The sequence below is a fragment of the Amyelois transitella genome, chromosome 20 (assembly GCF_032362555.1).
Source record: "Amyelois transitella isolate CPQ chromosome 20, ilAmyTran1.1, whole genome shotgun sequence".
In the NCBI taxonomy this organism is placed as follows: Eukaryota; Metazoa; Arthropoda; class Insecta; order Lepidoptera; family Pyralidae; genus Amyelois; species Amyelois transitella.
In genome coordinates this window covers 7,257,006-7,316,016 of record NC_083523.1, presented here as the reverse complement: position 1 = coordinate 7,316,016, position 59,011 = coordinate 7,257,006, and the positions used below count along the sequence as shown (strand labels likewise).

Sequence of the window (59,011 nt, the reverse complement as noted above, 5' to 3'; positions counted from 1 at the left end):
CTATAAATAACGCCTTTAACGAGTCGACATGAGCTGCCATTAATCATTGGATCTCTTTAATGCTACTTTTTATTACATGTAAATGAGTGAGGCACGGAGTACGGACCTTTGGATGCCTTGAATTGTACGCTATAAGGTATATTTACTCATGTTGTGAGCACTTTGAGCATCGGACTATTGAAGGTATGCGATGCGTAAATTTACTTATGGCTGAGTTCAAATCTCACTGCCATAGATTCTTTCTAAGTATTAAGAGTATAAGTAGATTGAAGCTAACTTATTCTTTTGTAGTTCAATGGTAACCTTAATCAAAAGCTAATCATAAGATAGCTAGCATAATAAAAACACCAACACGCATAGTCACGTCATATCCCTTGCGGGGTAGTCAGAGCCTACAGTCAACAGTCAACCAACCAACAGTCTTAAAACACTGAAAGGCCGTTATATTAATATTCGGATAAATATTTAATGAAATCCCGCGGTGCCAACCCTACATCACTCGTATTATAGTGAATAATCCACATTTCAGTTAATTTTCGCGGGCCGGTGCAAATTGTTAATTACGGGGCAATCAGAGTCGTTATACGACATTAATTATCATTATATATGATTATATACGATAATTTCACTCACTAATTGTGTGCATTTGTATGTACTTTGCTTTATTTGCATCTATCTGTTCTGATAGTCAAGTGGTCATATTCAGTAGGTATACTTACATGTTTTAAAGTCAAAAATCAAGATTCAGCCTCTGCCTACCCCTCCGAGAAGAAAGCTATATTTACGTGTTTGCTTACGTTTGTATCAAATGTTTGTATGATTTACGGGGTAGACAGAGTGAATAGTCATACGAATCAAATCCATAAGGGTGCCCCAAAATCGTTAAAGGCATATGTTTATTAAAAGTTAGCATACCACCGTTTTTCATCCCCATGGCACCCAAGATCACGTTTTCCTCGTGGACCAACTGATATGCACAAGTAATTGTGCTATATTGAAGCCCTCAAGGATGAATAATTTACCCTGATTTTTTTCACATTCTTCATTATTTCTTCGCTCTGAATAGTTGCAGCGTGATGTTATATAGCCTAAAGCCTTCCACGATAAATGGTCTATATAACGCAAAAATAATTTTTCAATTCGAACCGAATAGTTCCTGAGATTAGCGCGTTCAAACAAACAAACAAAGAAACTCTTCAGCTTTATATTATTAGTATAGATGTAGCCATAGACTCGTAAACCAAGTCTTGGATCGCTCAATTACGGAATTAACATATAAATTAAATATCAGATTGAAGCCCATGACCCAAAAGAAGAATCCCAAGTTATAAGCCTTAAGGATGGATAGTGGTAGATCGTCTTTATTGCTTACGGGGTAGACAGAGCCAATAGTCTAGTTCAGCTGTAGGTTCAACTCTACATTGGGAATTTTTCACTAAAGCGAATTCTACTAAAAAATCTAGTTTTATAATTGTGTTCGCATCGAAAATAAATTAAAGCAATCAAAATAAACCTTGAATCAAATGAATTGGTGTATCTCACACGGACAGACATTCGCACCTTTATTATGCTATAAATACTGCTATGCACCTTTACTGCATTTTTACAACCATTGTTATTAATTTTAATAAAAATGCCAATATAAGAGGCTTATAAAATTGGAATTCCTCTTTCAGACGACGGGCTAGCAATCTGTCACTATATGAATCTCAATTCTATCGTTAAGCTTAACAGCTGAATGTGACCTATCAGTCTTTTCAAAACTGTTGGCTCTGTTTACCCCGCAAGGGTTTTAGAAGTGACTATATATATGTATGTACCTTTTGCTTTCTATATCTCTAACATCGTTTGAAACTTATTTATATCTTCGATGTCTTTATTACCATCCAATGTTTATTACTTTTTTCATCGTTTATTTGTTTGTCTCCCTGTGAATAAATTGATTACGATTGATTACAATGTTTGTATGTTTTGATTGGTGAAATCAAAGTTTGTCGTTGGCATCGTATGTTTATCGTCAGCGGTGGAGTTATTCAGTAACGGGATTTATTATTCTTCAATCTCCGTCTGTCTGTGAAGTTAAGTGAGGTAATAGAGATAAGCCGTGTGGTTCTCGGCACTTAGGCCCGCTCCATTTCTTTCCCATTGATGTCGTAAAGGACAACTGAAGGTGATGACACATTTATCTTGTGCGGCTTTTATCATGATCCAATATGTATTAGGTTTCTCATCAATGTTGGTGGAGGTCAGGTGGAAGTCGCTTCGTGGAGAAACCTGACTCACCCAATCCACGATCATGGTTAAAAGGCGCATCCCAGGGTCCTCCGCGGATATGTGAGGATGTCACAGGGATAAACGCCAGGAGGAAGAAGAACTACTTTATTGTTTCTTTTACGAACTGCACTACAAAAATTACATACATATGTACAAACATAAATATACATACATACATACATAAAATCACGCCTCTTTCCCGGAGGGGTAGGCAGAGACTACCTCTTTCCACTTGCCACGATCTCTGCATACTTCTTTCGCTTCGTCCACATTCATAACTCTCTTCATACAAGCTCGGCGGTTTCGGGTACTTTTGACCTGACCCTTTACCAGGACGTCCTTAATTTGATCAAGATACGTTCGTCTAGGTCTTCCCACTCCGACCTTTCCCTCCACACTCTCCTTGTATATCTGCTTAGTCAACCTGCTTTCATTCATCCTCTCCACATGACCGAACCATCTTAACATACCCTTTTCTATTCCTGTAACTACATCTTCTTTCACATCACAACATTCCCTTATCACGCATAACATAACATAAATATGGTCATGTCTATATCCCTTGCGGGGTAGACGGAGCCAACAGTATTGAAAAGACTGAATGGCCATGTTCAGCTGTTTGGCTTAATGATAGAATTGAGATTCAAATAGTGACAGGTTGCTAGCCCATCGCCTAAAAAAGAATCACAAGTTAGTAAGCCTATCCTTTAGTCGCCTTTTACGACATCCATTGGAAAGAGAGATGGATTGGTCCTATTATATTTTGTATTGGTGCCGGGAACCACACGGCACAAAAATTACCTCAGAAGAAAATTAGCGGGCTGTACGGCGGCGGGCGGGTGTTAACATATTTTTTTTTTCTAGATGTTTCTAGTAAAAAAAATTATGTTAACACCAGATTCAAATCTACCACGTCTCAAACATATAAAAACCCATATTAATTAGGTATCAGTGGGCGATGTGGGTTAATATATAAATCAAACGGACGGACAGACGGACGCACTAAATCTAAGCGGACGTGAATCACTCACTTCGTAACGCTGAGAGGTTTCACAATCGCGGTGTTATTCTGGCGACGGTGGGCGATGTAGTGTCGAGAACGCTTTGAAGTCGCTATGGTTACATTGCTGTTTATACGTTGCGGCATTATTTAACCACATCGATACAAATATATATTCTGGAACGCATATAGAAATGGTCAAAGGCATACCCCGGGCTCTTCTTCAGAGGTGAGGATGCAACTAAAGCCAGGAAGAAGATGTAAGTACCTACGCATGTAAAATCAGCAGTAAATAAATCTGAGTCTGGGTATGAATTTCTATCTTTAAAACTGTTGTAAACGTGCATTTTTTGAGCCCATTATCTGCATAAAATAGGCTCCCAAAATGCATGCGCAATATACGATCGTAGTACCATAATATGACATGATAATGTAATTTGTGTGCCGTACGTTTCCCGGCACCAATAATAAAAAAAGAATAGGACCACTTCGTCTCATCCCCATGGATGACCTAAAAGGCGACTAAGGGATAGACTTTTAAACTTGGGATTCTTCTTTTAGGCAATGGACTAGCAATTTGTCACTATTTGAATCTCATTTCTATCATTAAGCCAAAAAATATTTTATCAACTCGAACCAGTAGTTCCTGAGATTAGCGCGTTCAAACAAACAAACAAACTCTTCAGCTTTATAATATTAGTATAGATTTACATCCAGAATCGGCATGCGCCGTTTGATCATCTCAGTGTGTGGCCACAGATATCGCACTGTGGAATACAAAACATGGCTTTTTACAAGTATCATCCAATTTAACACACGTAGGCATAGTTTAATACGCTATACGCATATTTATTGGTCATCTGTCGTTATAATTATACTTTGTTTTCAAAATAGCCGACTGTTTCTTTATTTTATGTGTATGATTTTGATAGATTTGAAGACTTATTTTAGAAAGCAGGAACTGTAAACGCACCATATGAATTACTTTTGTGTGGTGTTGAGTAAGTGGGAATTCCAACCATCCATCTATATAATCACGTCTATATTCCTGGCGGGGTAGACAGTGGACTAAAAAGACTGACAGGTCACGTTCAGCTGTGTGTGTGATTCCCCGCACCGATATAAAAAAGAATAGGACCACTCCATCTCTTTCCCGTGGATGTCGTAAATGGCAAATAAGGGACAGGCTTATAAACTTGGGATTCTTCTTTTAGGCGATGGGCTACCAACCTGTCACTATTCGCTCAATTCTATAATTAAGCCCAACAGTTGAACGTGGGAATTCCATTCCATTTATTAAAGTGGTAGCAAAAAAGTAGACATAATACGAGAAGTTTAAATGAACCTGAAATTTTATAGTTTTTTTTAGTTTGTTATGATGCTATATCAGCTTATTCATATAAGCTTTATATAACTATAAAGTCATCTTCATGTTGCTGCCTAACCCTCCGGGAAAGAGGCGTGATTTTATGTATGTATGTATTGTATGTAAATGTTGCTGTCTGGGATTTGTTTCCATGGGAATTAATTTTCATAAATAAAACTTATATTTCACGTAAGGATCTAGTCGTATTTTTATACCCTTTCAATTAAATCTGTCTGTTTGTTTTTGAGTTTATATGTATGTTTCAAACATTTTCTCACTTTATTCTTAAGTGGATTTACTTACCCACCGAATATGTTATCACATCATTTAAAATCTCAGCACGGTTTCAATACTTACGTTCTCGTGAAATCACACCGCACTCAACAAATAGCGTTACATACTTACCCTTACTTTAAAATTGAGTCATAAATAAAAGGTAGGGTGCCGCACCTTATCGCCACAACAAATGAAAGAATACCACCCCTTGAGCCCACCCTATACCCCTCTCCCTCTAACCTCTCACTCCGACTACCAAGTAAAACCGTGTTTTACATTTATAAGTACAAGCCGGATCGCGGACGATACCACTCGATGGAAACTCGACTTTATTTCACAGAATTACAATTTCTTTTCGCGTATGAGCTCTTAACGTCGAGATTTTCACCGTTGTCAAGGCAACGGGGGGGTGAGCGTCGCGATTTTTGCCCGGATACCTCCTTCGATTACCTACGAAGGTTTTTCGATCGCTCTCAATGTAAAACCGGCTATATACAACGTAATAGGTGGTTCGATAAACGCTGGTTTCTATTGGGAAGAATAAATTGGGGTACAGTCAACCGCATATCAAGTTACTCCGCATGTAGCTCTGTGACGCGGTGATAGAGGCGGAATTGCAGTGAATTTGGGTGGGTTGATATGCTGTTCACTGTACGCTACGGGATTTCTTGAATGTTTCCTTGACAGTTTTGAAATGATACCGCGCGATATTGCGGGCAGTATTTGAATGTTAAGTTATCTCTTTGTTTTGCTGAAAGGAGATTGATTTTTCTGTTACAATGGAATTTGAGAGCCTTGATCGATCAAAAAATATAAGATATTCGATAACATGTTCAGTTAGTTGTAATGAAGAAGAACTTGCAAGACGGAGAACTTGTTAATGATTTGGAGTTGCCATTAGTATAACAATTTTTGTACACCTATTACATTTCAGAATTCACAATAGTAAATTATGTTGTGATAAGATAAAAAGCTACGTAGGACATTCCTCCATTTTATTTTTATTATTCTATTTTCTTTTAACTATTCTTCAACAATTAAATGTTAAAATTGAACAAGCGAAAATTTTTATTCTTGAAAGTTCAATACCGGAATAGGTACTTAAATAAAATGTCAAACAATATTTTTTACTAACTGTTTATTCCAACCACAATGTAGATTTTCCAGGCTCTTGTTCGTCAAATGAGTTATTATCACCTTCTATATTACATCTGGTGGGTTTACATCAAGCAATCTTTTTTATATGAAGCTCTTTGACTATATGAATGTAATATATCGTATTAGTGTTCGCACGCACGCACACACATTAAGCATAATAATAACGCATTAAAAATATTAATCGGTCATGTAAAATATTTTTTTCGATTTTATACACTTAGTAATAACGTTTTTGTTTCATAAAAATTATTTGTACCGAATTTGGTATTTATATTTATTTAATTTGTTCTATTTTTTTAATTTGCATGACTGCACATAATATAAACGGTAATAATTACACTAAGAATATGTACGGAACAGCCCTTTAAGCGTTCGAGACTTGTGATAAGGGAAAATGTAATTTACTGTTTAAAAATGGAAATAATATTCTTGTGTCAGTAGACTACTAAATATCGTCCCTCAAAGTTAACAACTTAGTGTTTTTGTTAAAAGGCCATTTATTTTCTTTCTTTTTCTAATTAATTAATTTGTATAAATTTAAAAAAATCAAAGTGTCGTGTGTGCGAACTCTTAATATTGTGTGTGGAACTCTCGAGAGCCTCAGGCGAGAAACTTAACGAGAAAATACTGTGAAATTCACACAGAAAAAGCTATTACATTTAGTGTAATAGAAAAGAAATAATTAATCAATTTAAAAAAATGCAATATAAAATTAATGCTTGTAAATTTAATTTAACATCAACTAAGTACTACATAAAATTAATCGTTATAATTAATGGTTGCACCTTCCCTCTAGGAAGTAACTTGAGCCCGCATTAGATCACAAATAATAGTTATGTGTGTTTCAAAATACCGTTATAGTAAAGAATTAAAATATTTGTATGTCGCCTGAAGCTCTTAAAAGTTAACTATTTCTTTGCGTGGTCAGCACTACTATTGTTTTAGTTACTTGTAAATTCGTTTAAATATATATTTACAATTTATCACTTACATGTTACAATATACATATTGCGCACAAACGTCAACATTATGTTTTTATGACATTCGTTAAGTTTTCATATTTACATTTAAACTTTTTGGACACTTAATATATTTACAAACAAAAATAATCAAGCACTGGCAAGAAAGAAAAAAAAATACAAGAAAAATAAGCTTCTCTATGTGACTGCTAGCATATATGTATGTTTTATTTAATTGCAAACAATTAATACAATACTTTTGAATATCCGCCTTTCATATTTTTAAGACTTTAAGAATAGTACTTTAATAATATTATTTTTGAAAAATTTAAAAATCAATTTGACATCACTACTTAATAGGAAAATTGGCACCGGGAGTTTAAGATAAATTTACATTAGATAGACTAAATTACCTCACAAAATACACTTAGGTATCATGTAAAATCTAGTTATAATAAATTACTTAATATTTATCACATGACTATTTAAAACAACTATTTACACATTAAATAAAATGCTACTTTTATTTCGAATTATATTCACATTAGTTATATGTTAAAAGTGATAGTAAGCAAAATTTATAGGTTGGCTATCCTCGGGGTTATCATTACCGTCGTTTAACGTTACTTCATTTTCAACTTCGGTATTATTGGATTCCCCATTATTGCCAAGATCATCGAATTTAGTACTTCTAACGTGCCAATTGGAGAGATCATAAGGAGTTTCTTCATTGGTTTCCTTACTAAATGATCTCGGCGTGACATACTCAGGATATACATTTCCAAAATTGAAACAATATCCATTTGACTCTACGTTTCTGTCAGTATTAAACTTAACATCTCTCGGATAATCCTGATATTTACTCTCGTCTTTGTAATTAACGAATTTAAATTCATCGTATTCGTTATCAAAACTGCGCGTGCTAACACTATTATCGTTATTTTCTGAATCGATATCGAGTTCTTTAACGTCTTTCACTTCACTGATTTCACTGGTACAGGCTTCGTGAGGTTCGTTGACCTCTGCGGTGCCTGTGGGGTGGGATCACTGGCGATGATGTGGTATTTGGTGATGCGGGATGTGTTGATGATGGAGGTCGAGCCTGGGTCGTTTAGCGTCATCATCATCGCTGCAAGGATCATTGTCATGGGGTTCTTGATCATCACATTCTTCGCCTAGTTCTTCCTGTTTACGTTTCGCTGTAGCCATCTCAGCTGCGTGCTTTTTCCGCCATTTTGTTCTTCTGTTTTGGAACCATACCTGCGGATGAAGAGAGATTTTGGTTAGATCAAGTTCTTTTTTTATTTTTCTACTTAATTAGGGATTTAAGTCAGTGAATTTAACCATTTACGGCCTCTGTGGCGCAGTGGTAGTACGCACTGTCTGTGACACCGGAGGTCCCGGGTTCAAATCCCGGCCAGGACATGAGGAGAAAAGAACTTTTTCTGATTGGCCTGGGTCTTGGATGTTTATCTATATAAGTATTTATTATAAAATATAGTATCGTTGAGTTAGTATCTCGTAACACAAGTCTCGAACTTACTTCGAGGCTAACTCAATCTGTGTAATTTGTCCCGTATATATTTATTTATTTATTTAAATAATCTCTAACAAATACTTTTAACTATCTGCCACGCATACTTCAAAGAAAAGTTTACATTTATGTAACACCGTATAAATTCTATAGTGAGTAGTCTATTTTTAGATCATCTGAATTAAAACAAAAGGTGTCACAAGTTTACCGTAACGATATTATTCTGAAAATACCCCACTAAATTCTCTCTCAATGTTTGTGTTCCAGAAAGCCAAATATAAAGAGCGGGCAAACAATTTTCAGCGCCATGTGAACCTAATCTGCTCAGGCGACATCATAATGCCTCATTAAATACCGCCTTTTAAGTCGCAACACAAACTTATACCTTACTCCTTCTCTCATACTAGATATAGCTGCGAAAGATAAGGACAACGATGGTAGCCATGTTCTACGGTAATTAAGGGTCGTTTTGCAAATTACACGGTACTTAACCAGCCATATAACACTCATTAATCACGAGCCGGGGGTGTTCAGTGTTTCGCTCGCTCCCGTGCTGTTTCCCTATCTTTTGTCCCTTTCGCACGGGTCTCCAGGCGGTAGACACGAGTTTAATTAGGTCATAAATACATTTTCATGATTAGAGCCTTGAGTCGTCGATTCTGCTGAATTTTCGGGCGCGATTACTTGGGAGCAGATGTCGGTGTTATTATAAGGGAATCCTCGAGGTTAAAATTAGGTCTTCACTGGCCTCGTTATGTTAATAGCGTTAAAACTTAATGGAACCAGTTTTTAGCTGTAAACAATGCCTAGTTATGTAAAACAGGGATTTATAAATTAAATTGAGCCTGCTATCTAGTTGGTATTTTGATTCAAGCGTTACTTTCCAGATGACAAAATTACTCCGTGTGGATGTAGTAGATTTAACAGAAAATTATTATTACCACGTAAGTAAGTACTTAGTACCTACATACGTTAATTCGGTATCAAAGTACTCAGTTTTATATTTTGCAGAATTACTCGTCTAATTTCATTACCCGTACTATTGGTTCCAATACTAATAAAGTCACGGATGACCTCCGTAAAATGAAATTGGTCCATCAGATCCAATCCTGAATAATGATTGTTGCACTACGAACTTCGTATTCAAGAGTGCCAAAAACCACAAGGCACTTTCAAACACCAATTTTATATATTGTAATAGCCTTAAGGACTCTACAGACACACATTATGGTCTGAACAACAGGCTTCTAACAAGACGTTGTAAACACGGCTTTATTAAAATTAGGACGTGTGAGTTTGTGATAAGCGAAGCGATGTTTTATTGAACTATGAATATGACTTTATAAATAGTTATTTCCTCTAAAGTTGCACCGTGTCTGTCATCTTTGTATGTTCCCAGTTGCACCCTCCACTAGGTATGCTTAGGGGTCCAAGGACCGCTTGTTTAGATTTGAGAGTGCATGTGAATATTCTAAGAGAGCCATGTATTGGGAACTTCATAGCTTTTTTACGTAATGGTGTTAACTAGTCGCGATAATTAACTTCAGTATATTTTTAAGTTTTGGTTCAAATCGTACTGATAATAAAGTTAATTTCGCATAAGTTTAATTTCTGTGTAAAAGTAGTATAAAAATATAGTATGTCATTGATATTGAGGCAAGAAAGGAAAATATATTGGTAATAGAAAATACAATGTTAAACTAATAAAAATCATTTAAAGGAAAGGATGAATTTGGGATTCTTCTTTCAGGGTAGCAACCTGTCACTATTAAGAATAGAATAAACTCATAAATCAGAATTCCATCATTAAACCATACAGCTTAAATTGGTCTTTCTGTATTTTCAAGACTCTTCCCCTTAAGAGATAAAGACCCGTTTGTATCTATTTATGTAAAAATAATACCTAAATTAATTCTCCTCCCGCCACCTCTATGCCCCCCGCTTCTCGCTACTCTTAACACTAAAACCGTTCCTAAACAAGGGATAAGTGTTGTTACAACAGCCTGTAACGATATTTTGATGGCTTGCAACTTGCCGTTTATTAATTAGGGCTTTTATGAGATCCAGTGTTCCTTGCTATAAATACTTCAGAAGCTGAAATTCCAGCCATTGTGGTTTTACGACCAAATGGCTTTTAAGATGTGGCGGTGCTTATTATTAATAAGGATTATAATCTGCATAGTAATGTGATGTTACCATGAGGTTAAGTGATGATTAAGTTTTTCGAATAATCAACTATGTTTATTGTATTATTTGAGGTTAATTTAATTTGAGAGCGTGAATTTAATTTCTTTATTATGTTTCTGCGAAAGATGTTATTTGAATGTTTTAGTGTTAGGTTATTTTTTTACATGATGTCAATAAAGATCATAACAGTTTTATATTATGCTTAATATATTTTTTAATTCAATATTTTTTGTCACTTTAGTCTTGCGTTATTAAAATTGAATTTCTTCTGAAAATTCATATGCACGTATAAAATAGATGTTAACATTCTTTAAATTTAAAATAAACTGTAGTTTTTGTTAGTGTTATTACTACAGTAGTTACATAGACCTAATTTGTGTAATAAAATAAAATATTATCCAAAATCTATTAATTTTAATTTATTTCCTATTAGACAAATTTTACGATTTTAGCGATCTGGAATCATTATAAATAGGCATATTCACTATAAATAGGCGCCAATAAATGTTTATACATTTATATAGGGACCGTAATAATAAATCTGCCAAGTCAATATCGCCGGCCGTAAAAAATTGGGATCGAAAACTAAACAAGACATCGTAATGTCGAGTTATCATTGCTCCATTTGTTTTTATTGTGGAAATTCTATATAGCAAAATGTTATTTTGTCTGACTGTGATGTGCACATGTCACGATATACGTGCTTGTTTATTTCAGTATCATAAACACACACACTTATATCTACACAAGCTTCTTTACATTTTCCTGTCGTGGGACTACCTACTAGAAGAAATTTCTTTAAAAATAAGTAGTGCCCTTATACAAAGTTTCTTGTTAGAATAATAATAATTCTAGTAGTAATTTTTATATTTGATGCACATAAATAAATAAAAAATTATAATTGTACGGAATAGACAGAACTAATAGTCTAGTAAGACTTTTAAATCTACTTTTTTATTCTTTTTCTGCTTAAAGAATTTATTTTGTATACCTAATTGGCGTGTTAACAATACATTTTGAGTAAGTACTACATTACAATCTTTCACAACCATATAATAACCTCAATAGTCAACTCAAACCATGGTTTGTAATCAAACCAACAGAATAGAGAAAAAAATCGAAAAACATGAGAAAAAAAAACAAACAAAAGAGAAAGAACGTAACTCCTCGGGTGAGACCAAAGATGCGTGTGACAAACACCATGACGTATGTTTATTATTATATTTACGAGTCAACTGAACAACTTGCGACCCTTTACGCTCAACTATAAGATATTATTATATTCTAGTCTTCCTTTATCGTGCAACTTACCCCCGTATTCAATTACTTAAGTGCTTGACGAGAAACCGCGAGAAATATGCCCGTCCCGCTCTAACGTATTGCTATGGAGTGACAGACAGGGGGAAATTGAGGTAATTGTGTGAGTATGTTTTAGTTTTAATAATGGCTTGATTCTTTCTTTTTCAGTAGAAAATAATATTTGTCCGCCATCTTCGAATAATTAATTTTAATGCTGTAAATGTCTCCTTAAGATGTTCTTAATAACTTTAACACATTTTTTTCTTAATATGAACGGCTTAAACAAACGTAATTAAGAAAACACACGTCAAACAGATTTTTTTTAGAAATTTCCCAATAAAGCAAATCAACGGGTTTATCTAAACTTAAATTTTATAATCATCTAATTTATGATTATGAATGTAAAAATATAGAATAGAATATAATAGATTTATTTTCAAAATTGGATACAAGGTATCACTTATTGACGTCACATCACTTAAATCTAATTACTATACCGTTTCCAAAAGCGCATGTTTAGAAGAAGGGGCGAAACAAACTAAACTGCAGCATTTTCATCGGACGTCAATATAAAAAAATATAGATCTCTTACATCTAAATCATGGACGAATGCACATTGCCTACATTTAAAAACATGAATTAATCTAGAACTAGTTATTTCAATACGAATATTTCGTCAGTAGTCTGTAGGTATATATAATACTTATTATTTTTATATGAGTAACAATACCCTGTTGTTCTAAGTGCGTGGGGATAAATCAAACATCTCATCCTGTTTCCAAACTGCATCCCGCAGGATCGTGAGATGGTTTCGCGATACAAGTTAACATACATACATACATATAGATACATATGTAGGTAGATATTACATGGTTTTCGGTGCCGTGTGATTTTCGTCATTTTAGACTAGAGTCACTCCATATCTTTTATTTATTTGGTTGGCAATCTGTCACTACGCCATACAACATTTCAGTGTTCTTTCACTGTTGGCTCTATCTACCCCGCAAAGAATATAGACGTGAGTATATTAATACTTTTCTTTGAATGAAAATTTTGTTTGTCTCTGAGTTATGTATTATTAATACCGGTCCAGTAATTTTGCAGTTTTCTCTTACATATGCAAACATACATATAGTCATGCCTGTAGCCCTATACGGGATAGACAGAGCCACCAGTCTCAAAAAAATAGAACGGCAACGGCTTGATGATGGAATTGTAATTCAAATGTTGTGACAAGTTTCTATGTCATTGCCTAAAAGAATATTCATATCATATGTATAATCACGTCTATATCCCTTGCGGGGAAGAGCAGAGCCAGCAGTCTTAAAAGAATGATAGGCCACGTTCAGATGTTAGGCTTAATGGTAGAATTGAGATTCAAATAGTGAAAAGTTGCTAGCCCATCGCCTAAAAAAGAATCCCAAGTTTGTAAGCCTATCCCTTAGTCGCCTTTTACGACATCCATTGGAAAGAGATGGAGTGGTCTTATTCTTTTTTATATTGGTGCCGGGAAACCTAAAAGAAAAGTTTAGGTATAAGCTTTTCCCTCGATAGATGTTTACAATTTCCAAATACAAGATATTATTCCGAATTTTTAGATGAAAATGTAACCATCCAACCCCATCCTACACGCTGTAGCATCATTAGGGCGCCGGCAAACGTTCATTTGTCAACCGACTTATCGCACCCTTTGCTATGGTTAATAGTCGCAGCGATTTGTCGGCTAACGACTCGTGTGTACTAGCCTTAATGGTTGTCTTCATTTAGTTAGATTTGGTGTATTGTTAATCAGTAAGTTAATATAGTGGCGTGCCTCCGGTATTTTAGAATGGAACCATCCTCCATCTCTTACCCATTGATGTCGTAAAAGGCTAAGGGATGGGCTTGTGGCGATGTCACTATCGTCGTAAACCATCCGTCAATTACAAAAATTGACGCACTCAGCCATTAGTAGCGAAGAGTCTCGCAATTACAAAGATTTCACGGCTTGGAGTATAAATACAACCTCCGACTCAACATCATCGGAGCCTCGGTTCCCCAGGCATCTCGCCTAGCCTAGCAGAAGATTTTCCCTTTGGTGGCGGTCGAGCCGGGGTATTAACTTGGGATTCCTCTTGTAAGCGAAGGGCTAGCAACCTGATACTATTTTAATCTTAATTCTGTCATAAAGCCATACAAGTGAACGTGCCCTTTCAGACTTCTCAAGACTGGCTCTGTCTACCCCGCAAGAGATATATACGTGACTATATGTATTAAATTCCATAAAATTTTGACTTATTGTCAGAAATATTATGAATATTTTCGTGATTTTCGAAAATTTCCTATTAAGCTCGTTACACGAAAGGTAAAATGAATAAAACCTTTAAACACAGATTATTAATAGCACTAACCTTTAAGTTAAGAAAGTTATTTTCCGACAAGTTATTTATAGCATAAAATCCAATAAAACAGCTTTATCTCTGTTAGACATGGGAAGCGATTTCTCAGACTAATCAATAAGTCATTGAGGACAAGATGGTTAGATTATTAATAAATAATAAGAAAATAATAATTATGCATTCACGCTTCAGTTGGAGCGTGTATTGGTGGCAAGAGCTGGATTATATGAAGCTTTTGTGAGGTGAACGTTGGAGTGTGGTACAAGTGAATAGATAAGAGCGATAATCAGGTATAAGTTTAAGTAATTGCGTTTAGTACTCATGAATACAGTGACTTTACCAATATTCTATTGTATTATCGAAATCTGAATTAAAATAAAACGTATTACTGTTTCGCGTTTATTCACGTATAAAACTAGACAGAAGATTGGCGTTGGCGTAGATCAAAATAAATATTGCAGTAAAAACAGAATTTATACCTTTAAATTATAAATATAAATACATACATACATACATACATACCGTCACGTCTATATCCCTTGCGGGGTAGACAGAGCCAACAGTCTTGAAAAGACTGAATGGCCACGTTCAGCTATTTGGCTTAACGATAGAATTGAGATTCAACTAGTGACAGGTTGCTAGCCCATCGCCTAAAAAAGAATCCCAAGTTTGTAAGCCTATCCCTTAGTCGCCTTTTACGACATCCATGGGAAAGAGATGGAGTGGTCCTATTCTTTTTTGTATTGGTGCCGGGAACCACACGGCACTATAAATACACGTTATGTAATACATATAAATACACATAAATAAATATGAATGTTAAATAATTACATATACTTACGATAATGAGACATAACAAGATCATCTATAGTCTGTGCCGTGTTGATATCAACAGGATGTGCATTCCATTTTACACACTTTAATGATATTACTTTTCAAATATGTTGTCATATGCATTTAATACTCGTATGGTCATAAAAATTATCTAACTTATTATTTGTGATTAATATTAAGTTATATTTTTTTTTATTCTGAAAACTTATTTTTGTAAAGTAAACTCGAGAAAAAAGAAATATATTTTTTATTTAGTTACATATTTATGTTTCACACAGTGGTCAATAGTTTATCACTTGCACCAAAAAATTCATTATGATCATATTTCCTACAAGCTTAGCCTTATATAATGGTACTTACGTGCTTAACAAATGGTTATTTTTTATATTAATTACACAATTTAAGTTCATCGTAAATCAATGCACCTTCTATGATATTATATTTGCTTCTTTTCAAAAAAGTATAAAACCAGTGTTTGGGCATTCCTCGCTGTTTTTTTTTGCCATAATATAGGAAAAAAAGCTTTTTGTAAAAATTTACACGTTTGCAAAAAAATACCATGTATAAGAAAAAGATGCGTAAGTAAGACCTAGTTCATCGCTTCCACTACTAGTACTTTTATGTCAATTTATAATTTCTAGTCCGATTACAAATAGACATACATAGTTACGCAAACATTCAGGTAGACCGCTGTGACATCCAGCGCTTTTGGCAATTTATTTTTTATCTGTATTTGCGAGCAGTCGTTTTGAAGAATTTGTGGCCGATAGGTAAATTGGAATTGTGTTTTTGATCGATGACCGCTCACACACTAATGGGTACTGGCTGGAATTAAAAAAACAACGAGAAACGAGTGCACAATTCGTTCTACGCGATCGTTTTAGAAAATATTGATTGATGATTTTTAGATACTGGCACAAACGCTTTATTGTTTTTGCGAAAATTAAAAATAAAAAGGGTTGTATCAATTAACCGAGGAAAAAGAAAAAAACTTCATTATCCTGCCAGCATCTATCCGCACAAGGGCCATAAATCATAAAAGGATTAGAGGAAGCGGCCCCACTGCTACAAATTTGGCGTTATTAAAAAAACTCATTTGCAAATTTGGAAAGACAAAGAGATATTAAAGCGATAAAGTGAATTATCTTCAATTTGGTCGGTCCCCGGTGGGCGATGAAAAAATACACCCCTTTCTGCGCTTCTTTACTTAAAGTGAATATAAAAATGTTAATGCTCAACGTTTAGTGCCGGCCAGGAGGCAGTAAGGGCAGGGGGTGTCAACCACTCCTAGTTATAATAGGATTGCTGTCTTCTTGAACTGGTGAAAGATATCAAATGGTTTATTTTTACGTAAAATTCCTGTTTTAAAAGTAGATAAGGTTTTTGCGAAAAGCTTCGGTGATGCTTTTGTGCCGCTGAATGACGATCATAACGGCTTGGGTTTTCCTGAATTTTACCTTATAATAATTTTCCTCCACTTTATAAACAAGATTCAAAAGCTTCAAGATGCAAATGAGAACATACAAAGATGAGAAATTTAGAGCACCTGTAGGTACTTATAGAATACCTAAAATCAAACCGAACTAATTACACAATGAGTTTCTTTTTCTTTTTTAAATATTTACTTTATTCTTAGAGTATCCACTTAATAACATCGATTAAGTAAATAGTTCCTTCATTATAAATAACTTTACTAGAATTTTATTAAAGAAAATGTCATCACAATAAATGAAAGGAAGGTGAAACGAATCACAGTTACGTTCTGAAACCCGGACAAACCTGAACGCGCGTTCAGAAACTTCGCAAATTAAGAAAATGTAATTAGTTCCCTCCATCCCCCCGGACATAATTAAAGCGAATCTTGTTGTAATTTTGACATTTAATTTTTTTCCCGCCGTCACATCTCGCCCCCATTAATTAATTTAGAAAAAGTGCCTTTATAATTTAATCTGTGCTTCTTTTTCGGCGACATTTTTTTCTCTAAAAACTTAATGAAACGGCCAGATTTTTGATACGAAGTCAGTGATGTTTTTTTTAATTTTTTACTTTTTAACTTATGACTAATGGATTTGTCCTACCTTTTTTATTAATTTTCGTAACTTAGGCGATGTTTTTCCTTTTAGATTTTAATTGCATGACTGGAAAATATTTAAGACAACTGTAAGTTATTTATACGTAGGTCAACTTTGGGATTTATATGTTTGAAGAAATGACTACTAAAATTTTCTTTAATGACTTAATGTTGAAATTAAATTTAATTGTCTTTTTAATCGATATTTGTATGAAAAAAAAAATATTTTAAGTACATTTATTTACAGACCGTTACTGAAAATTCCACGTAATCCCGCCAAAATCCGGACACACTCAATCAGATACCGTAAGCCCAAATTTTAAAGTTAGGGTGCGCGCACACTGCGACCGCCCCCGCATGTAATCCCGCCCTTATCAGCTTGTGAGCCAGTCATCGAGGTGTAAGCTAGGTTTTAAATGTCCCGTGTCTGCAATGTCATCCTACGCTTTTGTGGCTTTTAGAATTAGATTTGTCTATAGTTTTGTCAATGTAGGTACTTGTCAACTAGTCAACTAAGAAGCCAAGCGATTGATTGACTGACGTTGATGTTATCAGATTGACCAAAAGTGTCTCTATTCTAATCATTTAGTTTTATTACCTTTTTATTTTTCATAATACTTAAATACCTACAACAAAGTTCAATTGTATTTACACAAATTAAGGTAATCATAAAAAATACCTTTTATATTTTAAATAGTAATATGCAGTTTAAATACTTTTTAAACATAGATTAAAATGATATCTTGTATTTCATATTCAACACTTGAATTAAAATAGCCAACATGGAAACTTAATAAAACTATTTTAAAAATACGTTGAATAAAATACCAAAATATGTAAAACTTCTAATTGTAGGTAGCAATTCTTCAAAAATATATTCCAGCAAAACATAATCGCCCCATCTATCAGTAATCTGAATTGTAATCAAAACATACAAGGGCGCTAACCGTCGTGTAGTAATGATGTGGCCGATCTTATCTGCGGGATTTAGACGCCATTTAAATTTAAATTAGGAATTAGTTTCTAACCGGCCAGTAATACCGCCTTATCGACATACGAAGGGTGCATTTTGGAGTATGTTTTTTTTGTGTCATTTAAAATATTTTTCATATTATTATGTAAGTAGGTAACTAAGTATTATAAATAATAAGAATAAAAATAATTTTGGTTTGAAGAAAAATTTAATAAACATAAAGTCCAATTCCGATTTTCGAGATAATAAGATTACCAAATGTAATTTCTATTACTAACACTTCCGTACTGCATACACAACACATATAAATTACAGCAATTACTCAAGATCCCGCCCATTTATTAAAGTAACTTATGGTCATAACAACGAAAGTTTCCCACATCATAGCGCCTACACCATACGCTTCCAGTAACTAAAGACGAAATTATGTCTATCGTTCGCAAACACAATTAATTCCAGTCCCCATATATACCATCGTAACAAACACTTCAATTGCCTCTATCCATAATAAAGGAGGGATCAGCGAAAAACAAGAATTGAACTGAAATCCCACAGGAGAGAGGCAATCCCGATAAACCGAATCACCGCCGAAACAAATTGAAAAATCCCCATAAAAACCGCCTATCGCGCCAATATCGCGTTCGTATCCACGAGTGTTTTATTATTTATCAACCTTTTAATCCGGCGAAGCAATAAATCTGTGAGGACAGAAGCCAACATGGCGGCAGTTTTTTGGCGCGAAAAAGAATCGGCCGCGGAAAGCGGGAATGAGCGGCAGATTAGGCCGGGATAAGTCTGCGTTATTAATGGACCCGAGATACACACGAAATGGATAACAAATGGATGTGCTCCCGTGCTCGTTTTTTACAGAGAATTTGTTTATGGCCGCAGTTCAGTAGGTGCTATATCGTTCGGCTCGGATGACAGGTGAACGACGCGGTTTGATAAATAATTGAAATATTAAAATTATATGCATTTTTTTTTTCTTTTTTTATTTTTAAATTACTCATGTTTCCCAAAGTGTATGATATTTTATTGATACCCAATTGAAATCTATGCATTCTAGTCGTTTATATATGTAGATATGTACTCTCTCTCTGTTGAATTAAGTTTTAAGCTCGTGCATAGCATATTTTATAACTTTAAGAAATTGTTAAATTGTTTGGCTAAGATTTAACGGCTGGCATTTCAAGCAATTTAGAAAGGCTCACCGAAATCTGAATAATATTCATATTGATATGCTGTAGATGAGACAATATGTGATAGGTATTGCTTTTAATTTTATTAGTCTATTAAAACATAAAATGTGGTTATGTACACGGTCAAAAGTACAATAAAATACATTTCTCTGTCGAAGTTTCATTAAAACCTAACACGTAATCACCTATATATGAAAAACCATTTATTTTAATCAATAAAATAATTATTTACTCAAAAATAATAACAAAAAAACACACCGTAACAGTATATGAAATCAAGGCAATAAAGTATAAAAATAGCGAGATATGTCCAGTAAGCAACTTGGGTGTCGCAATGGGTATCTTGGACATAAAGCGTCCATCATAAAATTGTAGCTGATGCTGACTTTGTCCTTATGTGCGGTTGCACACGGGATACTTTGTACAACTGACGATTTTGCGTTTGAATTGATAGTAATACTTTGTTGCGTTAAGTAAATGAGAGGTAATTTAAATTTTTTATAAACTCCGCAATTTTTTTAATGTTTTACTGATAAGTATGTGGTAAACACACGTTACAGTTATGTCTTTGTTTATCTCTTTTCGCCTCAAGAAAAGAGAGATCCTAAAGATTCCTCATTCTTCTCAACTATTAGTCTGTTGTAAGTCTGCTGAAGTCTTTAACTTTGCATTGGCCTTGAATGATAAAAAAATTGAAAAGTTAAGTAAGCTTAGGAATTGCGATTTATTTTCTGTCGCGTTTAGTCGTCGATCCAAATATATCGCGTCTGCTACGACAACATAATATTGTTGTAACTCCTGTCTTGTATCTGAACGTGTGATCACGTCGTTTCGTTCTATTGTTTTGTCGATGTCCATTGTAACAAAAAATGGTAAATGTTATGGACAGAAGAAAACTAGAAAACCATTCTTATAAGATCATATAAGATCTCATCAGATGTTGTGAAACCAAGACATGACAATAATTAAGTGATATGAAGTCCTTTAATAATGAATAAAATATTTGAATTTTGAATCATAAGGCGTGTGTGTGAATCTTTGAAGAAGGAAAGATTGAAGGTGAACATATGTAAAACAAAAAAACATTGGTTTTTGTAGAAGAGGAAGAAATAACTAAAATATATTGTTAAAAAAAAAGAAAATTATTTAATTGAAAAATGAAAGAGTTTGTTAATTTAAGATCAATATTAACAGCAGATAGGAATCTAAATTCTAATTTACACAAATCCTAGTAGAGTGATATACTTGAACATATCGCGAAAAGTTAATAGTGATTAATACTTACTGCGTATATAATTTAATTGTCCATCTATCAAAACAATTTCCCCATTAAAAATATTCAGCCATGAAATGGGTACTATTGCTATCAAATATGTACTTACAATTCACTACACAATCGTATTATGAACACAAAACATATCTTAATACTACGTTTAAACAAACATATTATATAATTTACATCAAATCGAATGAACATAATCACAATAATCGAATTCATTATTCGATTCGAAGGCCAATATATATTCATGAAACGATCGAATCCATTTCTATGTAGACGGACGTCCGTAATAATATCAATATGATGGCGCATCAAATTTCATATTCTATATGTGCTGATGGCATCGAGATTTTTTTATAGACGTACCGATTTATTGAGCAGTATATGTTGACCGTATTTGTAGGCGGTTTCGTTTTCTGATTGTACTGTACACACATTATATATCACACAGGGTAGACAGAGCCAATAGTTATAAAACTAAGAGGCCATAGTTGAATGCCTAAATGATTAAATCAATATTCGAAATAACATATGAAAAATGATGACTGTTACCTCTCTCTACCCGCAAGGGATATAGACGTGACTATATTCTCAAAAACTACTCTCACTAACTCTCTAAAATATTTGTGTATTTGCTTTTCTTACTCTTAAATTGATATCGGACTATTAATTAGTTTGGTAGAAAATGCTTTTGGCATTAAGTCCATCTATTGTACCCTATCAGGCTCAATAAAGATTTAAATAAATAAATATATGTAAGTTAATGCAAACTCAAATTTGGAACAAGAGCATCAAACAATTAAACCAAACCACTTCATGTGAACATGAACGAACACAGAGCAAATCTTAAAGGCATTATCTACAATCGATTCCGGCTTCAGCTACATGTGTCTTCGCGAGTACATATTCACCCCCTCTACTTGGGGTGAGTGGAGGGGGATAGTGGGGTTGTGGGGGGCGAGATAGACAACGCAAAGTCAATATGTGGAAATAATAATAAAGGAAAGCGCGTTCCGCATACGTATCGCCGTATTATCGTTGTATTATCGATGTTATATTGGTAACGAGAGAATATCCACTATAGTAAGTTTAAGTTAGTGTTTCTATCGCCTATTCCGTTGTTTATTGTAATTGTTGTGTACTGAATACCTTTCTATATCTTGGGTGTCCTAATCTTACTAAGCGGATCATGGTAACAATAACTTTGAAATAATGTTTACGACGTTGAGGGCATCGCTAAACTATGCAAATAATGAACATAACTAAAAAAATGTTAAAGAAGTATAAGTTGTAATTCTCAATACCCGATTCTAGGTTATAAGGATTGATAGATTCGCATAACATTAAAATATTTTTTTTTCTTTCTCGTAGCCGTCGTAAATATATAGTTGTCCTAATCTAAACCACACGGCACAAGAGCAGAAATACCTCATTATGAAAGTATATCAGATCAACAGAACAAATGATGCAACTCCATTGCTTTTACGTTCTTTGCTCGACAAAATATTAAAACCGTAATATAGTTAAAACTGTTTTGATTTTAATTGCGTAAGACAATCGACCAACAGAACAAATGACGTCACTCCATTGATTCTACGCTCTGCGTTCGCGACCAAATACATTTTCCGTCATGTTGTATGTCGGTATCCGATATTCAATAACACAAGGGAGATAATACAATATAGCGTGTCGCGTCGCGCCGCGAACATCGCTGAAGATTGCCGGGAACAAAAGTGGAATTGAGACTCTTCTTGGAATTAAAATGTTACATAAGTTTTGGTCTACATTATTTTGGAGTTCATGTGATTGATAAATACAAGTATGGCATAACTTATATTTTTAATTAACACATGGATTCATAATACTTAAACAAAAGAGGTAATCTTCGAAAAAAGAAAAAGTCTGCAGAAGTGGATCACAAGAGAGATGGAGAAGTAGAAGAAGACTTAAGTTTTAAGTTCGAGTTTATCACAAAAAAAGATGTAAGTGTTATTTATTTATAATAAGGAATAGACATTTATTTTAAATAATATGAATATTTCACAGGTACCTATTTCATTAAATTTACTACAGCAATAATATACCAAGTAAGTAATAATGATTATAGTTTATTTTGATTTCTGGAAATTTCTACCGGAGTAAAATTTAATAAGCTGCAAAAACAATATTAACTTATCTTTTTCTACTTAATAATTTTACTCTATCACGAATTGTCTAACATCAACTCAACGGTTTTCTCTGTGCAAACTCAAGACAGCGGCCTGGCTCGCGTCGTCGCCTCATATGAATAATGTTTTATCGATTGTGTGCGCGACGCCTACGAACTAAGAGGAAAATGTACAAATCTATGGTCCATAACAGTATGTGTCATAAAACGCTATTTTAACTACCTCCATATTTGGTATTTTGTATGAATTACTAAGAACAGTGTGGTTATTGTTTCATCAAACATTTATAATATGTGGTCAAAGTGTCTAAAAAAACTGTACTTACAAGAAACAATGTATTTTCTAAGTTTCATGAACCGATTTTCGTGAATATAAGTATAAATTCAGATCTTTTGTTGTAAATACAGCAGATTACTTAAAAATAATGACATTTACCAGCTTATGCACTAAAATAAGAACATCATTTAAAGAACAACATCACTCAAGAGTGTAGATGATATAAACAAACAATCACGGACTCAAATAAGAATAGAATAGATTTATTTTCAAAATTGTATACAAGGTTTCACTTATTGACGTCGCATAACTTAAATCTAATTATAACTACTACTGCTTCCAAAGCGCATGTGTAGAAGAAGCGGCGTAACAAACTACACTGCAGCATTTTCATCGGACGTCAATTTACAAATATAGTTCTCTTAAATCAAAATCGTGGACGAATGCACATTGTCTACATTAAAAAACATGAATACTCACTCTTTTCAATCGTGTAAAAGTAACGGGTATCTAAAAAATGTAATCCCTCATCTAAATCTGCTCGCAATCATAGCGTATAATCCCAACACGTGTGAACCGAGTCGCGTCACGATTTGTGCCTTCAAAACGTCATTAGAACTAATGACATTAATGCAATCGTCGGTCGCTACCGAACGGCATTCCGCTTCGACAACCCGTATAATTACCATTTTGACACTACAATCGAACATCTACTCCATTACACTCAATGTTCCATTAACATTCGAAATTCAAACTCTATTCTATAACTACCAAACATTCAAATCAAACGTTTTAATTAGAACATATAAGACGTTTTGAAAATGGAATACAAGTGACAGTTTATGAAAAAAAATTTGTTACAAACATAATAATTCTCGGAACGACCGCACAGTTTTAGACTTTATATTAATAAATTTAGATATTAATTTGTGTTGTGACAAATTAGAAACATTCTCGATTAAGATAATTATCGATGGTTCTATTTAATTTGTCCGATGCGGCAACCTTTCATTTGTCAATCGGACGGACAGGCAAACGGATTGCCGTGTTATGCCTACTGAGTGATATATTAAATCTAGATGGTATTAAGATAAAATGCCGGCATCTATTATTGGTAGGCAGTTAATTTAGCCGTTTAGACACGGACCGACATTGGTTAATTGATTTGGTAGTAATTCGGTGAGAAATATTGATTGGATTTAATGTAACTGTTTAAGAAATAAATTGGTTGATATTAAGATCGTTTTGGAATTAAAAAATATATAATTACGGTTATTGATCAAATTTCTCTCATTAATAATAAGGTGTCCGGTGGTTTAAAATAGAACCATTCCATATCTTTCCCGTGTCGTAAAAGGCGACTAAAGGAGAGACTTATAAAGTAATGATTCCACTTGTAGGCGATGGGCTAGCAAACTGTCACTATTTGAATCTCAATTCTATCATTAAGCCATACAGCTGAACGTGGCCTTTCAGTTTTCTCGAGACTGTTGGCTCTGTCTACGCCACAAGGGATATAGACGTGACTATAGGTATTCATAAAAAATTTGTTATAGAATAATACAAGCGATTCTAACTCAAGAGCGTCAGTGGTTAAACTGAGTAGTTTCACATTAATAAATTTCGCCTATTTTCCTCAATTTAGCTAAATAAAGCAGTATAACTCTTAATGAACCTATGAAATTTGACACGAAACCGAAATCCGACAAGGCGATCAATGTTCGTAATTAATGGACTCCGGGAGAACTGGAACAAAAACTGGAGCGACCTGGTTAATGCTTGTTCCAGAGTTGAGGCGAATTAAGTCAGATGGTGTAATTTAAAAACAAAAAAAAAAACAATTTACGTGATAATAAAAAGTAAAACATGACGGCCTTTATGGCGCAGCGGTGGTACGCTTGTCTGTGACACCGGAGGTCCCCGGTTCGAATCCCGGCCAGGGCATGATGAGAAAAGAACTTTTTCTGATTGACCTGGGTCTTGGACGTTTATCTATATAAGTATTTATTATAAAATATAGTATTGTTGAGTTAGTATCTCGTCACACAAGTCTCGAACTTACTTCGAGGCTAACTCAATCTGTGTAATTTGTCCCGTATATATTTATATTTATTTATTTAAAACAGCGATAGTTATTTGCTTGATAAAAATGGTGGCGCGTGTCATGATACGGGGGTTAACCTTTATTCCGGTTGCGTCTTCTCCAAAAAGATCCTGGGCTGCACTTATGACCACTATCAAGAATTGGTTAAGGTAGGTTTTTAAATGAAACGACTCACGTCCACTTCAAAATTGAACCTAACTCATATTGGGAAAAAGAAAACTCAACAAAACATCTATCTTTGAGAAGAGACGAAGGTCCTTAAATTGGAAGTGAAAGGTTTTAGAAATAGGACAACACCGATAAAGAGATGGATGGACAGCGTTATGAAAAGTATGTGAAGAAACGAAGTGACTATTGAGATGGCAAGTGACAGAAACAATTGGAAAATACTAACATACTGTGCTGACCCCACCTAAAAAGTGGGGAAAGGTTACGATTAAGATAAAGAGCATCTCGTCAATTTCTAATGACATTAAATATATGCCGTGTGGTTCCCGGTACCAATACAAAAAAGAATAGGACCACTCCATCTCTTTCCCATGGATGTCGTAAAAACCGACTAAGGGGTAGGGTTATATACTTGGAATTCTTCTTTTAGGCGATGGGCTAGCAACCTGTCACTATTTGAATCTCAATTCTATCATTAAGCCAAATAGCTGAACGTGGCCATTCAGTCTTTTCAAGACAGTTGGCTCTGTCTACTCCGCAAGGGATATAGACGTGACCATATGTATGTACGTAAAGCCAGTAGCTAACAGCCTTGTAAAAACCGCTCTAATCATAACCATCAAAACGCGACGGTAAACAGGACAATCAATGTCTTTAATTAATGAACTGCTGCCAAATAGGGCAAAAACGAGCCCAGGGAGCGGGCGGCGGTGCGGTTCGGTTATTGCAACATTAATTATAATATTAATTATTAGCTAACTGGCGTCGCACCCTTAGGGACGAACGGATTACAAATTGTACGGCCCGTAATTATAAATACAGTTTACATTTTAGGAAAAGTACACGAAGTATAATCCTGTTTTATAATTGTGTGTGTTGATGAAAATTTAGGTTAACGGCTCTGACTAGATATGTGAACTTGATCCAGTATAGGTTAGGTTAGGCAAAGGTTGCGGTAGTCAGACTGGAGCCGAATCGTGTGAAAAGCTGAAATTAAAGATTTCAGAACAATTCAGTAAGTACCACAGCAATGAATTTAGCGAAGATATTTAATATTTAAGGGATTTAATTTCAAAATGGGTCACAATCAAATAATAACTCCCTCAATCATAACGACTCAAATTTTAATTACAATCAAAATGGCTTCAATTCCAACGAACCAGTGTCCAATAAACCTTGAAATCTATCTGATCAACAGTAATTGGTTTTGCCGACGGTACTTTAAACTGGCACATAAGCTCGAAGACGCGAGCGACATCTGTCGCAGTAATTGAGGGATTAGGCAGATAATTGAAACTGCGCGAGAGAGACCCATAAACTTGATTGCAGTCAGACGGAAAGAGACAGACGGATCGCACTCAGCGCCTTCGCTGAGCGGAACGGTTAACAACGTGTCTTCTTGTATATTGTATTATCTTACGTTTTATGCCCTATTAATCTTGCTCGACTGTGGATAACAGGGTTTAAGCGATATGACGCCTTAAGATTAAGGGGTAGAGTTCACTTCAGCGTGAAGGTAACAAGTGAAGTATAGGGTGTTTGGTTGTTTTCGGTGCAATAAATAATTGTTTGCGCGCGTAAAACTGGAGTGTTGTCGTTTAGTCGCCTGTCAGAAACCTCTCGTATTGTTTTATTTGAAGACGTTGTTAAAGGTAATCTGGGATAACGAGCAGTCGCAAGTTTAGGAGATTCGCTCATAAACGCGCTGTCATAATTGATAAATCCTGTTTGCTCCAGATTTCAACGGGAGCTATTAGTTGTGTTGATACAGGATACGAGTTTTGACATCTACCTGCTCTGAGTAAAATAAAACTTAAGTAGTTCGATTAAAGTATGAAATGAAAACTCATACTTACTCGCCAGATGTATAATGTCTCATCTCTGCTCTGCGAAGTGGGGGTATGGTGCAGATAAAGTGAAAAATAAAGTGCAGTTTTTCACCCAACTTTACAACTAAAATATAAATGATCGATGTTTGGTATCACAAAATCAACATTTCAAATATTTTATAATTATTCAACTTATCATCATAATATTATATACTCCGTAGGCGTATACATTAATATTAAAGTAATTCATTCTTTTAATTTTAATTAACTTTGCCGGTGTTGAGTGACATTTCCGGCTCAGAATCTATTCGATTTAGGCGCACGATTTAAATCGATACGTATTATTCAATTCAAATCGGATCAACCTTATATGAGGTTCTTGTATCAATCATCTGTATATTTATTGTTTGTATTCGGGAAAACCGTATACAAACAATAAATATACAGGAAGAAACACAGATTGATTTAGCTTCGAAGAATTAAAAAAAATTATTACGAGATACTAACTCAACGATACTAAGTTTTATTATAAATACATAATAATATATAGATAAACATCTTAGTCCCGAGAAATTGTAAAAACAATATGGTATAAACTAATTTTGCCAGATATGGGATTTTTTGGTAAGTATATATTTCAAAGTTAAATGAAATCTTTAGAGGCGTTTTTGTGAACACGATTACAAATATAAACTACGAGTACATATACCAATATTGCTCGTTTATTTATATATGTTCACTTCTATGTAATATTGTAGGATGCAGTACGAAGAATCATCGCGCTTAAACTACTGCACCAATGCTCATGAAATTTTGCATTCATATTATGATATAGAGTGCAGGCCAGGGCCATGCAACGACAGTGCAATTAAATAAATAATAACTTCATGAATACATATTATCACATCTTTATCCCTTACGGACATGACAGAGCCAACAGTCATGAAAAGACTGGGGCCACGTTCCGATGTATGGCTTAATGATGGACTTTATATATTATAGTGACAGAATGCTATCCATTGGACAAAAAGAAGGAAAACAGGTTTTAAGCCTTTCCTTTAATTGACTTTTACAATATGCACGGCAAGAGAGCCGCTGCCACATACAATCCGGCATGGAAGCTTAATTATTGCAAAAAAAAATTCAAAATCCCGCGTCCTACTTGTAACATTTCAGAAGATTCCTTCGAAAACAATAAACGGCGGGATCCCTCCAAATCCCGCAATAATAAGGAGCGTGTGATTGATACAACAATGAAATCCCTCGTCGACGCTGCCATTTGCATTTTTATGGGCGCCGCCCTCCTCCCGCCCTAGACACACCTACGGAGGTACAGTGTAGTGAAATTGGTGAGACAATCTATGTTCTTTAAAAATATAAGTAATGTAATTTTAATTTAATTTACTTTTTATTGGTTAAAATTTGGTGCAATGATTTAGGTATTGATAAATTTAAAATAATTTTGCTCTGAGATCTTAAATATGCATAAAAATAAACAAACATACATTTAATCATGTCTCCATCCCTTACGGGGTAGATAGAGCCAACAGTCTTGAAAAGACTAACAGGCTACATTTACTTAAGTATATGGCTTGATGCAATTGATATTCAAATAAACATTCAGTGATACAAAATGTTAAAAATTAAGTATAACATAAAACATTAATTAACTACCATACTTTAGTTGGTAGAGTTATAATAATCAAGAGTTTTATGTAAAATTTCCATATTTTCCGAATTTCAACAAATGTATTGCAAGTATAAATAGATTTGATTTTGAAAAGGACTTCTATATCTCTTATTATGAATGTTTCATTAGATCTGCTAGAAAATTATTAACACTATCAATAAATGTCCCATTTTTACAAAATCTACCATAAAATCTTTATCAAATATTTTAATAATATTTTATATTATCTTCAATTAATTATATTCATCTTTAACCGATTTCACTATCGAGAATTATCCTAAAATGGGAATAAAAACAAACAAACAAATATATTTCTGAAAATATCAAAAAATTATTGCACTGAATTTTCTATACTATGGCATTCGGGATCATACAAAGTTATACAATTGAATATGCGTTGAATCGTGTACCGCGATCTCCGTATATGTTACAACAAGACATATGTTCATATGTGTGTCTTGATATAACGTGAGAATCGTGGGATAACATAGTTAGAGTATGCAAATTAATTTAGTGAAACATATGTTTCAAACATAGTAGATGCCATTTTGTAGATAATTTCAATAGATCTGTTACATATATCCCGCTAAATTTAGATAAAGAAATACTTGATTAAAAACTAAGGGCTTGCATGATAGATGTGGACGAAGCGAAAGAGTAGAGTTCGCGGCAAGTAAAAAATTTTAGTCTCCGTCTACCCTTACGAGAAATTGGCGTGATTTAAAGTAAGTTTGTATAAACTCTTTTAAATTCTGCATACTTTAGTGGAGTACAATTTAAATATTTTTTTTTATCAAATAATAAAATAAAAAGTATAACAGACCCGTGTAAAATTCTGTGTAGCTACTACGTCGTAGCCTCGTAGCAATTTCGTAAAAGTTCGTAGCACACGTCGTAGTCGTGAACAACAGATTAAAAACAGACTTTCCATTTAATTATTTTTTCTCAACAGTTGTGAGTTACCAGTTATGACCAACCAAATAAATAAAAACATATATTTTATTAATCCCAAACCCTATTTACCTCCAACCAAAAAATATTAATACTGAATCAATCAAAAACGTCACGAGAATTATTCGTCAAATGCGACCACAGATTTGTTCTTGTAGCAGCTGTCACTTGTTAAATAAAAACCGCATTAACCATATTTAGGGTTCCTTTGTCATGGTAATTGGGTTCCCTATAGTTTGGCTTTGGACCCCACTGTGGATACGCCCACGCGAAAACGTTGCGAAATAATCGATTAGATTGTAATCGATTTGGTGCGCTGACAATATTGATTATGTTGTTTCCAATACGAGATATACCATACTGTCTATCTCATGATCATTTTCTCTTCCCGAATAGATGGTAAAAACAATCAAATTGAAGGAGTATTTACTTGGGATCCTTCATTTAGTCGATAAAGTCACAATCTGAATTTCAATTTAGCCATATATCTTTCCAGATGAACATGGCCTTCAAGTCAAGTTTCGAGACTGTCGGTCCTGTCCACCCCGTAACGAATGAAGAAATATATTCAGTCTTTTTTGAATATTTTGTGCGGTGTGGTACCTTTTGTAGCACTTTCTAATAGGACTTATCCATCTCTCTCGTCGGATATCGTGAAAGGTGACTAAGGAAATTAACACCAGTAAGAAGGACGTCCGTCTAGGCCTTCCCTTCTTTGTACTCGGTGGCGGTATGAAAAAATATCATTAATGATTTCATACACACATACATACATAAATCACGCCTCTTTCTCGGAGGGGTAGGCAGAGATCACATCTTCCCACTTGCCACGATCCCTGCATACTTCATCCAAACTCATCGGTTTCGGGTACTTTTGACCTGACCTTTAGCTAGAACGTCTCCTATTTGAATGATTTAATTTATACAATATAAAATATCCTGTTAATCAAACAGCTAAGATTAGTATTACAAACGAAATGCCGGGAGCCCATCAAAATAATTTATTGTCTATAAATAAGGCCATTACAATGTTGCCTACCGAACCCCAAAAATTGCAGTTAGCGAGCCAATTAGGGGTTCTGTAGCGTGAAGGAGTATTGTGCTTGAAATTATTTGAATGCTAACCGATGCTCTTACGGTGAGGGAAAACATCATCAGGAAAATGAATACTGATGCAAATTTACAAAGGTGATAAATCTCATGTAAAGCTCAGACGAAAATCGCTTAGTGTTAAAACCTGATTTACCTTATCCAGCTTCTCCGTAGCGTGACACGCGCGACGCCGTTTACATCGCGCGAATACTATAGCTGTTTCGCTTTATATTATCACGTGAAGCGGGATAGTGTTTTTGCGCGAAAAAATAGCGTCGCGCGAGCCATGCTTCAGGGAGTGAACATGAATAGGTATAGGCGCTTCCAGGGCTTCTGTTCAGAGAGATTACGATGTACCCGGGATTAAAGCCAGATATATTATGAAATGCAGCTAAAAAAGTATAACTGCATACATAGGTATATACGTATAGTTACGTCTGTATCCCTCCCTTATAAACAGAGCCAAAAGTCTTGAAAAGACAGCACGCTCAGCTGTATGGCTAAATGATTATTCCAATAAAGATTCAAATTGCTACAAGAAGAATCCCAAGTTTATTAGCCTTTCTCTTAGTCGCCTTTTACAACAACCATGGCCAAGATATAAAGTGTAAGACCACTTCTGAAGTGCCGGCAGTACCATTATAATACTTTAAACAGCAATGAATTAATTGAATTAAGTATAAGGAAACATGAAGATTCTGCCTACCCCTCCGGGAAAGAGGCGTGATGTAAATAAGCTGGTAATCCCAGTATGATAGCACAGAGAGTGCTAAGTGAAATCGATCAAGCCAGCACAGCTGATGTCCGCCCCTCTGCATTGTTTATGCAAACCACGCAAAATATTGTTTTGTTTACAGAATGCCTTTTACGAAAACGCGAAGGGATCACTTTACTGGGTGTTAGAGGAATAAAACCGATTCTAATAGAAGGATTTGTCTAATTTTGTAGTAAGTCCTTATTTAACTGCGTAACTGAAAATATGATTATTTTTTGTACGTGAATGTTTGTTTATGTTATATGAAAATTCAATTTAATCTTTAAATTTTGAATGACAAGAATGAAAATATAAGTAGTCGTGGTGAAAACGTGTAAAACTTTTTAGGATTTCAGCCAGTCAGTATGTTTGTACTCGCATCATACGAAAATTATTGCTCTAATTTGTTGTGCTTAGTCCAACTTAAGTTTCTTTTCGTTTAACGAGAAAATTTGAAATTGTCAGTTTTTGTCGAATGAAGTTGCGGGCAACAACTAGTATATAATATGACTTGCATTAAATCCGAAACACATTTAACAAAATTGAGAACTCACCATAAATATTCGATTCAAATCGATGCAGTGAAACTGGCACGTATCGACTAATGAGCGTCGATTAACGTTCGCTCTCGGCTGTCATCGGAATATTCGATCCATAATCGAATAACCAGTCTCGACTTTAAACTCTGAGTAATATCGTATGGAATTGATTGTCGATTGTGTATTGAAATAACGAGCGCCTGCCGAATAGATTTAGCCGGATTTTAGGCAGATCTGTGCCGTCGAATGCTGTCAATATGAATCGTAAATATATCACAACCGAGTTTGACAAATTGTGGTATCGATTTCAAGCGTGACAGTGCAGTGAGATTACGTCACTAGTTCAAATAGAATTTGTTCGTTGCTTTTTGCAATGAAACTCCTTTTATGTTTTCAAACAATAAATTTTAAAGTGTTATCTGTAAAATGTTGTCCAAAATTAAAACATTATAAATAAACAAATTACAATTCCAACACAATTATTATTCCAATCTATCACTCTAACAGTACCTACCTAATAATCATGAAAAGATCGAAAAGCCACACTCAGCTGCATGTCATAAAGATGGAATGGAGATTCAAATTGTGACAGGTGGCTATCTCATCGCCTACAAGAATAATTCTGTTTTTTAGAAGTAGTTTATAAACCTTTCCCTTGTTTAATTTTTACAATATCCACGGGATGAGGAGCAGACATGTTTTTTCTTTGTTTTTTCTTAGTTGCTCCAGTAACGAAGTACCTAAATTGATATAAAATGGTATCAATAAAAGTGTTTAAATTGATATAACTGTAGAATCAATGCAAATTTAATTTGAATATAATTTCGCAAAGTCACACTTAATTTTCTAATCTATAAACGCATCAACATTTTTTCATTCTAACGCACATTCAGAATACAAAATGAAGCGCATCTAAACTTATCAAAAAATTTACGAAATTACTAACGGGTGCATATCATTTTGTAATAACGATAAAGCATAAAATATTTAAAAAAGATCGCCATTAACCGTTACGCGATTTAGCATTAATAAAAGATGTGTTTTATCATAACACATTAAAATTAAATTATAATGTCATCCATCAACCTAATTGAATATGCTGGAGTGTTGCACAACATCGTGATGCGCTACCCTCGCTTCTGGCTAGGGTTGACACTTGTGTAAACTCTATATACTAGTCATTCATAGCGAACCCAGACCTTTATTTTTTATACAATTAAGAATATCTTAAAAACTTTTAAACGATTGTGATGCCCTATTATCTTAAAAATTATATAAAGTTGGTGTGATTTTATGTTTGTTTTATATTCTGTTTAGATTTTTCCGTTTAGGCGATGAGATAGCAACTATCTGAACCTCAATTCTATCATTCAACTAAGCGTGGCCTTTCAGGTCTTTTTGAGGTAAATGTCTCAAAAACTGACTATTTTGTATCAATTCCATACTGTGATTGCCAATTGCGTCGATTGGTTTTTTGTTTTTAATGTTAATAACTGAACAATTAGAACAAACTTTAACATTATTAAAAATAATATTTTTTTGTTAAAAATGTCAATCTTTACAAAATAACAAAAAGCTATTCATGACGTCGACCACACCAATATTCTGCCAGCCCTGTATGCAACCCTTAGCGCTCTGGTATCAAATCAATAGTCATCTACACGGGTTTAAACTGTCGTTTATCTTATCTGCGAAGTCATTTCGGGCTGTGCATAACAACATTAAATTTTAACCAAATTATATAATGGCGCCAGTGATTGCGTGCTAAAATATGAAATTGCGCTGTAACAATGGATGTTTTATTAATAAGTAAATGCGCGTCAGGGCTTCTCTTCCGTGTGAATTTTGGGACAAAACTTCCCTATATGTTTTTCCTGTGTACTAAACTCTGACTTTATTAAATTAGTAGAAATATGAAAGGATGAGATTGCATAGTTTAACTATCTTCCCGACTTGATGGTAGCGAGTTCAAATCGTCATAGTCCTCTAAGGTTGACAGAGACCGTATTTATACATATATCTGTATTTCTCTGTATGTGATTATTGTATTATTTTGGATAGCTTAAAGATGAAAGCGAGATTAGATAGAGAGGCCGTAGCATGGGATGAGCGACGCCATTTTTATCGCTCGAAAGACTATCGCTGTTTCACTTCCTATTATGACGTGAAACGGTACAGAGATAGTTTTCCATTCACATGCTACTGGGGTAGTATGTAATTTCCTTTACTACCAGAGTGACAGTTTTACTTGATCAAATTCTTCGAGCAAGTAAACGCGAATTTGTATGTGATTTGATCAGCGTCATCTAGTGGTAACACGATGGCACTAATACAATACAAATTATTCATACAAATTCGTGAGTGAGTTGAGTAAAACTCGCACTTACACCTCAGATAAGAATTGAAAGATTATATATATTGTACAAATTGTATATCATATATTGTATATCATTGATTAATCATTTAATTTGGCACCATTCAAGTTATGACTCATTAAATTATGCCCAGTACCTACATGGAACTTTACAGCTATCGTAAAAGCGATAGCGACACATCCCTCAATTAGCATTTTAATCACGAGTGAAGGTATTACAGGCTATAAGCCACGGTACCCTAATCATATTCAAATCTCAGTCTGCCGCGTGAGTTTATACTCTTAATTTGCATTAATTTGCGACGATATAAAACTGTGTGGCTCACTTTTATCATTAACTCTATTGGTACTTTATTATTTTAAAAGTATTCAAAGATCTTTACAAAGTTGCATTCCGTTAGTATAACATTAGTTTTGACGAAGACCAATGGTCTTACGGTAAGAAAAAATAATATGAGTTAATTTGCATTGATAATTTATAGACATTAGACATAGATAATACCTAAAATACAAGACACACAGTCAATATAATTTTAGAAATGATGTCTATGTATCACTTACTTAATAAACAGTAATACCATAAAATATAGAACAATCGTCAGTCAACTATTAATTACATTATGCATTCCCGATTCCCGATGCACCGGTGCAGGCGTCACATGTGTAAATACAGTACCCTCCTTTTAATCTTCCCCATGGATTAATTTTATCGAATGCTAAATGAGCTATGACATCCATATAGGGGAATTGAAAGAGCCTACCACTTTACTAAGAGCAGTCGATGTGAGCTTTATAATGAAGTGTTTAAAGTCTATTTTCGTTTGTGTTATTAACTGTTAAGTTGGTTAGGGTAATTGCCCCGGTACATTGGCTTTTGAGCTCAATTTAGGAATAAAAGCAGTCATTTGTTGGGCTACAGTTTAGTGTTGTAAAGGATTATTGGCGGGATTCAGCACTGAATTGTATAGAATTAAAATACTTCATGATTTGTCGGTGTCAAGATTGTCTCATCGTGATAACGTTATCCTTATGAGTATTACTACTAGATTTCACTTATAGCTCTTGTTCAGGTTAAGTTGTAAATAAATGTCCAATGATTTTTAGTTAAACTGACGAAAACCAAGATAAAATATGAATATTTTACTAAGTAAAGCGTCTATGTTTTTTAACGTGTGTAATTTGAGTTATAATAAAGTTATCTGTTACTATATGCTTTATTAGTTAACGTATCGTTTCAATTTACCTCGAAATTTCTAGTAAAACGAGGTTATAAGCTAGTGACCTTAGTAAAAAAAAAAGTAATTGTATCTGTCACGCTTAGTCAAACCACTGAATTTTCCTGAAATGCAGCCAGAATTTTGAAGTGGAAATAATTGAATATAACGAAAATTTGAAATTAACAAATCAGCATAAACTTGAAAAAGTGTTTATGCAAAACTGTTGAGATTTCAATCAAATTATTACAAAAAGAAAATTCCTCCGCATCAGATCCCTGACACATCCATATCCATCAAAACAAATCAAATGTAAACAATGTTCTAACAAGATTACGAATTGCCGCGTCACACACTAAGCGATAGTTAGTCGCGCAACTGTCGCGCGAACGTCGCGCAATCGTCGCGATGTAGCGAATCATTAATCCGTTTATATACACTTGATTACACTCGTTCTACGGGGTGTTACACACATTTATGTCGTTAGCGAAAACTTGTGGATTTACTGCGCTATTAATAGTATTTAAATATTTTACTAAAGAACCAAACGACTTTTTCATTGCCGAAATTTCTTTTGTATTTCGTCTATTTCACTATTTTAATAATGTATTTTTAATACTTCACATTGAAAATTGAAAGGTCTATTGTTCGTTAGTTATTTAATTACAATGTACCAAATAACCACCGTTTTCGAAATGCCAGTAGAAAAAAAAAACAACCTAACTTTGCTCGGTAGATTTATTATTAATACGATAAGTATTCGTTTTTAGTTTTTATAGTACTCGTATCCATTGCAAATAAATTGACCTTAAATATACAATCTCTACTTCTCAGGGTAAGTAAAATATGTAAAAATAATAATAGTGGTGTATCTATTTTTATAGTAAAAAGAAGAAATGGATTAGAATTATATATTATAAGTGCTCGTAACTTTCACACATTAGACCCACCAAGACAATCGGTGACACACTCCCAACACGTGCTTAGTGTAAACATACCCTTAAAATAGTTCTAACAAGCGGTTAACACATCCATAACCCATAACTGCGGAATCTATACTTATAAAAGGGTAAATTGACTGATTGACTGACAATAAATGCACGTTCGAAACCTCTGCATCTAGAAATTTGAAAGTTAGCATGTAGGTTTCTTCTAAGGGTGTACTAAGAGAGGATTTTCCGGAATTAATGTAACAGACCGCTAAGGATCATGTTTTTGGATCGACACATGGCAGCTTTATATATTTATAAGCATCAGTTAACCAATCCATTTTATGTGTTCTTTTGCACATGCTTCATTTTCATTTTATTTTTATTATATTCTAGTGATTTTGTTTATTATTTATTGTTTTTGTTATGCACCTAATGTTAAAGTCACTAAAATTTTCAACCATTCTGTGAGCATTTTTTTAGACTGTTTTAATGTTTTGTGTTTTAATTATTGTTATATGTTATACAAACAAAAAATAAATAAAAATGAGGTATAGATGTATTTTAATGCGACTATAGTTCGCTTTTTGCCACCACTTCAGCTAACACCCATTCAAATTCTTGTTACGAACATTTACATTTCACATAATAGATGAAAATACGTTTGTAGATTTCGCGTAATGAAAAGATGTAGAGCAGCTGAAGTAACCGAAAACGCATTAGGCAGCTCTCCAAATTTCAGGCTTCATGTGAAAATTTCTTAATTCTATTAAATCTCATAATTTTGAGATACTATTTAGGAAACACTGTTATTTATTCCATGCATCCATGCTAGTCGCTTTTTATATTTAAAAAAAAATATTATATAAATAAGTGGACGTTGACTTCATTTAAATAGATACGCCGCAAATTTCATAAGTATCTATTTAAATATAATCTCATCAATGATATCGCCTCGCCCCTAACGACACGTATCACTTAGTATAATATAATTTGTACCCTCGTGTCAGCTATGATGTACGGTGAAGAGGGGATAGTTTGCAAGCTCGTTTGTTTTGTTATGTGTTTTGTTTTGAGATCACGAGCCGAGATAATATATTTTTAGTAAATGACGATGAAAATTTTGAAAATTGTTCTGGCATGTAAAATTTATTTCATTCTGCGGTGTGAAGTTAGTTAACTAACACAGCATCAGTGAATCGTTTTCTTTGTATTTTAAAGAAATTTATTAGGGTATGTGTACAATGTAGATAAAAATGTCTTCCCAGCCAAAATCATAAATTAATTTCGTTCATGACATACAGATACTAATATTTTTCTTGGAAATTCCCGCTGGAGCAAAGTCGCAGGCTGAAGCTAGTCTAGTCCAATAATGCGATTGAATCACCTTCTAAAACACGTCTTGCGGGGTAGACAGAGCCAACAGTTTTGAAAAGACTGAATGGCCACGTTCAGCTATTTGGCTTTATGATAGAATTGAGATTCAAATAGTGACAGGTTGCTAGCCCATCGCCTAAAAAAAGAATCCCAATTTTGTAAGCCTATCCCTTAGTCGCCTTTTACGAAATCCATGGGAAAGAGATGGAGTGGTCCCATTCTTTTTTCATTGGTGCCTGGAACCACACGGCACCCGGGAACTACACGGCACAGGTTCTAAAACAGTAAACAAAAATCTAATAACCTAGCAGATTGAATATAAAACGGCGTGACCGCAGCTCGCCACAGTTGTCGACTCCATGCGGGCCGTAGGGTGCTTCAAGGGCTATAAGGGACATTGATTACTATACGTTTAATCGCTGGATAGATTATATTTATTGACAGTTTTGATCTTAGTTGGGTGACTTAAATTGTTTAGTGTGTATTTTGTAAAGGCAGTAACTGAGCAGCTAGATAAGTATAATTGATTGTTTTGCACCAGAAAGGCAGCTGAACTTTTATATTAATGTAAATCTTTTCGCATAATGTGACGTCTCTCTAATATGCTATTAAAGCAATTTTATTCAATTACACATTATATTTTTTACGGAAAATGAGCAACCGAGCATAAACGCAACGTCGGCCTCAAAGAAAGTTTAATAGTTAAAATATCAATCGTATCACAATTTGACTAATATTTTAACTCAAGTTATTTCATTATTTTTTTTTAATTCAATCTGGCTGGCTGGATCTATTTTCTTTACATTTAAATATGTAAAGAAAATAGATCGTAATAAAATTAAATAATAATAATCCACTGTCCAGCAAATGTCATTAGCTTTAAATGTCAATGTTCAGGGCCCGTAAACCTTTGGGGACACTGGACCCCTGCCCTCGCTAAACGGTTGGCGAGCAAGGGTGCAACCCTAATTAGTTAAAAATAAAATGTGCCCTTTTACGCCTATTTCGCTTGTTCTCTTAATTGAAACAAGTTTTCCTAAGTGTTATTGAGTTCGGGCGTTTAGAAGTCAAAACTTGTTAAATCTATTTTGTTATTACATAAGTGTTTTTTTTTATTTTTGACAAAAATGATAACGCATCAAAAACAGACTCCGCCACTTATTCTTTTTGCTTAGTTTCTAAAACGTAAGAAAGCTAGTTTTTGTTTTAATTTGTATAATTATTTCCGAAAAGGGAGATATTTTATAAATTATTTAATCGCAAATTTACGTCAACATAACTTAAATATAATGTTTATTTGATTGATCATATCCCTTCGCAACGCTAGTTGTCCATCAAAATATATTATATATACTCACGTCTATACTTACGGGGTAGACAGAGCCAACAGTCTTGGAAACACTTAAAGAGAAAACTCATAAATCCCAATTAATTATCGGACGCATGTGATGTATTCTATTTGATGAAGGTACAAAAAGTTTATCACAAAGAAAAATAGAATATTTCGCAAAAATGTCAATATATTAAATTAATATTGAAAACCGTTATACCTTACCAGTTATTTAATCCTTAGGCAACGGAAGGCCAGTTTTGCAGCCAAAAATCTGTACTGAGTGTAACATGTGTGCAAACTCATAGATCCCACTATAATCCGTGTAATAGAACGCGCCCATAGATTTCGGAATAATATAAGACTGTAGAAGTGGCAAGTAATAGTTTTTGTGTCATCGCAGTACACATGTATGTTTCGTTTCCCTTGCGAGATAGACTTAGCCACCAAATAAAAGACACCGAGCAGTAAATGGTATGATGATGATGTCCATCGAGTAAAAATAGAATTCCAAGTTAATCCTTTCCCTTAATCAAGTTTTACAAAAGAGAAACTGCTGCTGCATGAAAAGAGGAGCAGCTGGCATACCACTTTGTTGCTACTAGACCAGCCTTCAGAACGTGGCCTTCCAGTCTTTTCGAGATTAAGGGATACTGAAAATATACGAGTATGTATGCTGGTCTGGTGACCAGCATGAAACACTGAAAGGCCACGGCCAGCTGCATGGCTCAATGAAGTAATTGAGATTTAAGTAACAGATATCATATATCTTTTTCTATTGACTATACATTAGCGACAGTAAACTTAGTTGTAAGTAATTTATTTAACGTCAACCAATGTTGTGAAACCAAAAGATTTGAATTATACAGCGATATGAAGTATCCTATAATAATGAATAAAAATTTTGAATATGAATTATATGAAGTGTATTTTTCGAAAAAAAGACGTTCTCATCAAGACCGTTTACGACCTTTATTATAGGGTCTAAAGGAATGGACTTTACAATATGGCATTTCTATTGTCTTCAATTATTCTGATTACTGCGAGCGAGCCTTCTGACCATGCCGCTACCACTGCGCTAAGTGATTGACTTTTCAATCTGGGTAATCGGCTTACGTCGCGCCTCGTGTTCCGATCTCGCTAATTGATTTGGAGTGTGAGATTTTATTGATTGGACTGTGTGAAGCGATGGTCATTTAGTTTTGTTGAAAGATAAGAGTAGAGATAATAAATCTTTTTTTATTTATGTTTTATAGCTATTAAATGTCTTAGTAATTCCATAGATTTTCACAATGTTTAATATTAGTACATAGTTTTATGTAGTTTTACCTACCTTATTTCCCTGACAGACACAACACATAGCAAAAATAAAGCATTTCTTTTGGACTGGAAAACTCATCGGATATTGTATTTAAAACATAAATTAAAATTACGAAAAGATATTTATATCTGGCGAACTTTATATTTTGAGCTAAAAAAAAAACAAAATCATTCTAAATTTAAAAATGATACACCTACCTTTACTTGCGACTCCGTCATGCCAAGCGCATACGCCAGCTTAGCTCTTTCTGGACCGGCTAAGTATTTTGTTTGTTCGAAGGTCTTCTCCAAAGCGAAGATCTGCTGGCCACTGAATGTGGGCCGCGTGTGTTTCTTCTTGCCGTCCTTGTCCAACCCGCCGCCTTGGCCTGCGCACGCGCTGAGAGCCCCGTTGCTCACTAGAAGAAGAAAATTAAAAAAAAATGGTTACCCCATTTAATGTAGTGTTTTTAAATTTAAATAATATAAAAAAATTAGCTTAGTTTTTTTTCACCGTAAAGATATTAAAGAATTAGACTACTCCATTTCTTTTTTTTAATGTTGCTAAAAGCGACTAAAGGAATAACACATAAAGCTAATACAAAAAATATATTACTTCCATTCCATGGATTGTAAAAGGGTCAAGAGAAAGATTTACCTAAAATAAATACAAGAAAGTAGTGAGATCTAACAATACATCATCTTGGACAGAGTTATAACAGGAAATTTGCTACTATTCACACACTAAAGAGTGTCACTAATAAGTGAACGTTTAAATAAACTATAATATAAACAGCCAACAGCTGAGAACTTAATCGGAAATAAAAAAAATAAGAAAGAGAGGCGACGAGGCCTCAAAACAAACAGTCCATATAAACAAATCGTTTACGGTCTTCACAAATGATCAAATGTTAAATGATACATTTCATTAATTCCCGCCACCCCGGATCGAAGTGACGTCCCTTGCGTCGGCGTTTTTATCATTATTTTCATTTTTTTTTCCCCCTATCCCCGTCTCCTCATACACCCAGTTAGGGGGGTAAGCATCCTGTTTTTTTTTTTCAAGGATAGCGAAGGTTTTGATTCCGATTTGTTTGGCTAATTATTTTTCAAGACGCGATCTGTCTGCGTAAATAACTAGTAATAATTTTTTTTCTGCAATTGTAAGATTGTATCATTATTAGTAGAGTACGTATCCAAGTTAGATACATACATACGGGTTTAATAGTTTTCGTCTTTGAAAATATGTGATTTACCTTTATTTTTACTCACATTTTATTTTTTGTTCATCTATTATAGGTACTAAGTTTTTAACGAAATAATCATTCTTTTTTATTTGATTTCATAATCCCATTTAAAAAACGAAATTATAGGAACTGCATTTACATCAAGCCAGTACTGTAATAGCTGCAAAAAAGTGAGCAGTATTTATCTCTCGTTATATTTTTTATTCGATATTCAAATATCGTCGCGTAGAGATCCCCCCCATCCCTCGGGAGCGTTCTGTCGCCGACTGTACCGCTTCATCAAAACATTTATACGCGATGAAAAATATCACAATGGGATATGATGGCCCTTTGTTTTGGTTTATGCGGCTTTCATTTTTATGTTTCATCACGTCGCCGAATTGGGGAAGTGTTTGTGCTGAAGTTTCTTAATATTTTAACAACTGTTTTTTTTTTATCTTCCATCGCAATTTAGCAATATAGTAAGTTGTATCGTGGAACATAAACATACGTACACACATCACGCCTTTGTTTCGCTCGAGGGGTATAACTTGTTAGTCAATAGTTACAAGACTCGTTTTAGCTGGACGACTTAATGATGGAATTGATGACTTACGTATCACAACGCTCAACCCAAACCGCTGGCAATATAATGTGTAACCTACACCTTACATGGTTTTACACAGAGAAAAGGGCGAGCGTATTCCAGTATTGTTAATAAAAAAATCTTCATAATGTTTTCACTAAGATATTTTTTATATGTATCCAAGCAAAGAAGTCTTAATAAATTCAGTACGTAAATCAGTGCAGAAATAAAAAGAAACAAAACAAATCATAGCTCTATACGTTTTGTCATAAATCTCTTGCAAGTAAATATAATTTGTACAAATACGTCGTAAACATACCTCGGAATCGGACAAAATATGGCGTTTACAGAAAGGCAGCTTATGGTTAGTGATTTCGGAATCAAATAATGACAAAAGCCAATTTTTAAGTACTTACCTATTATTATTTTCCATGATTTATTTAGAAGGTATTTAAAATCGAATTATGACAATTGAACATTCGCTAATTATATTATTTATCAATGATTAGTGCATAGATTTTCCATCTATACTTCTTCTTGGTCCACCCCTATTCCAGTTATTTGGAGTCGGCTTTTTTTTATTTGGCTGGTGTCCTTTTGCCGAAGTCGGAGGCTTTTCATGTACCTCTGGACATTCGATAGCCTGGTTGTTTGAGGTCTTCCTCTTTTTTTGAAGCCATAGAAAGGTACTTCTTCACGACATGATCGTCAGGTCTCATTACGTTTTTATCTATACATATAATAAGTTATAACTATGTCTCTACTTTAGAGATATTGCTTACAGATTGATATATGTATGTCTTTGGAAGCATATTTTTGGAACATACTCATTGTTGTTGCACAAAAAAATTATTATAATTTGAAAAAAGCATTTTATTCTTTAACGTATACTTTATAAGTAAATAGAATATTTATTTTAACCATCGATATTTTGTTCCACTAGCAATAGACATTAATATTAATGTAAACATTAACCCTATGTCTGCGGTCCACCTTATTACTTAAGTACCTATGTAATAAATATTTATTAGTATTATATACGTTTATTATAATTTACTAGTCACTAGTAAGTATTTTGTTTTTCTTTTCGACATGTATGCGACTTGTGAAAAAATAATCTGAATCTTAAATCTGTTCACACGGTGATATATAACTAGTTTCAAATCTTAACTGCTAAAAAGGCATATTTTCACAATTTTTTTTTATTAATTATCACGACTAACCAATTTTTGTTTTCGTATCTATTAGATCAAACCTCTAACACTTCAGTGTCCCAGAATAAAGTATGGCCGTCAAATTAACCGCTTAAACATAATATAACAAAAACAATGATCAATACTTCGTTTACAGTCATTAAATAAGGGAAACGTAACTGAAAACAGGAAAACAACTACTTTTAACATAATTTGAACCTTATCGCAGTCACATACGGTTGAAATTACTCTAACATCTATATTATAAAGTGTGTAACCAACATTGTCTGGGTCCACTGCATTTAAATAACGACTTTGTTACAGTGTTATAAGTATCAAATTCGTTTTGTGGTTAGGTGAATTCAGTTGGTGTTTGATCCGGTATTTGCTGTAGTTCAGTAACCTAATATCATGTGGACAATTTATATGGCCGATGTACGAAACGTATAGCGTTCTACCTTCGTATGCAATTCTAAAGCTTTTTTGTGGCGTTTTGTGTAGAAAGACTGAATAAAATACCTATATAAGAATTACTGGTCGGTGATAAAGGTTTGTCTGAAGAGCATACCCGTATAAAGGTAGGTAGAAATTAAGTATATACTTAGTACACAAGATTGTCTCTCATTCTCTCCTTACACTTCTCAAAGAACATGTAAAATACTTACGTATTCAAATTTAGCTTCTTAGTTTTGGCGGTAAGTATGTTATATTATGTCAGTCAATTAAGTAACACAAGAGTGTCAGTCACTAGTCTTTTACTATAAGACCCACAGTTAGTTCGAATGCTAACTGAGGGTTTTTATAGTAATGGAAAATATCGTGAAAAAACCTGTGGGGTTAATGCGAGTTTTGTTCGGTCAAACGAGACGAACAAGAGAATGCCACCTAATGGATACGCTATGACACTAATACAATTCCATACAAACTCGTTTACTTATTCGATTCGTTGTATCGATTAAAACTCGCACTAACCCGACTGCACGCGCTGAAGGGTTGAGTAGGTTGGCATACATACATAAAATCACGCCTATGTCCCTTCATACTTGAGTGGTAGACAGAGCATTCTTGGAAAGACTGATAGGCCACGTTCAACTGTTTGGCTTAATGATAGAATTGGGATTCTAAAAGTGACAGGTTTCTAGCTCATCGCCTAAAAGTAGAATCCCAAGTTAATAAGCCTTTCCCTTAGTCGCTTCTTACGACATCCATGGGAAAGAGTGGTCCTATTCTTTTTTGAATTGGTGCCGGGAGCACGGCATTGATAAGGTTGAGTTAACCGTCCAAGCTACGTCAGATTTCAGTGTAACATTACTTTATCCTTCCATACATGAACGTCTAAAGGCATATTTACCTACTCACATAGCTTTTAATCTCTCCATTACAATTCCCCTCCCAATATGCACCGCCTCACTTTTTGCAGCGCCATATTGCGCATGCATTATGCAGTATTTGTGAATATTGTCTCGGACCGAGGCAAACTTGCAGTTTCGACGAATAATATCGCGAACGAGTTATACGATGGACAGTTTTGTATAGATTTATTGAATAAATTTGCAAGTGAACAAGACTGACTTGGAATTTGTGCCTTATCGGAAGCCTGACAAATTATAATAGTAGCTACTTGACCTTTGCGGAAGCCTGAAGGCTTTTTAGGGAACAAAGGGCCACTTAGGCAGGGACAGGTTAAAAAAATGATATGACATGCAAGCCAAACCCAGTAAAAGTAGGTTCCTATTCCACAAAAAACATATCACGTTATATTTATTGAGTTATTTTAGTTTCTTCTTTAAGTTGTAATTCGTTGAATTGTTATCTCGTAACACAAGGCTCAAACTTACTTATTGAGGTTAACTTAATCTATATAATTTATTTCATCTTTTCTCGATTTTCATAGCATTCATTGCTATGAGGCTTATATAAGCATTCTCCATCTGTGCGCTAAGAAATATCTATATTTTAGTCAGGATAGCCATAATAAATAAATAGGTAGGTAGGTATATACAAACTACATCCAACATAATTTACTTCATGTAAGAAAGCGCAAGTGGGCCTAATAAATTACTCTGAAAACACGTTAATTCTTGGATCTTGTTCCAAGAGTACTAATTATAATTAACAAAGTACAATAACAGTGAAGCGACATTATTTAATTTAAGTTTATTATACGTAGAGTTTGTTAAGCTTCCCAAACTACACATAAGGAATTCCCACACCTCGAGTAATAATTAAAATTGTTGTGTATGAAGCACCACAGTTAACAGTACAGTAGGCAAACATCTTATTTTCCTTCAAGACTTGAGATTTGTTCATCCCTAGTGACACAAATTTTTGTCTTATATGCCAAAGGTTATATTAATTAAGTTCTTCTTATAGATATGTATATTCTGGATTTTTTATACGACATTGAAAAAGTTAAAGTAAAAAATAACTGAAATAATAGTAGATCGTGACTAACTCCTTGTTCGGTTTATATTTAAGGTGCATATTATATAACATACATTATAAGGTATGCTAATAAGGTATGCAAACAGATAATAGGCCATTGCGAGGCCTTTAATTTAAATTAAAGATGATACCGAAGTCTGGACAAAGTGTAAAGAGAATGTCTAAGAGGGGAACCCAGGCATTGAAGTTTAACGAAAAAAACGAAAAGGAAATAGACATAATTTTTCTTTAGGTGAAATAATTTACATACATACATAAATCACCAGGAGAGCCCGTAGGGATAGGCAAAGACTACAATTTTCCATTAGCCACGATCCCTGCATACTTCTTTCGCTCCATCCACACTCATAAGTGTCTTCATGAAAGTTCGTCGGTTTCGGGTACTCTTGACCTGACCTTTTGCCAGGACGTCCCCGATTTGATTAAGTTATACTTATTCGTCTAGGCCTTTCGATACCACGGTTCAAACATTTTACCTACTTTGTTCTCTATACTGTGGCGCACATGCTACTCACCTCAGTTATTCTGCGGTCACTTTCAATTTTCAACTTTACGTGTTACAACATAAGAAGCAAAAGTTATCCCAGTTCCTCCCTCTTCCCGGTGGGAGGGTAAATGAGTAGGATTTATTTGTACATGATAGAGCGCAGATTTCGTGTGGTAAGGCGTGTTCGTGTTTGGATGAAAACGTTATGTGTGTATTTTACCTTATTGAATTACTACGGAAGTTATGTGTGTTTGTTTGGTTTGTTTCATTCATTTTGGCAAAGAGAATTTGTTTGCTGACAACCATTTTGGATCTTTTTGATGATTAATTAACTAAAAGATATCGTTTTCCATGGATAACATAGGGAAAAACTAATAAACTCGAGATGATTCTTTTTGTATGCGATGAGCTTGTAACCTGTCACTATTTGAATCTCAATTCGTCTTTTCAAGACCGTTGGCTCTGTCTACCCGTCTATCTATTGGATAGAAAGATTCAAATATTAAGAGGTTTGCAGCCTATCGCCTACAAAACACCTGACTTCCGAAATAATAAATAAAGAAAATTCGTTTATTTTGCACTCAGAAATAAAAGGTTAACTTAAATAAGCTAATTATTAATTTAAGTAACCAATTTCTAGTTGTCATTTGTATAAATAACCTAAATTTTCACATATATAGATAAGCATATAACCAACGCGACCTCTTCAAAATGAAAACAAACTTCAAAAATGGCTCCCTTAAACACCTACCTAATTCCCCTACCCTTTCTCTCCTCGTTACTTGGAATGGAGACGAGATCCCTAGGGAAGGGTTGAAACCGCACTCGGCACAGATTCGGGACACAGCCTCTTAATTGTTATGTGTTTTGTCCTCGTATTAAAATAATTCGTTTGCACGAAATTAAGTAACATTTGTAGATTTTATTTGTAACTTTATTGTTTTAGGTATTGGTCGCAAATCTTAGGAAAAAGAAAGGTTTTCCCTAAAATTTCAAGCTGAAATGTAACCTATGACCTTCTTGGTATACAAGGCTCAGAAAATACCTGGACCACCTCCCATACACCAGATAAGGCTAGGCGACACAGCTATCCACTGACCCCACCGTTCTAAGTAAAATTTGTCGTTATCATCATCATGGAGAAAGACCCGGTTGTGTCCTCACCTCTTGTGAGTGATAATTAACTATTGTACATCCTCTCCAGCATAAAACATAGTGATACTATAAACACATGTAACAGGTCTGTACTACGAGTACTTACCTATGTTTTACAATAAAGTTTTTGAATTTGAATTTGAATTTGGAGGCTGGGGTCCGTACGTGATCACAACCCTTAATTAAATAAATGAGGTTTTTTTAACAAAAAGCGACTACCGTCTAACTTCCGGAAACTTTGCTAAGAAAGCTTACCCACATTGAGTTATAGTCACATATCCCGTTACCTGAATGTGCACCTTTCCTCACATGTTTTCCTCAGTGTATACAATTGGTATTATCATCGGTCAGCAGTCACACTGATAAAAATTACTTTGAAAAATGTCATTGACCGGTGTCTCAGCATTGCATGCATTTTTTTTCTCTAAAGGATTTCCATAAGAAAGAATCGAAAATTCAAATGTTCAGTTCTTTAGTCTAAGTTTCGGTTCGATTCGAAATACAAATCTAATTGTTTGTCTGATTATATAATTAACCCAAATTTACTTGTTGAATTCGAAAATCTTTATCTTAACATATGCAAACAGAACTAGACAATCATATAGATAACATTTAATATTCATATCACACGAAGGATCGTAATAATCATGCGATATCACAAGAGTACAAGCATTTGTGAGCAATATAGAGATAGGAGCAGGTCCATATGGGCGCGACACAGGCGACACCTGTCGGCGGAGATAACGGGGCGCACGGTTGCGATTAGTCGCACTTGTCGCATCGCGTCGCGTTGCAAACAGTGATATCAAATCAAAGTGTTATTCATTTTTTACGACATTCAAACATCATTTAATAATTGTCACATCGTTTGGTTTCACAACATTGGTTGACTTCGAATAAATCACTTAAAACTAAGTTTAGTACGTTTATGCGAATTTATTTATACCGCGAACACTTTAAATACACAATGTAACGTTAACCAATCCGTAAGAATAAAGTAAAATTTCTGGACAAACAAACACTGTGTTACACAGTTAAATTTTTCATACTAGTCACAAAATGTGTTATGTCAGAAATTATTAATTGATATATAATTTTACGCATACTATACGCTTCTTCGTCAGTACAGAAATATTAAATTAATTTGTGAATTCAAGATCACAAAAAAGTCTTTGAATATTTTGTAATCTGACTATATGAATACTTGATTTTGTTATTCTATCATTAGAGTTACCTTTGATATTCATATTGTGCAGACCAAGTTTTCACAGCAAAATTTTGCGAAAACATACATACATACATAAAATCACGCCTCTTTCCCGGAGGGGTAGGCAGAGACTACCTCTTTCCACTTGCCACGATCTCTGCATATTTCCTTCGCTTCATCCACATTCATAACTCTCTTCATGCAAGCTCGGCGGTTTCGTGTGTTTTGCGAAAACATTTATAAATTTGAGCCCTTTTATCGTCCCATCAGGATAACAATAATTATAAGATAAAAAAAATAACTAGATCCTGATAATTTAAAATCGAAACTTTCTAAAACAGTTCAGTCGCAAGTGCGCGGTAGTAAGCACCTCCCTGTTACAATATGGCGGCGACATTTGTTCATAACCCATATTGAATGTAGCGGAGAACATCAAACATATTATGCTAACCTGGTTCTTTGTCTATCTATCTAGTTGTTTATCTTCTCTATCCAGCTTGGATAGGATTGCGTTTTCTTTTGAGGAATGCAATACATTTCATTAGCAATAAAGTCATCATTTGTAAGTAGTTTCATTTTAAAGTTGTTTTATTGATCCTTCATTTCTTATATTGTCAGACACAAATCCGCAGAAGCGGATATAACATAATAAGTACATTCGTACTTATGATCACGCCTCTTTCATGGAGGAGTAACCAGAGACTATCTATTTGAAAAAAGGGCATGTTAACCCTATACCCACATATGTCTGTAGGTCGTAAGTTTCCCATAATCTTGGGAGATTATTGCACTAAGTGGACGCCAAAAAAGAACTGAAATAGTGTGTTGGACGTACTTATTACTTACTCATTTTTATGTCATTGAATAAAACTTATAACTCTTGCACTACCACATGCAGACGTGAGAGTTTCATCCCTTATAAACTATCATAATCAAAACAATGTTCCCGCAAAAACGGGAAAGTTATCAAAGTGATATCATACGGGCACAGATGTGCGCGCAAAAACACGCTCGCCTTATGAAGAGTTGTGTTACAATATGTATTAATATTTTAATGATAGCATGTGTGGGACGGAAAACTGATGTTGTGTTTTGTAGGATTTGTTTGGAAGTAATATAAATAAATATGTATAAAAGTTGAAGACTTGTGTTATGGGACATAGGATTTGAACCTACGCGTCATATTTAATAATTCTATAACTCAGAATCCACGTTTTCATCCAAATTCCAAAATAAATAGACATTATCTTATTGGACTAAATAGGTTAGATATAACACAAGTGGGGATCAGCTAATAATTTTAATAAAACATTTTATCGCGAGCGACGCAATCTGACACCCTGTTTGCCTTATTTAGATGAGCGGAACCCCCTCCGAAACTATCTTTGAATCAATGAATGAACATTTTGCAAAATATAAACAAAATGGAGAAAATACTTTTAAAACCCAGGATCATTATTTATATGGTTAAATTGCAAATTGTTGCATTTTATCTTTAATTATAAATTTTAATTAAAGATAAAATGCATATTATTTTGCTCAAGAAACTTGAAAGTTATTTTTAAGATATTGTGATTTGAGTCTTAAATGCTTTTAACTAAATTTTAATATTCACTACCCAAAACGAAATATTAAATTATTTTCGATTTGATATAAGTACAACTTGATGTCCAAAAGTAGTCCATATATAATTTCCTTATATATTGCTGTTTGTGTATTCAAACAGCAATACATATATAAGGAATTATATATTGCTATTTTGTTTGTTTTATACACGACTACGATTTTCCCAACAAAAAAAAAATAAACGTCTTCTTTCCTAACCCCAACAAAACCACACCAATATCCTAAAATTTATTTTAACCTCCAAAAAGTTGAAACTGTAACTTACTATGCGACTGAAAAACTATTGAACAGTATTGAAAAACCGCATCGAATAAAGGAAATTTCGTCCCACCGTATGCACCCGATGTTACAGGGAGGCATTGAGGGGCGGGCGTAATTAAAAAAATATGCTTTGGTCTATATCTGAACCTTATGCAAGTTTAAGAATACATAATATATTATATTATACATAGATGAGATGATGATATTTAGATGGATAGATAGATTTATATAATGACAGGTAGCTAGCCAAAATTTGTCAAAAAATACATATATTGTTAAAAATGTATTTTCAATGTACATAACTTATACATATATTTACTGAGTAATTTACATTATAATTACATAAGTGTGTGGTGTGTTTATACACGTTTGGTTGCAGGTTTAAATTTTTCTCAAAATATGTCGTTTATTTGGTTAACATGGACTATATTTCAATATAAATGATAACACTGACTGACAGATATGTAGATTTAGAAAATTTTGAATTTCGCATATAGTCCTCCCTCATAAAGTATTAAGTTGCACTAAGAGAGTACTTCCTAAAATTTCGTGAAATAGAAATCAACTTTACGCGCGCGTAAACTGATATTTTCACTTTATCTTTATTCAAACCAAACCCGAAACTAAACAAACCATGCAACTTAAAAACTATTCAACAATATTGAAATTCCAGGTCCATTTTAGTCCCACATGCGTCCGATGTCGGTTACAGGGAGGCAATGAGGGGCGGCCGTAATTAAAAAAATATGTCCCACTTCATTGCGAGACCACAGAGCGCGGGCCTTATTTGCAAATTCGTAATGGCCGCCGGATTTCATACACTGCTTTTGTTATTGTAAGAAGGGTTATGTATTAAACTGTTGATGTTTGTGTTACAAGTCACTTAATTGATTATGTACTTGGAACATTTCTTTTTGTTAGTGGGCTGTCACTATCTGAATCTCAATTTCATCTTTTAATACATAATTAATGTTGAATGATGAAAACAGTTCGCTGTAGTCTGTAACTAACTCTTAAGTAATAATAGAAATATGTTATATAGAAACATACGAATAAATGAAATAAAAAACGAAAAGGTATTATTTTTACATAACATAAGAAGAGGCGTGTTCTCTATTTTCTTTCCCTCTAAAACTGTAAATAATTAGTTTTTCCTTTTGTGTCACTTTTGTGTTATGATTTTCTGCAGTATTATATACTAATCTTGGTACATAACGAAATCACATTTTATGTGACATTATAAAATTTTCCAATGTTTATTGTCAGCTACTGAAAATAAATTAAAATTTCTATAAACACGTCCTTACCTATCTATAACTGTGAATCACAGCAATTTCTTCAAAAAATCATTGTATACAATTACTACAAAGCGTTAACCCAAGTAATTATACTTCGGTCGCGTTCCGTAATGAAATTAAATTAAGAATAACATAATAAAGCCCGGGGCTGCCACATTTTCGCGTTTCGCCCCACTTTTCCGCACCGTGCCCCCTTTCGACCCGCTATGGGTGGAGAAGGTGGATTTGTCGAAATTTCGCCACAAACGTTTCAAATTTTTTCATGGAGTTTGTAAATTTTGTTACGATAAAATTGTTAATGTATCTCCAGGTTCGCGTTTTATTTCACAAATTGAATATTTTGTGTATTTTTTTTTTAAATTAGCAAAATTTTGTTTGGAATTAATAGGTATGAAAGTTCTTATTGGACTTTTTATCAGAATATGCAAGTTTGTAAAATTGTGTTGAATATTTTTAGATTTTTTTTTTATTTTACTAATAATTATAGCAAAATTGTGGTAGTGTAGAAACCAGGTAATCGCAGAGTTAATGTACTTTGGTTCAAACAGAAAATTTAGATGTATATGTAAAATCAATTTATTAAACTATGAGAACGTTATGCTATAAGTATAAAAAACAGTATTAAAATACTAGTTTTGAACTATTATTACACACCTGATTTTGTGATAGGTAGCTTAAAATATATTTATATCCCTTTTTCTCCAGACAAACCTTCATCAGGGTTAATTGTCGTGATTTCTGGCCAGCAGGACAATTATTTATTTTATCCCTTCGATACGAAAAATATATCGTTCCTACGATATCTTCTTGACTGCTATTATTAGAGGAGCTATTCCAACGTGCACTCTGTCAGTTTGAGTGAAATTTCATGAAAATAAAGCAGCAACCAAACAAATACTTTTTACTATTAATATATCGGAATAATTATACAACAATGGAATCAAACAAACAAACAATGGAATCAAAAAAGTGATGACTTCTAAATAGAGACATAATTGTATTTCTTTGATCACTTGAATGACGTGACCACGATTCATCTGATCCTTGCTCCATAAGAAAGGCAGGAGAAGGTATTGCAAAACGAAACGAAGAAAGTACATGTATGAACACTGTTTATGCAAATTCCGGTGGGAATTACAGGAAATTCTCCTTAATAATTCGTAAGAAATATTCTATTTGAAACTCAATTCAGAATGTAAGCCAGATAGCTAAACGTGGCCGTGGTGATGATAATTTTCAATAGCCAAAGAATTTATTTAAAAAAAAATTATGAATGAGGAATTTTTTCGCGTGACTGAATATTTTAATAATCGTGTCACGACCGCGCCGATATATTAACTGATAGCCCGCTATCAGATAAACTGTAATAGCTAATGAGCGTTGATAGTTGTGCTTTATTGCTTATTACCTTTATAAATATTTATTATAAAATATAGTATGGTTGAGCTAGTATCTCGTGACACAAAAGTCTCGAACTTACTTCGAGGCTAACTCAATCTGTGTTCCGTATATTATTACTATTAACTAACGGTTATTAACAATTATTATTTTTATTAGCGTCTCTGTTTGTCGATACCTACAACTTGGCATTTCTAAAAGCAACAGTTGCAACATTGAATAGATATTAATAGATTTGAATAAATGTAATTTTCAAACAAATATTTTCATTTTATACAGAATGTTTACTACTTTTTTGTTTAAGATCAATCTGTTTTTCGGTCTTAACTTATAATAAATGGGTTAAATCTAGTTAGATTAGTTAATCTGCTATCAATAAAAGTATAGGAAATAATTAGATCAGGGATCCAATTAAACTAAAAAGTCAATAAAAATTCGAAAATTTTCTTGTCCTAGAGTTTTATCAGATATGTAAGTACACAATTTGAATCATTAAATAAAAATAGAAAAAAAAAATGTCAAATAAACTAATTGAACCTCCCTAAAATGTTACAATACGTGTTATAAAGACCATATCTTTAAAAAGCTAATAATATTTACAACGCTTTGGAAAACATAATTAAGGTGATAGTATATCTCAAGTGGGGAGATCACACACATTACGCTATATCGTGCCACAATACATGTAATATGATTTTACACAAATATTCCCCGGTGTAACCTTTTACACTCCCATCTCTTTCCCATGGATGTCGTAAAAGGCGACTAAGGGATAGGCTTACATACTTGGGATTCTTTTTTTTAGGCGATGGGCTAGCAATCTGTTACTATTCGAATCTCAATTCTATCATTAAGCCAAATAGGTCGCTCAACGTGGCCTATCAGTCTTTTCAAGACTGTTGGCTCTGTCTACCCCACAAGGGATATAGATGTGACCATATGTACTTATGTATGTAATTTTATAGGTAACTGTTGTCCCGGGTTACTTGTGCGGGATTTTTTATGACTACTCTACCTAACCAAGTCTTGCGCTGTATTGTAAGCTTAGTATTATTACAGAATTACCTACATACCTAATAATCCAACACATTTTTATCTCATTTAGGTATTTATTATGATTTTATATCATGAATTATATCATACTCTACTTATAATACAATTCTAAATAATTATTTAGAAGATTATTAGAATAAAATCAGTGTAGGTTTTTAAAGTAAATCTCCCAATATCAGACACCTAATTGTATTTTCTCTTTGATGTTTTGCATAAAAATTGAGAAATGATTATTACCATAAATTAATGAAAAGATATAATTTATTAAGTTAAGTGAGTCTTATGAAGCAATTAAGTTATTTGTTTTTAGTTGTGTAATTTGTAACATATGTATTTATAACAATGCTTGTAAGTACGCACAACACACAAACATAGCTAAATACAATCTTTAGCGGTTTCAATTATGTTCACAGAAAAAGGCATGATTATAAAAAAGATAACTTCGCGAATTATGTTAACAATCACACGAAATCCACGCCGACAAGACGTACCGTAATATTATACAATAACGTTATGTTAAAGATATAATAACGTAACCGTTACGTCTACGTGCAACAACGGTTACGACGCCGCAAATGTGCGTCGATATAAGTTAGGGTTCCGTCGGGGTTGTAACGGGGTAGAAGGGTGTAGTAGGGCAGTAATCTTATTGTGTGTTAGCTATATCTAGTATAGAGTAAATAGAAAACATAATATGTAGCGGCCGTTCAGCCTCCATGGACGAACAGACTCTTTGACTTGACATTTTAGACGACCAAAATTGACTGACAGACCGACGAAAAAAAAAATTTGACTACGACGACAATAAGACGACGCCTTGAACAGCCAAAATTCTGTTTTAATCAGACACGACCTAACAGACTCTCGGCCCTATCATAATACTTGATACCTACTTAAATACTAAGATACTTGTACGAGTACAATACAAGAATTCTCAAAAAAAAACTTAAAAGTCAAGAAAAATGTTTAAAAGAAATGTTTTATTTGATATTTTTAAATTTTCTATTTTAAAAACGACTGATGTTTATCTATCTATATATATAAAACTCTTCCGTTACTGAGTGACTGACTGACAGACAACGCACAGTCGAAACTACTGGTCGTAGACAGCTGAAATTTGGAATGTAGGTTCCTTGGGATATGTAGGGGAGCACTAAGAAAGGATTTTTGGAAATTCAACCCCCAAGGGGGGGAAAAGGGGTAAAAACGTTTCTATGAAAAATCTTATTCCTTGGGTTTATAAACTTGAAACTTGGCATGAACACGTACATAGGCAAGTAAATATGTTTGACATTATAAGTTTTTTCAAACTACCCTCCAATCGTGATTTAGGGGGTGCGATTGGGTGACTGATTTATTAACGCGCAGCCGAAACCGCTCGGTATAGGAGTCTGAGATTTTGAACAGAGGTTCCTTTAGTAACATAAGTGAGCACTAAGAAGGGATTTTTGAAATGTCAACCCCCAAGGGGGGGAAACGGGATAAACTGAGCCGGGGCTGCGGGAAAGTTCTAACGAGATACCGTGGCCCCGGAACGCAAAGGGCAACTGAAGGAACGAGGTGGGTTTTAGTCAGTAAAAGTCTGACACTCCCTTCCGTTCCTTCCACCCAGAGCGGGAGAGGTCATTTGATGATTTCCCATCCTTAAAAAAAAAGACTTTGTATGACAACTTTCTACTAATATTATAAAGAGGAACAATCTATTTTTTTATATGTTTGTTTGTTTACACATGTAATCGATAAACTCCGAAACTACTGAATCGATTTCAAACATTCACCATTAGAAAGCTACATCATCCCTGAGTAACACAGGCTATATTTAATTCCAGTTGTAACAAGATTTCAGCCTGTGGAAGAAAAAGCCCTGTCGAGATCATTAAAAAACGCTATATATAACCGAATTACACGTGGGCGAAGCCGCGGGCGGAAAGCTAGTATTATATATAACAGTCGACTTTTCAAATATAAATATTTTAAAATTACAAGCCCCGGGTATAATACCTATATTTTTTATTACATTGACTACGAGTAGATAAGTACTTAAGAAATAAACAACGGTTTTAATATTTCTTGTGTTAATTTAGTAAGTAATTAAAACTATTTTACAGTTGCCCATTTTTATTTCTTTAAATACATAATTAAAATATAAATAACTGCTTTAATTTCTCTAATCCATAACTTTAGTACAAAAAAATTGTAGCCTTTATCACAGCTCTATTTAAAAAAATTACTAGCTCTGTACCCGCGACTTTTAGTATATTAGGAGTGATTTTTTAAAAACAAGTATCCTATGATTACGCTTTATTTTCACTAACGTTACATTACATTAGAATCGGCCTAGCGGTTTAGCTGTGAAAGCGGAACAGAGAGACAGACTATCGCATTTATTATATTATTAAGGGATTAGTAAGGGATTAAAACACCTAATTAATAATTAGTAATTTAAAATGGTTATTATTTAAATTATAAATTTAAAAAAGTAATTATTTATATTATTAATTTATAAAGTTTACCTATTTTGTGTCTCGTGTTTTCTATCTTTGATTTGACAAGACATTACTTTTTTTTTATTTTTTAAAAAGCAAATTATTTTCGTTGTGCTATAATAAAATATAAATATAATGGTCAAAAGGTAGCATTGTATGTAAGCTCGCCGCCGCCACCCGTAGAGCCTACATCCGGCGGTCACCGGAACTTTCATTGAATCGTCTTTTATTGTTAGACAAGCTTTTTTCAAGTTAGGTATATATATTATTATAGTGATGGATGGTTTGTTGCGAATTAAAGCGATTCATTATTAGTGGGGTTTTTGGGTAAAATAAATAAAAATAAAAATTGCATTCATTTCAATTTTTACTAGACCATGAATATTTTTATAAAACTTATTTAATTATTTTATTCAATTAAGTTATATTTAAATAAAGCGTTTGTTTTAAAACTTTAATTATCATTCTAAATGTAACCTTAAAAATATTTTTTTATAACTTTATTAGTAAGATCAGTATTTGCATGTTTTTTTTACTGTTATGTAGGTAATAACATATTATTTAATTATTTAAATTTCATTGACTCTTAAATTTAAATAATTAATGAGTAGATACTAATAATTTAAACGTTTATGTTAATATCAAACTTTTATCGTATTATTTTTAATAACATACCTACATATTTAAAATCTAGTTACAAATCATGGTACCTACTTATCTTACCTACAATTATTAAAATCGAAAATTGTCGACGCGTTGATGTCTTTTATTGGAATCGGATGAAGATATCTTTAACCATTTTGTTAATAGTTTCGTTGAAATGAGTTAATAAAAAAGTGACTGATTTTTTTCAATTTAGTTAATTATATAAAAGGTGAAGCGCTCCTCAACATTTTGTAAAACAAATAGTCTGATAGTCATAAAGTAGAATAGAATACTTACTAGACTGCAAGCGGTCTCTCCACGCCATAGGGTTTGATACTAATCCTTGGAAGCCTGGCCAATACAGTGGCTTGTGCTGAAGGTAGTGAGCCATTCCCGCCGCAGCCGCCGCCAACGACAGCCTCGGGGTCAGCAGACCAGCGCCAACGTTGGCCCCAACTGTTGGCCGTGACAAAATGTGGTCGATACCATGGGGATTAGGCGCCGGCGGAGGAGCCTCAGCCAAAGAACTCAAAGCCGCCAACGGAGCCCCGAAACCATTCTCTAAGACACCCCGCGAAAGAGGCGGAGAACCACGCAGTTCAGACATCGTCCTCAAAAGTTCACAACACTGGCCGAAAATTCAATCCTTATAACATAATCAAATTTCGAACACGAAATTCACACGAGCATCGTCGAGCAGTTAAGGCGAGCCACCTCGCTCCCGAACCGACACCGAATGAAAACCGCTTCTCAAACCGACGCAAACAAAAAAAAAACAGAATAGAGAACGCCGCCCAGTCAATCTAAACCTTATATCGTTGACGCCGCCCCTTTACAAATACAAAGTTCGGGAATTACAGCCGTCTCGTTTATTCTGTAGACGTTTCGAGTGAGATAGAAGACGCGTGGTGTTAACACGAGAGCGTAGATTTAACGAATCGCTATTTAATGGCGCTTCTTGTCTCTTTATAATTAAGTCGGGTGCAGTTTTTGCGGTGCCCCTCTCCGCTCCCCCTGGCTCGCCTGCGACTAAAAACTATTGTGTATGATATAAATGGTTCATA

The 59,011-nt window shown here is 34.1% G+C and overlaps 1 protein-coding gene across 1 annotated transcript; it reads right to left on the bottom strand.

Moving 5' to 3' along the window:
* Nucleotides 1-6,860: 6,860 nt before the first annotated feature.
* Nucleotides 6,861-58,667, bottom strand: LOC106131449 (homeobox protein Nkx-6.2). Its single transcript, XM_060950016.1, has 3 exons — nt 58,245-58,667; nt 41,101-41,300; nt 6,861-8,293 (listed from the first exon to the last, which is right to left on the bottom strand). Exons 1-3 carry the CDS (start codon nt 58,552-58,554, stop codon nt 8,078-8,080), a joined length of 726 nt encoding a protein of 241 aa, XP_060805999.1. The 5' UTR covers nt 58,555-58,667; the 3' UTR covers nt 6,861-8,077.
* Nucleotides 58,668-59,011: the final 344 nt, after the last annotated feature.

Excerpts from the sequence above, each read along its gene's own strand:
- LOC106131449 (XM_060950016.1), bottom strand. The coding sequence starts at position 58,554 with ATGTCTGAACTGCGTGGTTCTCCGCCTCTTTCGCGGGGTGTCTTAGAG. Across the intron at positions 41,301-58,244 it reads GAGAGACCGCTTGCAGTCTA|TGAGCAACGGGGCTCTCAGC; the intron begins GTAAGTATTCTA and ends TTCTTCTTCTAG. Across the intron at positions 8,294-41,100 it reads TGACGGAGTCGCAAGTAAAG|GTATGGTTCCAAAACAGAAG; the intron begins GTAGGTGTATCA and ends CTTCATCCGCAG.